Source organism: Lontra canadensis, unplaced genomic scaffold (genome assembly GCF_010015895.1).
Source record: "Lontra canadensis isolate GAN:19392208 unplaced genomic scaffold, GSC_riverotter_1.0 scaffold47, whole genome shotgun sequence".
NCBI lineage: Eukaryota > Metazoa > Chordata > Mammalia > Carnivora > Mustelidae > Lontra > Lontra canadensis.
The window spans coordinates 1,788,576-1,860,664 of record NW_022631041.1 but is presented as its reverse complement, the minus strand read 5'-3'; the positions used below and the strand labels follow the sequence as shown (position 1 = coordinate 1,860,664).

The 72,089-nt window shown below is 41.5% G+C and overlaps 1 protein-coding gene across 4 annotated transcripts; it reads right to left on the bottom strand.

Moving 5' to 3' along the window:
* Positions 1-13,167: 13,167 nt before the first annotated feature.
* Positions 13,168-58,175, bottom strand: HECA (hdc homolog, cell cycle regulator). Of its 4 annotated transcripts, XR_004384451.1 has the most exons (6): positions 57,637-58,172; positions 26,021-27,061; positions 20,316-20,470; positions 16,448-16,827; positions 15,172-15,202; positions 13,168-13,634 (listed from the first exon to the last, which is right to left on the bottom strand). XR_004384451.1 is itself a non-coding variant. In XM_032873049.1 (4 exons), the coding sequence occupies exons 1-4, from the start codon at positions 57,905-57,907 to the stop codon at positions 16,663-16,665; spliced, it is 1,632 nt and encodes a 543-aa protein (XP_032728940.1). In that variant the 5' UTR covers positions 57,908-58,172; the 3' UTR covers positions 15,453-16,662. The 4 variants fall into 4 exon arrangements, 2 of the variants coding, with proteins under 2 accessions (XP_032728940.1, XP_032728942.1); XR_004384452.1 differs by lacking the exon at positions 15,172-15,202; XM_032873049.1 differs by lacking the exons at positions 13,168-13,634; positions 15,172-15,202 and having other exon boundaries at positions 15,453-16,827.
* Between the last annotated feature and the right edge of the window lie 13,914 nt (positions 58,176-72,089).

Here is a 72,089-nt window from a genome sequence, read left to right as displayed (position 1 = left end):
AGATCATGTCATTTCTCATTGGCCATTTTAAGGATGTTGACTTTTACTCTGAGGACGAAAAAGGAAACATTACACAGTTTCCAGCAGAGCTGTCATGTTGAAAATACACTGAGAAGGCAAGGCAGGCACAGTAGGATGGGCTAGAAAGCCATCCCAGTAAGCTGAGCAAGACAACTGTGAGGAAGGACTTGTACCACACGGTAGCACTGGTCTGTGTGAAGTGATTGAATTCTAGACATATTTTGATGGCTGAGTTGACAAGATTTTCAAAAACACTGAATATAGAATATGGGGGTGGGGGGAAGAGTCTGGCATGATTCCAAGCATTCTGGTCTAAGCAACTGGAGTTGCCAGTAATTGAAATGGGCAGGAATGCAAGAAGGGAATGTTGTGGAGGGAAGATCAGGAACTCTGTATTGGACATGTTTTTTCTTTCTTTTTTTTTTTTTTAAAGATTTTATTTATTTACTTGACAGACAGAGATCACAAGTAGGCAGAGCAGCAGCAGAGAGAGAGGGAGAAGGAAGCAGGCTCCCTGTGGAGCAGAGAGCCTGATGCGGGGCTTGATCCCAAGACCCTGGGATCATGACCCGAGCCAAAGGCAGTGGCTTTAACCCACTGCACCCAGGCACCCCTGTATTGGACATGTTAAAATGTATAATACATGTTCTGCTGGGTTATGTTATTGTTCAAAATAATTCACTTCTTCTCCAGTTGATGGAGTACACTTCCTTGTCACACTGACTTCGGTGTTGGCCACATGACTTTGGCCAATAGAATATGAGTAGATGTGATATACGCCATATTTAGAGGCATCAAAAATTTCCACCTGCCCTCTTGTTCCTGCTCTGCTATGAGACTAGTTCAGACCAGATAGAGGTGATACCTTCAGCTGGTCTGAGGGATCTGAGAATGAGAAGACAAGGAGTGACGAGCCATCTATGGAACAAAGAAAATCTGAACCCAACCCATAGCATGGAGCTGAGATGCAGCTGAAATGTGAATCCATGAACAAGAAATAAATGTTTGTCAGTATAAGCCACTGAAATTGGGGGGTTATGCTCTTTTAAACTAATGCAGTCTAGACTTTAGGGGAGAAGTCTTGGCTAATATATCTATAAAGCCATGAGACAGGATGAGATCACCAAGGCAATGAGCATAGATGGAACAAAGAAGCCTGCACACTGAGGCACTGGTTGTTAAGAGATCAGGGAGATAAAGAAGAACCTGCTAAGGAGGGATTGAGAAGAAGCTAGCCAGTAAGGTAGGAGGAAAAACTAATATGGACACTAATGCAGTGTCCTGGAAGAGGGAGTGATCACTATATTAAATGCTATTCACAATTTAAGTATGATGAAAACTGAGAGACAACCACTGGTTTTAACAGATGGAAGTCAATGTGAACTTCTCAATAGTTGTAATGGAAAGATCAAATGGAAACATCACTCCTTGTGATTATATTCACTTATTCAATAACTATTTCTTGAGCATCTACTATGTGATAAGCACTGTTCTAGATATCTCGTATACACCAGTGAAACAGACACTTGCCCTCCTCCCCATTTTTCCCTCCTTTAAAAAAAAAAAAAAGGAAAGGAAAAAAAAAAAAAAAAAAAAAACCTGTGCCCTCAAGAGGCTTAGATTTTAGTGGAGAGAGACACATTAAAAAAAAAAAAAAGCATAGTAAATGAGTCAGAAGGTTATAAATGCTATTAAAAAGTAGTTCAGGAAAAGGGAAACCAGGAACACCTGAGGAGTTGCAGTTTAAATAAAGTGGTCAGGGTAGGCTTCATAAAGAAGGGGACACTTGATTTATGGCTTTTAAGAGCTGATTCTCTGATCCAAGACTTTCTCCAGGATTTTACTTCCCTCCATGCTGTTTACAGCCCTCAGTTGGCATTAAGTAATCAAGTGAATCTACAACACCTGTGACTCTAAAGGCTCTCTGAAACGTTAATTAGTTGAATAAATAAACCAAGAGTAAAAACCAAGATGGTCTCCACTTACTTCCCCATTACAGTTACCGTTAGAATAATCCAATTAGTATCGTGAGCTATCAGAAACACAAAAGAAAAATTATTTCCTATTAAGTGTGATAAAAGGTTCATAAAGCATTACCAAGTCAAATCCATCAATATTAGATTATTTAAAACTAAATTAAGTATATGTTTAGTGGCTCATAGAAGAAACTAAACTGAGCAGGAATGTTAAGAATGCCAGCTTCAGAAGTTACCTGACACAGACCTGAAATTAACCTGGGTTAATTCTCCCATGAGGCAGACAAGGGCCAAATAAGGCCTTTTCTGCTCCTTCTCAGGGACATGGTTCTGGGACTGCTAACTTCAGGCTGTTAACATCTAATGAACCATACTTACTCTCCCTGAGCCCTGAATACACCTCTCTCCTAGGATAACCAAAAATGAATAATAAGTAACAAAATCCTTTCACACATTGTTTCCAGTTTTAAATCATTTATTGAAATATATGATAGATTGAAGGGCCCATCACCAGGCACCCATTCACTAAGTGGAGAAGAAAGAGCTTTGGCAAAAAAGTCTAGTCCATCACAATCTTATAGAACTTTCTCCAGTGATGGAAATGTTTTATAATGGGTGCTATCCAGGATGGTGGCCACTAGCCACATGTGGCTATTGGGAACTTGAGATATGCCTAGTGCAACTAAGGAAGTGAACTTTTTTTTTTTTTTAAGAATTTATTGATTTGACAGAGAGTGAGAGAAGGGGAGAAAGCACAAGCAGGGGGAGTAGCAGAGGGAGAGGAGGAAGCAGCCTCCCTGCTCAGCAGGGAACCCGATGCAGGACTCGATCCCAGGACCCTGAGATCATGACCTGAGCCAAGGAGAGAGGCTTAACCCACTGAGCCACCCAAGTGCCCCAGGAAGTGAACTTTTAACTTAAAAATTTGTTAATTTGAATGACCACACGTGGCTAGTGGCTACTGTACTGAGTGGCCCAGTTCAAGAGTCCTTGATTTGAAACAATCCTTGTGCTGTTTCCCTCTCCTTCCAGAAAGGACTTTTAAGGCACCTTCTATTTCTGACATTCCTAATTTTTTAAAATCTTAACTACCTAAATAATCTTAAACATGATCACTTTTATCCTAAAGGTGTAAAAGATGAAGTGATTTTTACCAGTGGCCCAGAACACAGGTCAGTCCTTATGACCCAGATATTTTCTTTACTTTTAATATTTTGATATTTGATATTTGATTTTCTGAAAGGAATCCCCAAAGGAGCAGGCATCAAAAATGCAAAACATGTATAATGAAGAGTATACTAGGTGAAAAGAAAAAAATTGTCTGAATTCCCCACAGCTGCTCATTTATGCCTCTGACATGGAAAATTTCCAGTATGTTCTCTTAACATGTAACAGATAGCTAATGGGTAAGGCCCTGTACTAGACACTATGAATACACAATGTTGAAAACATAGTCCCTACCCTTAAGGAGAGCATAATCAATGACATCTACATGGAGTGCCATCACATAGCTTCCAAAGCACAAGAGCCTAGCAAGTTCTCCGTGCTCCACATCTGAGCAACTTTATGCCAACAAATCATCTTTGCTAAATGCTAACATTGCAATCAGTCAGAGCTCTGTTTCCATCTGGCTCTGCCCTCCACACACCTGCAACTGGCCACCATACCCCACCACCGGCTGCAAAGACACTATTGCCTTTGAAGAGTTGAAAGCTTTCTTGACCCATGTTAGAAATGTGACCTGGAAGCACATATATTCAAAAATGAGCACATCTCCACAAGCCAAAAACTCCATTTACTTCAAGACCTTTCCGGTTTCCTTTCTTTTGGGTGTAATAATAGATATTGAAATCTTCAGAATCATATTTAGTATCTTGTTAACTGAAATTATGTGTAAACCAAGAAAACTAAAAGTGCCTAAGTACTTGCTCCAATCTCAAAATAGAGGCCATTCTAATAACAAAAACTTCAACTTGACCATTTTAAACATTATTCTTCTTAGATAAAGTAGTCTCTTTTGAATTTTAAAATTTAGCAATTTTGAATAAGCTTTCTCATGTAGCTTAGTTTGTTAGAGATATTTTCTTAAAACTTTCAGTAATGCAAATCTAAATATGCACATCAACTTTACAAAAAATCATAAAGCTTTTAGCAATAGAAACAGAATTTGCCTATCACCGCTTCTGCAATGTTTTTACCCCCAAAACTATAATAAAACATTAGTGCTTCTTACCCTAGGCATCATATAAATGCTTAATGTTTAAAAAAAAAATCCCAATTCCAAAAGAATAAGAACAACAGCCCATATCCTACCTATAGAGACACGAGATTAAAGGCATCTGGAAAATGACTGAGATTCCAGTACAATTCTTTAAAAAACTCTTGTTTCTCTGCACACAACGTTCTGCATATGCACTAATAAACCTGACAAAATGTAAATGACAGATTGCCAGGAATGAAATTTCTTTCAGACTTCTTTCAGTCTAATAAAAATCTTCTTAACCTAAAATTGCAAACCTTATAAGTCAAATGCTTTGTTAGAATTTCAATTAGTTCTTTTAAAAAGGATCTACATTTAAACTTCCATTTCAGTGTTAGGGTAGATCACCAATGAACACAGTAATTCTCGGCAAGAACTATTTTAGGTATACATAACCTCAAGGAGCTTGTCACCTCTCATGGAATGATGACACTTCAAAAGTAGAATTCAGTAAGTTTTTAAAAGATTTTCACTGCTATTGAAGAAGATCAGCCTTCTGAACAGTCATAATTTTTTTTTACCAAAAAGTATGTGCACATACTATGTGTTCAATAAACATTATATCTCAATACAAGCTGAACTGGCTAGAATTTAGCATGTCAAGGTTGACATATGAAAGACTAATTAGTGACACAGTCACAGCTATTTAACCCAGGATCAAAGGCATCCAGGATAAATGCTACTCTTTTTTTTTTTTTTAAGATTTCATTTATTTATTCATGACAGACAGAGAGAGAGAGAGGCAGAGGGAGAAGCAGGCTCCCCACTGAGCAGGGAGCCGGAGGTGGGATTCAATCCCAGGACCCGAGCCAAAGGCAGATACCCAGCCATCCAAGCCACCCAGTTGCCCAATGGTACTCTTTTTAAAGTAGAATTGGGGTGCTTGGGTGGCTCAGTAGGTTAAGCATCAGACTCTTGATTTCAGCTCGGGTCATGATCTCAGGATCATGAGATCGAGCCTCCCATCAGGCTCCGCACGCTCAGTGTGGAATCTGCTTATCCCTCTCCCTCTGCTCTTCCTCCCTCCTCTCACCCCTGCTCCTACTCTTGCTCACATGCTCTCTCTCTCAAATAAATAAAAATATTTAAAGTAGAATTAAATGGAATATCACTGACTTGCTCCTTTTAATAAAATCTCATATATATGTCTCACTGAAGAGCTTATAAATTCATTTACCCTATTAATTCGTTAAATCTCACTCTAAGAATATTAGACAGTTGGTATTTGTATTTTCATGCTATAACAGAAAGCAGGATCCAAAAGATGGAGTGGTTTGCCTGAGTGTATGAGGCACAGTTCAAACCCAGGCCTCCTGCCTCTCAGACCGGCATCAGTGCTGGCAGACACCGGCCCTGCTCTGCGGAGCAAACTCAGATGCCTGTCAGGAGTTAATGACCTGCAGCGTTTCGGCTGGTGCATCTTGCAACCTAGATCCCCCACGCCGGATGGGACCAGTAGAAGCAAACCCCCGACACTGAAGGCACTATCCTGGTGAGCACAGAAAGACCATGATCTGTTCTACCGCATTCCAAGCAAGGCTGACTACTTGCAAGTGGCATTCACTGCCCTAAGTCAGGAGTGTAGATGCCATCCTTCGTGGGCACGCTTCAAAGGAAGAAGCAATCGCTGTAACAAAACCTATGGCCAGTTGTTCCTTTTCACCAGCCAGGGGGGGAAATGAATTATTTTCCAGCCGAGGAAGACATGGGTTTTGGAAGCGTAGGTCTCAGTGTGAAGCTAAACCTAAGTGGGGAAAACCAAACACAGCTTTCACAAAGTTTCTAATCCACCTCCGTAAGTCAGATTTCCTCTGTTTATTCATCCCACAACCTTCTCAGCTGCCTTCTTACCTTGCTGCCTTGCTTCACACACTCACTAATTTTAAAATGTTCACAGCTATTGAAAATGACCAGCCTTCTGAACGAGGAAGGCTGCTCTCAGGAGCTCTTTTAGGGGTCTGATAAGGTCTGCAATTCCTCCACCTGATCAGAGAGCTTGCTCCCTAGGTTTCCAAGAGCCCGTTAGGGAGAAGCCCCCAGGGAGCCTCCTCCTTAGGATTACCCACTTTTGGTGACATACAAGGCCTGCAGTCCTGTATGCTGAGGTGTTGAACCATTTTCCTCTCCTGTAAAATACACCGCATGAGCCAAACTCGGAGGTCTTTCCCGTCCTACCATTTTAAGAATACTTACAATGAAATAACACACGTGATCATAAGAAGACACGTTGTCAGCACTTACGACATGCCAGGGACTGCAGAGAGCCCTTTATTTACACTGCTTCACCTAACCCTTCATAACACCCCTGGCCCCAGGTGGGGACTCTTCATCATTACAGACGGGGAAAGGAAGCACTGAGAGCTTGAGCGGTAGACTCCTTCTCAACGGACGTTTGCTTAGCCAATCCGACAAAAGCACGGACTCTACCTCATGTCATAAAGCTGCACCGTGATGAACGCCTGTGGCTCCTAGCTTCCCTGCACACAGTTCCCATGCACCCCTACGCTGAGCCCCGGACAGTTGTGTGCTAACCAAAACTTAGCCCATGTTTATTCCCAAACTTGTTTGTGCCTGTTCTATTTGTCCCTGCAATAATGTAATTTAATAAAAATAGTACATGCACCAATCACATATAATTATAAAAATACCATTTCAGTAACTCAGTAGGATGTTTGGAAATAAGGCAATTCTCTCTCTCTCACACACACACACACACGTACACACACACTGTTGAATTAAATGTTGGAATAAAACAGTAAAAGAATATGGGACAGAAATCCCAAAAGGGTAAAGGGTTACTCATGTGTCTTGAAGTTCTTGTTCCATTTTATTTATTTATTTATTTTAAAGATTTTATCTACTTATTCGACACAGAGAGACACAGCGAGAGAAGGAACACAAGCAGGGGGAGTGGGAGAGGGAGAAGCAGGCTCCCCGCCAAGCAGGGAGCCTGATGCCATGCTGGATCCCAGGACCCTGGGATCATGACCTGAGCTGAAGGCAGAGGCTTAAGCTTAACCTGTTGAGCCACTCAGGCACCCATCTTGTTCCATTTTAAAGAAAACCCCGGGGAAGTATTCTTAGAGAATGCATCACAAAAGATTTTGCAGCAAAGGCAGCATGGTGCCATAATTGCAGGAATCACACTTTAAAACAAACAGAATCTGTCCTGAATGTGTACCCGTTATTTTAATTTAAATAAAATGTTATGGCATAGGTCATCCCTTGGGGAGGATATTTCTTCTGCTTTATGAAGGTATAATTAACATACAATAACTCACACATTTAAGGTATATGATAAGTTTCAAAAGATGTATACACCTGTGAAATCATCATCACAATCAAGGTGATGTATGCATCAATTACCCAAAGTTTCCTCCCACCCCTTTGTCTTCATTTTCTCTCTCCCCTCCCCATCTATACCCCTCAGCCCGGCCCCAGGCAACTACTGAGAGCACACTATAGGTTTGCTTGCATTTTCTCGAGTTTTATATAAATGGCATCATAAGGTATGTATTTTCTTTTCCTCTGGTTTCTTCCACTGCAGCGTGATTACTTTGACCCATGTTGTTGCATGTTATGCATACTTTGCTCCTTTTTATGGCTGAGCGATGCTCTGCTGTATACATATCCCACATTCTGTTCATCCATTCTCTGGCCGATGGACATTTGGGTTGTTTCTGTTCTGTGGCTGTGACAAATAAAGCTGCTATAAACATTCGTGAACGAGTCTGTGTGTGGACATGCTTTCATTTCTCTTGGGTAAATACAGAGTGGAACGGCTGGGATATAGCACAGGCATGCTTAGCTTTTTAGGAAACTGCCAGACTGTTTGCCATCAGCAGTGAATGAGAGTTCGCTTCAGGACCCGGCCACTTTGCCAACGACTTGTATTTGTATTCCCTCTATAATCAGAGTCCTTCCAATGGGTATGTAGTGCTGTTTCGTTGTGGCTTTAATTGGAATGCCCCTAATGACTATTATGTTGAATGTTTTATCGTGTATTCATTTCTTCTTCTTCTTTTTTTTTTTTTTTTGCAAAGTGCCTGTTCCAATATTTTGCCCTTTTTAAAATTGTGTCTTTTTGTTGTTGTTTTACATTTTGGGAATTCTTCATAGATTCTGGATAACAAGTCCCTTTCTTCCAGTCTGTAGTTCATCTTCATTCTCTTAGTATCTTGAGAAGTTTGAGAAGTTCTTAATTTTAATAAAATCCAAATCATCCATCTTCAGATTTTACATTGTTTTTGATGGGAGATTTTTTTTCATCATAACTGTATTCTTTAATCCCATCACCCATTCTACCTATCCCCCCACCCACTGCCTCTCTGAACCATCAGTTTGTTGTCTACAGTTAAAAGTCTATTTCTTGATCTCTTTTTTTCTTCATTTTGCTCGTTTGGTTTTTCTTAAATTCCACATGTGAGTGATTAGTTTGCCATTCTCTGACTTATTTCGCTTAGCCTTCATTATACTCTTGGCTTTATCCATGTTGTTGCCAATGGCAAGATTTCATTCTACTTTTATGGCTGAATAATACGCTAGTGTGTGTGTGTGTGTGTGTGTGTGTGTGTGTACACACATCTTCTTTATTCATCTATCAATGGACACTCGGGCTGCTTCCGAAGTCTGGCTATTATAAATGATGCTGCAGTAGACATAGGGGTGCATGTATCCCTTTGAATTAGTTTTTGTATTTTGGGGGGTTAATACCCAGTAGTACAATTACTGGATCATAGGGTAGTCCTACTTTTAATTTTTTGAGGAACCTTCATACGGTCTTCCACAGTGGCTGCACTTGTTCGTTTTTCTCCCTTTTTCTCCATATCCTTGCAGGAACTTTTTTTCTCCTGTTGTTGATTTTAACCATTTTGACAGATATGAAGTGATAATTCTTTGTAGTTTCCATTCTCATTTCCCTGGTAATGAGTGGTGCTGAGCATTTTTGTGTGTGCTGGCCATCTCTAAGTCTCTTTTAGAGAAATGTCTGTTCATGTCTTCTGCCCATTTTTTAATTGGGTTATTCGGTCTTTGGGTGTTGAGTAGTATCAGTTCTTTAAATGGTTGGGATACTAGGGAGACCTGGGTGGCTCAGTTGGTTAAGCCGCTGCCTTCAGCTCAAGTCATGACTGGGGTCCTGGGATCAAGTCCTGCATTCGGCTCCTTGCTTGACGGGGAGCCAGCTTCTCTCGCTGCCTCTGCCTGCCTCTCTGCCTGCTTTGTATGTACTCTCTCTCTCTCTCTGGCAAATAAATAAAATATTTAAAATAAATAAACAAATGTTTTGGATACTAATCCTTTATCAGATATGTCATTTGTGAATACCTTCTCCCATTCAGTAGGTTGCCTTTTAGTCTTACTGTTTCCTTTACTGTGCAGAATCTTTTTGTAGATTTTACACTTAGATCTATTACCCACTTTGAATTTTTTTTTAATATGGTGTGAGTAAAAACCCAGGTTTAGTTTTTGGGTTTTTTTTGCATATGGATATCAAATTATTCCAGGACTGCCATTTCTTCGCTGAATTCTCTTTACACCTTTGTCAAAAAATAATTGGCCGCATATGTAAATATGTCTATTGATTCCTCCAGTGATCAACTAACTTGTATCAATGGCAATTGTAGGAATCTATATTTTTAACTAGCTTTTTAAATTTATTGACCAAGTCATGTCTGGGTTTATCAGGAGGCTTTTACCATTATTCCAATGGTTAAGAACCTTGATACAATAGGATAGTCAGGATAAAGGGCAAGGCAGGAAAGAGATGGGCAGGTATGAAAAAATAAGGCAAAAGTATCACAATAGTTAAAAGGAAAAGGATTATAAAAAGTAGACTTCTTAAAAATGACATTTTCCCAACTCTGCCTCCACCAAAGACCACCCTCACCTAACTTGACCCTATCCTATTCTGAAAGGTTATGTCTATAAAATGAGCAGCATTTATTGGGTAATAATTCATTTGTATTCTCATATATTATTCATCAGAGACATATGCTACTGCCAGCATTTGATGAGATAACCAGGGTTGCTGTAACTCCTGCCAAAAATAAATTGACCTTTTAGGTATCCTGTGCAGTCTCATTACATCCCTGTTAAGCTTTTTGAAATATTCACAATAGCCCTCAGGACTGCCATTTTGCTCCCTGCCCAAACCACTCTCTTTTTAGAGCCATGGGGGTCTGAAGCCTCAGACAAACTCTAGCCTAGGGGCTTCACCTTAGCTTTACTTTTTCATCAACCACCATGCTATGTCAACAGAGCTTCAGAAAAATATGTGATTTGTTAACATGATGAAAACAAGTATAAGGCACTGATTGCCAACTCACGGTTTTGCAGTAACTTGGAGTATCGCTACATATTAGCTCAAGAGATAGCCCCTAGACCATAAAAAATCTTAAGTCACTAAAAGAAACATGTAACCAGCGTTTTCCCTCTAAGCCTGTGTGGAATACAAATAAAACTCAAAAAAAGCCTCAGAGGGGCACCCTGGTGGCTCAGTGGGTTAAGCATCTGCCTTTGGCTTGGATCATGATCTCAGGGTCCTGAAATCAAGACCCACATCAGGCTCCCTGCTCAGCTTCTCCCTCTCTCTCTGCCTGCTGCTCCCCCTGCTTGTGCTCTATTTCTGTCAAATAAATAAAACAGTAAAAAAAAAAAAAAAAAAAAAGTCTGAGATACCAGAGCTTCAGACAAAATAGTGAGAAACCAAAAATGAAACACACCAAGAGAAACTGTTTGAAACATTAGTCAAAAAGGAAAACCCTGCCCAAATTGCAGAGACCAATGCTATCAAATCTGATAGCTGGACATGTTGGAATCAAACAACTCAAAGTCAGATCCCAAAGTGAATAAAATGGTGAATTCTTAGTGCAGACTGTTAAAATGTCACCTTATACCCTCAAGCAATGCTCAAATAAAAGGGAACACATGTCAAGAAATTAATGCACAAAAAATGAGGCAAAAGACACAATTACTGATTTCAAATACTATTTTTCCCTTTTATAAAAGTGTTCCTCTTTGGTTTTTTCTTCTAAAAAGAAGGGATGCTTTCAAAAGTACGTGTCACCCTTATACAACAGTTCAGGGAAAATGCTCAGAATTACTGCCATTTTAGCACCTGTCTGGCTAAAACGAGGGCTATACTTTTTACATCTACTGTCTTGTGAAAATAAACCCAAAGTTAACTCTCACGTCTAAGCAAAGTACCCATCCATTGATATTATTTGGAGGGCTAGGAGAAGAAACCCAGACTTAATATTCTCAGCCATTAGCTACGTGAATTTATTATACAGATTTAAATTCTCTAAGCCTCCATTTCTCTCTAAAATAAGTACAATAGTGATGCAATTTAACAAACATATATTATTGTGAATACAACTGAAAACATAACCCTTGTGCTAAATTCTGGCATCTCTAAATTCTAGGCTTTTATGGCTATGGGTTTTTACTCTTATTGTTTATGAGACATGGAACTAGATAGCTCTAAACTTGATTTTAAGATATGATCTAAATTTTTGATCTTATGTATCAGAACCACTTGGCATAGTATCCCTCACCAGAAAATGATGAAATGATGTAATGGCAGCAGATTCTATCTGCTGAGCACCAACAAATGTAAACAGTGTCGTCCTACTGAACTCCATCAAAGTACTTTGTTAATTTTTATTTTGCCACCCCTGAGGCATAGCAATACTAGATGGAGCTTGTATGAAGTCATTACCACAGTGCTACAGGCTGCCATTACAGGGAAAAATATTCCTTGAAAAAAATTATTTAAAATAGTAATAGGCAGCTACAGGCTGCCATTACAGGGAAAAATATTCCTTGAAAAAAATTTTTTAATTTTTTTAACTTTTTATTTTTTAAAAACTAAAAAAAAATTATTTAAAATCTTCAAAGGTATTTCATATTCATTAAGTAAGGTTTATCCCAACTATGGCCAACTAGCAAAACATGGAAAGAACACAAACTCAAGGCAAGCTTTTTTTTCTCCCAAAATTTACCTCTTCACTCAAGAAAACTGCCTGCATAATTAGGAATTTAATTGCTGCTAGATTTAAGTGAAAACAATATAAGCCGGATTTAAAGAAATGGAAACCACACAAACAAACAAGATTCTTCTCCCATTAAACTTAATTCCTATCAATCACTGCTTAACTTCGTTTCCTCTTTCTGCTCTGCCACAGTTAAGAACTGTATTTTTCTTACAACTGCAAAGGAATTTTGTTGAGTAAATTACACTAGCAGAAACCGTAAGATCCCGAGTCCTTATGGCTTCAAATAAAATAAAATTTATGCCTGAGATGTCTGCAGTGTGGGAAGACAAGCCTTTGAATCCACTGGCAAACTGGAGACCCGTCCCTCACCCACATTTCCACCTCTTCTCCTGTGTTCCAGTGTTTTTGTGGATTTCAATTCACTAGCTGAGAATGACAGTGGAAACGAAAGGGACAATGAGATTTAAAAGCTAAAACATACCTGACCACAGTGCAAAATCGCAAGAGGTTTAATCACAACTCAGTTTTCATTTTCTTAAAATGAAGCAGTGTATGATCAAGTCTTCTCGTTATAAAAATTGTTACAGGCATGGGAACCCGAGAAAAATCTGTAGACTAGGACTGTCTACCCATTTAATAGAGCTCCCTATAACCAGAACAATTAACTTTGGACCATCTATATGGAAGTAACTCTGTTCTATAGAAGGCTTATTGTATTGCGAAGGTAGGCTGCATGCGACCCGCCACCATCGAACAGCATAAAGAAGCTGCGGTTCCCATGACCGGCAGCAGTGACCGAGAACGGACTGTGCTCAAACCCCAGAAAGGCTTCCCCATTATCTATTCTGATCAAATAGGCCCAAGCTCCAAAACCCTGAAGCCCAAACAAAAAAATAAAGTGACACTCCGAAGAGAGAGTACAACGTTAGCTTCTGAGATTTTATTATTTTTAATACATACATTTCACAAACAGAAACCTTCAAACACCACACACAATTCCATAACCAAATGTTTCAGTTTTATCCACATTCTTTAACTATTTACACTGTCTTCCCTCAACAAAAGTGCAATCCAAGACATCTTGACAAGAAATCTTTAGGACAAGAATGTATTTTTGAGCTGGTTTTAACGATGCCCATCCGTTATGTTTTCTTTCAATTACCTGGAGTAATAATGAAGTCAAAGGACATAGAGATGAGCTGGGTTAGGCAGCATCCTATTAAAAGAACCAAAACACTGAACAGGAGCGCTTTCTCCTCAAGTCCTCCCAAACAACCAACTGAAACTGCCCAAGAGCTGCAACCAGGAGACCAAAGAGGAGAAGCCACGCGGAGGTCCCGACCCGGGCGCAGGAGAACCAACTGTATGTGAGGCGTTGGTCTTAGGGGACAAAACACAAAATTTTAGCAAATTAGTCTTCATGGTCTACTAAGTTATGCATCAGCCTGTTAGTTTTAGTATTTAAACACCTAATAATATTCCTTCCTGATGAGTTAATTTCCCCCCAAAAGCAATGAAAATACTTTTTACTCTGAAAATAAACTTCTTCTGCAAAACCTGGAAATTAAAGACCGGGGAGAGCTCTGGCTTAGTTTGAATGGAATAATTCATCCCACCGGCCAATTTCATGGCCAATGTCTATCTTTTAATCAAGCAGTTGATAAACTCGGTATTATCACTTGCTTCATGTGCAACCAGAAGAGAATGGAGAACTGAGTCAGCCTGAAGAGAATCGATAAAGTCATCAGAAATGGTTTCTCACTGAACTGAAGCAGGTAAAATTTTATTTGTTCCAGGTACAGAACTCTTAAAAAAATAAATGATTTTTTTAAAAAAAGTTAGAACAGGTGAAAAAAATCACTTTGAAATTATTAGTCACTTATGAGTGGTTCATTTTATTGAACACTATCAGAAAAACAGAAAAATGGGTCTCTTGGGTGACTAATATCCTTTAATATCCAAACCACAACAAAATAGTCATCTTTTTTGACATACTCCAATTTCCACTGATGTATTCAAAGCAAAGTACTTTGAGAAAATCTGGTGAAAATACTAAGGATAGCAGATTTCCAAAATAAGATTTATTCTCCACATTGTTGCATACTCATTATATTTCATTCTCAAATAAGCCAGATTTTCTACTTTAGAAGAGAATGTGATGCCTTAACGGCAACAATATTCTATAGGGAGAATCATCCTATAGAGATGATACCTATCCCTCTCCTTTTTCAGAACTGCAGCATCCACAGAATCCTAACTTTGTGGTCCAAATAAAGGCCAAAAGCAAATTTTATCCAATTACAGGGAAAACTCCTCCTACTTATTTTTTGGAGAGTATAAACCAATGGAAGAAGAAAATACTGAATGCATCAGACACCACATTCACAGCAGTTTTAGACTAAGGGGCTTGTGAACATGATTTATACATAAACTTTAAGATCCAGAACAGTAATAATACGCAGGTTTCTCTATAAAATTTTAGGTGCATTAAAAAACAGCATTACAAATATTTTATTATCCGTTTGAAATTCAGAACTGAAACTCAAATATTACCTCAAGACACGAGAAACCTACGAATTTTTATACTTGGGTACATGAGAGAATCAGTGGGGCACCAGTTAACTCACAAATACAGCTCTGTGTGTTAAGGACACATCTGCAAGGGCTCTGTCCTATAGGCCTTTTTCAGGCCAATATCGATTTGCTGCTTCGGTAGAGGCACTGAGCATTTCCCCCCACTGTGAAATATTTTTCAGACCATTAAACACCAAATGAGAGGCAATAAACCGAATTACAATCATCCAAACTGAAAGATAAGAACATTAGCTGATATACTGGTTCTTCAATGCTCTGTTGTTTCAAAAAAAAAAAATCAAATATTTCATACAGTAGAACTGAAACTTGCTTGCAGTAATACCTAAAAACTTCTCAGAGGAAAAACAGCTGTTCTTCTGAGGGGAAAAAAAAAAAAAAAAAAAGGTATAAACCACATGAGTAATACAAACTGTTCACATCACCCCAAATTTGGCTACCCAGAAAACAGATGTATTTTCAGCTTTCTATTAGCATATATGTGTACAATACTTGAAATTACCGAATCCATTTTTGAGAAATCATATTCCAATTCCAATTCTATGATGGTACAGGGTGTCAGTCTATTTAAATCATCAAGCTCTAATTACAAAAGGCTGTATGCTGTATTTTGGAAAGCCCAATGCTCTGACTAATCAAGTTATACAAATTATCATCTTGTTTCACTAATGGTGAAGTATCATGGAGAGCTTCAGAATGATCTGTTTTCAAAATACTGTTATATATTACAGTCCGTGGTTTTGAGAAATGAAAACACACTTTAAAAAGAAATATTAAAATTATTATTCCTTTCCTCATATACTCACAAAGCAATTTTTCCCTTTCCTTCTTGGGGTCAAACCTATGATTTGGGAAGCTCAGCATTAAATGGGTAAAATGTGGCCATAACAATTTTGTGGAAGAAAAAGCATAGTGATGATGGTTCTGAATTTCACCAGTTAGGGTCTCTGGCTGTGAGATTTACCTGTGAGAAGAATCTGACATCAAATGGCACTTGGACAGTGCAACCTACATAAATCAGTACCACCCAAATCATGTCATTCATGGGTTCTCCTTAAGAGCTCATCTGACCAACTTCAAAGACGCAATTCCAGAGACAGGGTCCCGCCCGATCTTGCCCCCTTGAGTCCATGTGCATCACTTCCAAATTCATTATGTTCTCTCTGTTACAGGTCAGTTTACCTAAAAACATTTGCAACACCACCAGTTTTCCTATGTCTTATAATTTGGATATAATTTTCAGTGTGAAAACTGCCTGCCTAATCACAGAGGTGACAGAAACACCACTCGTGTCTGCTTTCCAATCATCTGCACGTCAGTGTGCTGGCACAACACTGAGTCAAGACAGAGTAGTGCACTCCCAGAGCTCCAGGCACAGACTTACAGTCACTGTCGCATGTTCTTCTCAAGGCCCAGAGCAGGATCTTAAAAGTGGGTCTTTAGACAGTTAACATTTTAATAAGAGTTTCTTTCCAACTCCCACCAGGCTTTTAGTTGATAATCCCATAATCCCTTTAACTAAATCCACCCTATCCTCCCCACCACCTTAAAAGCTGTCCAGAGAGACTCTTAGTGATAGTGAACCTCTACCCCAGACTGACGGGATTATCCATTTGGGCTCAGGTCAGGACCACAGACCAACACTCAGGAGTCAAGAGAGGGCAAGGGGCCAAACCCATTTTAGTGGCACACATACACAAAGAAACTCTCCTTTAAATTAGAAAAGAAAGTCATGTCACAGAATGTTTCCCTATAAAAGATATGTAATAAAGAAATAAAAGTCAATAAAATAGCTATTCCTAAAGCAAAGCTTTCATCAATAAGCTTCGAGAACTTTGAAGGAGGAAAATGGCTTCACGAAATGGTAGTCCAGGTTCCCACAGTGCGGACACTGCTGGACGTTGCTGTACTCGGAGAAGTACTGCATCCCGATCCGCACGTCGATCACGGGCTTCCCGCAGTGCTTACAGTTCAGGCGGGCCTGCGGGCGAAACACAGACGCGTCAGCCCCCGCACCCTTCCCTCCGCCTCGCCACGCTGTCACCGCCACCCACGCCAAAACGCAACACCGTGAGGTCTGAGGAACTGCTCTGGAGTTTAGCTGAGCGTCTGTCTCTCTTGTTAGCAAACGCAGGGGAGGCAGAGCGGAAGATACACATTCACACATTCATCACCCGTCTGACAGACTCACTCCTCACCTCCCTCTGACCTGCGGCACCCTGAGCACTTTCACCTACTGGCAGGAGCAAAATTCCCAACCCGCAGGGGCTGAACTGCTCCAAGGAGGCTCCCCTAACAACAGGACACCCCTCCCCCGGGACTGTAAGAAGAGGCTGAAGCTGACTCCCCTCATTCAAAGCCTCAAGAAACTTCATGGACTGGGCTGAGTTTATTTTTTTAAAAATTCATACACATTTTCGCATTCTGCTCCTTACTACACTTGTTTCCTTTGATGTAAAAATAAAATTTCCCGAAAACACTCCAGCAAAATTAACAATCCAGGAAGAAGTGCTCTGTGGATCCTGAGGCTTCAGGAAACCACCGCACACTAGATCTTCCTTTGTGCCTGGGTCTCTAACAGCACAAGACTAGAATCTTTTAGCGCAAGGTCCAAGAACTTAAAGGAATAACCAGAAATGACAGATACAACAGTCTCTCAATTTAGATACATTCCAGAAATGTAATAAGTATAATCTCATTTTGTCCTCAACATACTCACGGGAGTTACGTGGTGGTCTGTGAATTTAGACGAAGACACAGGCACAGACTGATAGCAACATGCCCAAGGCCACATAGTTAGGAAGCAGAAAGGCTGAGGACTGGACCAAAGAAGCTTATTCCAGAGCCCACATTCTTAGTCATGACGCGGACAACCTTTCTGTGGCTAAGATAAATTCCCTTTTAGCTGACTAATCGCTCTGAACAACAAATGAAATTCTGGGGGACGCCTGGGTGGCTCAGTTGGTTAAGCAGCTGCCTTCGGCTCAGGTCATGATCCCAGGGTCCTGAGATCAAGTCCCACATCGGGCTCCTCGCTCGGCAGGGAGCCTGCTTCTCCCTCTGCCTCTGCCTGACACTCTGTCTGCCTGTGCTCCCACATGCTAACAAATAAATAAAATCTTAAAAAAAAAAAAAAGTGAAATTCTGGGCAAACCTCTCTCTTTAATCATTCTCTTTAAGCTGTTATTCCTTTCAAATAATTAACCATTAAGCTTCTTTTCGGCTCAAAGTCTTAGTAGAAGACCTTCCTGGATTCCTTAATTGCGTCTAACATTTACACCTTCCCAGTGAATACACAGTTGCCCTTGAACAACATGGGTTGAACTACACAGGTCCACTTATGAGCAGCTTTTTAAAAATAAATACAGTACAGGACTATTAAATGTATTTTCTTTTCCTTATTATTTTCTTTATAATGTTTTCTTTCCTTTGCTTTATTGTAAGGATACAGTATAAAATACTTATACAAAATACATGTCAATCAACCATTCATGTTATCAGTAAGGCTTCTGGTCACCAGCAGGCTGTTCGTATTTAAGTGTTTGGGGAGTTAAAAGTTACAGGCAGATTTTCGACCGCACATGGGGTCAGTACCCCTACCCCACATGTTGTTCAAGAGTGAACTGTAGTTAACTGACATTTTTTTTTTTAAAGCCAAAGAGTAATCAAACATTGTTTTCCACTTTTAGTTCAAGGCCAGAAAATAGAGGTCTGGGCTCACATTGTTTTAAGGAAGAAATACATAGTAAATACCAACAGGCTGGCTATGGCAGGATGCCATTCTGCTCTCCTCCCTAAAGATAAGGACATAATCCCACTGCCTCTCAGTGGTATAGCAGAAAGAGGAGCAGACAGGGAGTTAGAGGTTTTAGTGGCTGTGCCACATTTGTAAAGACCCCCACTGCATGTGGAAAACAAGGAGGCTAACCTAGCTCTCCCACGTCCTTTCTAGCACCAATGAACGGCCCCAAACTCTTTTTCCTTCCTTAGTTCTTTAAAAAGGAACCCTCTCTTGTGTGTCAACTAGAGGAGCCACTTCCTTCTGTTTCTCTCATCCAAGAGCTGGCGCTGTAGCACAGTTGAGTACTACAAAATGCTACAGGGCGCAGCTAAAAAGACTTTGAAATCTCATTTCCAAGGCTAATGGAATTTTGAAATGGAAATGTGGTCAATATATTAGAATAGCATACGAGAAAAGTCAGCCCTGTCTGGAATCAAACGACAGGCTATGGATGGCCATTTAGGTCTCCCCTGACCATAGCTCTCTTTTGAGAACACTAGTATAAACAAAGTACGGCTAAAGCACCCGCTCGGCCAACCTTTTCCTTCAACCTGCACAGCTTATCACAGGATATTCTTTTTTTAAAAATCACACCATAGTGCTAAAAATACAAAGCTATGTAGTAACTAACGAAGTGCTTAATAGTTATTTGTATTAAAGCCAGGCTTGGAGACTAAAGAGCAAAGTAAAATCCTCTCCCACCCATGAACATGAAGGAATTCTAAAACAAGGCTCTCTTTTCCTCCAAGCACTTGGAAATTAACCAAGATACTTCCAAGGATTTTGTTTTACCTCCTGTGTTTCCATGAACTTATTTAATGTGTTTTCCCGGACTACTACCTCCCTTTCCTCTGGTGACAGCTAAACTTCGGAAAATGCTTCCTCTCAGCAATGCTTTAAGGATTACAAACATTTCATGATAGCCTCCAACACAGTAGAAGAAGGCAGCCCCTGTTTAATTGTGCTACCCCACAGAAAGGAAGCAAAAAGAAAATGCTGTCCACCAAAGAAAGTAAAAGTTTCTGCTTCCTTTTAAATGACTTCTTCTTGGGGTTTCTGGGTGGCTCACTGGGTTAAAGCCTCAGCCTTCGGCTCAGGTCATGATCCCAGGGTCCTGGGATCCAGCCCAGCGTCGGGCTCCCTGCTGAGCAGGGAGCCTGCTTCCCTTCCCCTCTCTCTGCCTGCCTCTCTGCCTACTTGTGATCTCTGTCAAATAAATAAAATCGTAATTAATAAATAAATAAATAAATAAATGACTTTTTCTTATTAGAACCTAAGTATATGTTAGTCACACAAAACAAGAAAATACAAGCGACAGGAACCACTTAGCATCCCAGCATGCAGACACAATCTCGGGCTTATAGGTTAGCAGATCCCTTTCTGTAGTCACTTTTTACAAATAGAAGCATACTGTTACACCATTTTATAAAGTACTTTTTTCACTTAATACCCTAAAAATATTTCCCATTAATTATATATTATTCTACAATACCCCCTATTCTACAATACCCTCGTCACACCATGGTAAATTAGCCATCATTCCCGGACTCGGGGGTGAGGTGGTAGAGCCACTAGAGCTATCTTCCTTGCTCTCCCCTGAACGAACGATGGTGCGGCTCTATCTCCTCTGCATTCGCCAGGGGACAGAGCCAGAGTTCACCCCCTCACTCTGGGGGGTTGATACCAACCTGACAGCACGGAGAGGCAGCCAGGATGTCATAGGTGTACATGGTGCCCAGCTGGTGCCAGCTGCCGTCCCACCGCGACTTACACTTGATGCAGATGATCTTGTGGACCCCTTCCAGGCAGTCCACGCACACCGCGTACAGGTGCATGAGCCTCCCTGTGCACAGAAGACACAGTGCTGAGAATGGCCATCATCGGGGCTAAAACACTGGCTGATCTATCAATTATAAGCAAACATGTTACCATTCAGATAAAATAAGTAGCAAAATAGGTCATATTCAGCCTATATCCCCAAGTTGTCCTTTTAGAATAATGATGAATTACAACTGTCAATGGGACACATACTTCAAAGTTGTATTTTTATTAAATAGTGCTTCAATTCACTTTTCTAAAAAGTACTGCCAGGTTTACAATATGGACATCCAAATTCAAATGACCAAGCCACAAATCCTACAAACCAACCAATGGTCATGCAGGACTCTCAGCTCAGAAGCCTGTGTGTGGCACAGAGCCTGAAAAAACAACGCTGGTCTGCAGCCACGGGCTTTCATCCACTGACAAGTCCCACCATAGGAAAGTCAACAGTCTGTCTTGGTACTGGTGGCCCAGAATTATCCCACAGCCACAATTACTGTGTTAACTGTCCCTGTCTCCAAAACTGCTCAGCCTCACCATATTTAATTTAGGAACCAGGATCATATCTAACTTGTAAGTGGTTATTTAAATGGAGTACAATGTCTTATTATCTACTGGGCTCTTAAGAGAAACAATCCCATTTCTCCATCATTTGTTAACATCAAATGCTTGCAAAGGAAAAGAGGTCACCCTTGTTTGCATGGAAAGGTTTAGGATTCAAGTCATTAGGAAAGATTGGGCATGTCCAGGATCCACCTAGATGGTGTACAATAGCAACATTGCTGCTCTCTACATAGGCATCAGGGAGCGCCACAGTCCTGAACACTACACTCAGAACACGTACTCCTTCAGAATGCGCCGCTCCTTGCCAGCAGCCAAACCATGGCTCTTCACCTTTCTATGGTTAGGACCAGCCTGCTCCTTACCCTCTGGAAAGAGGTAAATAGTACTTACAGGGTAACTTTCCATTCCATTTGCTTACAAGGCTCTCTCTTCCTCCTCAATAGTGGGAACCATGTTCTCTCTCTCTTTCTCTCTCTCTCTCATACACACACACACACACACACACACACTCTTATTTCTCAGATCTATCTAATCTTCACCTTTTTCCAACCATTCTCTGAAAGGTACCCTTCACACGTGGTCCTGGGCTCTGTCGCACACTCCTCCTTTTCTTTCTCTTCTCTCCCTATTCAAGAGTTGCTCCAATCTTAAGATCTGAACCACCCCTGTTATAAAATAAGCTCCCCAGTTTTCATCCCAGATGCTTATTTCTAACAGTGCTTGCTAGATAAACATCTCCACCCAAAGTCCCAACACCCCTTCAAGCCCAACACACACCAATGCCCTCATCTTCCTTCCCCTAAGACAGGTCTCCTTCCCAGTGTTCTCCAATACCGTCCATGACAGCATCCTTTATCCGCTCTAGAGCCAAAGTGAGCCAACCAGGATGCAGCTTCATCCTCTAGAGGAAGGTTATCCCCAAAGCCACAATTTTTTCTTTAAAACAACCTCTTATGGATATTCCTACCTTTCAGTTCCCACTGTCATCACCCAGCAATCTCTCATCTCCTGCCATCTAGGTAGGAGATTTAAGTTCCACCTCTCTGGAGAAAGGATCCCCCCCCTACCCGTCCTTTCAAACAACTTCCCTGCCCCCAGGTGATCATCTGCTCTAAAGAAAAAAAAAAAAATTAGACTCTTCAGTTCTTAAAGAACATGACAAAGCCCTTACTGTGGCTTGAAAGGACACCCATAATCCGTTCTCCCTACCTACCCTACTCATTTTCCACTGGAGAACCTCCACTCTCACCAATCTCTTCTCCCCAGTTCTGTTTCAACTTTTTTTTTTTTTAAACCACCATTCCTTTGCTCAGATTGCCTCTGTCCTATCAACAAAGGCCTTACACAGCCAGACCCTCTTGTTAATCAAAATCCCACCCACCTTCTGATATCTGCCTTCACATTGCCTCTTTTAACTACCCAGGCCAAAGTGGCCCCTTCCTCATTGGAAATTACAGGATGCTTAAAGTACATCATACCCAGGTGTTACTCATTCCATAGATGGTGGTAAAGTTAGGCCTGGTGAAGACAGTTCCTTTTTTTTTTTTTTTTTTTTGGACAGAGAGAGATCACAAGTGGGCAGAGAGGCAGGCAGAGAGAGAAAGGGAAGCAGGCTCCCCGCTGAGCAGAGAGCCTGATGTGGGGCCTGATCCCAGGACCTTGAGACCATGACCTGAGCTGAAGGCAGAGGCTTTAACCCACTGAGCCACCCAGGTGCCCCAGTAGTTCCATTTTTGTAAGAGTATCTTACATCCTCAGATTATAAACTGATGGAAGGCAAGGAATGATAGCACCCAGCCCAGGCATGGAATACATAAATTTGATTCACTGATGTAAGTGAAAAGAATCCATCATCACAGATAGAATAAGAACAACAGTCCTCTCGTTTATGCTGAACCCCTGTACTCTCCTTTCATCTTCACAGAGAATATTTCCAGTCTTAAAGTGAAAGTAGTTTCCACCTACTTCCCTCAAAAATTAACCCCAACCAGTATAAAGAACAAGAAACAAAACACAAACTCCATCTTCTGGGAAACTGAGATACCTGCAAACCTGAACCAAAACAGGAGGTCACAAAATCGGATGAAGAAATTTTAAATGACTTAGGTCTGAAACTGGACACAAGCAGTGGAATGAGGCGCCAAAAGGGAAACAGTGGGAGTAGACACGTAACCAAACATTCTATGCAACTTCTTCCATCAAGAAGTAGTCTATTTAATAATCATCTCCTAAATCTGGGCTAGCCTTACAACTTATTTTGAAAACCACAATGTGATGGAAGTGATGATACTCGGTTCCAAGCTTATGCCTCTTGAGAGAGCAGGCCCCACCTTCTCACCCCCTGAATGCAGGAAAAAGCCCAGTCTAGCCCACTGGAAGATAAAAGACCACACCAAACTGGGATGAGCCATTCATTCCAGCAGAGGGCCCCTACCAGGCCAGCCAGTCGGCCAACAGTCAGACACGTGTCAGGGGTCATCTGAACCAACCAACCCACAGAACTGTGAGAAATCATAAATCATCCCTGGTTTCAAACACTAAGTTCTGGATCAGTCTGATTTTAACTGCTAAATTGATTTTAACTGCTAAAGGCTAAAGGGCTAAAAGGTTAGGTGAAATTTTAGAAAAGGAATGAGACCACTCTCCTCAACCTCACTTCTTCTTTCCTGTCGAGGAAACAGTTAAAATAGGAACCTGCATCCATGAAACAAGAACAAGATGCTATTAAAAAGTGCTCTTGGAAAGTATAATTTATGTGTTTATAGAACAGAAAATCTTGAATTCAGTAAAAATCCTGACATATAAAGCCAAAGAAATCTTCCAAAAGGCAGGATAAAGAGAAAGATAAGCAACAGGATGTGTAAAGTCTCCATCTTTAAAAAAAAAAAAAAAAAAAATTAAACTTAAGAGGTCCAATATGACTAACAGTTCCACAGCTGTATTTGAAAATGAAAGAGGAAATGATCAGAGAAAGAAATCAGAAGAAAATCTCCCCAAATTGAAGACATGAGTTTACACAGCCAAAAATCCAAGAAAGCACACTGCACAATGAATGGGGGTGGAGAGGAAGACCTGTGTCATGGTGAAACTTCAGAACACTAGGGATAAAGAGAAAATCTTAAAACCTCAGGGGATCGGAGGAGAGAGCAAAGGGAGAGCAGTAAAATACTGACTTCTCAACACTGACACCGGAAGACCAGATATAGTGAAGAAATAAATGCCTTCAAAATCCTAAGGGGAAAATATTTATAACTTGGAAGACTCTACCTAACCAAATAGCAATCAAGTGTGAAGACAGAATCAAGACATTATCAGACTTTCAAAGTCTGAAAATACCTATTCCCATGCTTCCTTTCTCAGAAACCTCCTGGGAATGTTTCTTAACAAACTGAGGAAATAAACCAAGAAAAAAGAAAACATGATATCTAGGAAACAGAAGATAAAGAACAGAAAAGTAAGTAAAGAATTCCTAGAGAGGCAGCCATGCAGTATAGCAGCTAATGAGTACACCCGGACAGACAGGAGCAGAAAGATGAAAGGTTCCATGAAGGGAATTTAATTTCTACAAAAAGAAGTTCATTAAATGGAGGACAGGTATGTGCAAATGACTTGAAAGCTTTGTGGAAGCTGCTGGAGAGTGAGACCAACCAGCCAATGTTTCCAAGAAGACTAATAAGCAAATGAAATTGTGAAACAATTATCAACTATAATAACAAAACAAAAGACATCCTAGAATATACTATATGATAGGAAATACACCTACACTTCGTGCTCAACACTAGATATTTACAAAATCAAAGCAGTAAAAACATTAAGGATTTCACCAGGAATTGTGATATATTATCCTAAGAGAAATGGGAAGATTTAAGAAAGCACAGTCAACCACCTTAAGTCAATAGACGATATCTAAAACTGGATATGAAGACGGCAGTTTTAAAATTACAATGGTGGGATGACTGGATGGTTCAATCAGTTAAGCATCTGCCTTCTGCTCAGGTTATGATCTCCGGGTCCTGGGATCAAGTCCCACCGCCGGCTCTTTACTCAGCAGGGAGTCTGCTTCTCCCTCTCTCTCTCCCTCTGTCTGCAGCTCCGCCTACTTGTTTTCTCTCTCTCTCTCTCTCTCTCTGACAAATAAATAAACTCCTTAAAAAAAATAAATAAATAAAAACCCAAGAATCAGTCATAATTGAAAAACACTATCTCTGAGAACTGAAACAACAGGGGGTGTGGGACAAAGACGGGTAGGGATATATTGTGTCTACCATGGGGTTTTTTAGCACACTTTTGAAGTTATAAACATGTTACACTTCATGTATCTCACCTTTATATAAACTCGGTAATTTCACACAAATTGACCAATTGCTCACTTATCTTGACCAACACCCATCGTTCAAGTCTGGCTGAAATATCCCTGCGCCCTTGAATGTCATCCACAGCACTAAGCTCTCTGCCTTCGCCAGAAAGGTGATGCCTCAGCTTAAAATAATTTTCCACTTTCCTTTTGCTGTTATCAAGAAAGCCTGATTTTCCATAAACCTCAAGATTAATTCAGCTCATCTAAAAAACACACTGGCCCTCCCTGACCCCCTTCTGTTACTCCCTTACATTTACAAGGATCAAAGAGAATACACTGGGCACATTAACACAGGTTGCAAAGGCAACTGTTTCACACCAAGTGATATAGTTATGCAATTCCTACTCAATTCCCTCCCAGTAAAGGAAAACTGTACACGAGGAATCCTCCCTTCAAATGACAGCAGAACAAAAACATAAAATGGCCCACCTGGACAACTGTATTTCGTACAGTGACATCAAGAGTAAAGAAAAAAAGCCCAGCACCCCCTCCACCACCTCAAGGGGCAAAGCCGAAACACCCCAACAGCGCTGGGCACCCAACTAGAACAAGAGGCACCCGCCATTACACTGAAGCCAGAAGAGAGCAAGCCCACCCTGCTTCTCGGCTTTTAACAAACGGAAAACAGGCAAGGTGGATGAACGCCTGTACCTTGAAGATGACACGGGACGTCATACTCGATCTCATCGTGTCTCGACGGGCTTAAGAACAGAGTTCCGTCCACCAAAGGGAACTGTTCGAACACCGGGAGTGCCCGGTGGCACAGAGCGCAGTTTACAACATTCCTGTGGCTGGCACTGAGGGCCGCAAGGATGAACTTCCGCAGATCCTCGCCCTGGCCCATCTGGGCATCGTCTTCCATCCGCACGTGGAAAGTGTTCAACTTATGCCTGGGGATGTGCGTGAGCAGCTCGGACAGGTCCAGGCGCCGCAGGAACTGCACGGGCGCATCAAAGTGGCCCCCCCGGTGCACCGATAACCCAGCCGGACTGTAGTCAAAGTGGGTGTTTCGGAACACATGGCCCCCGGCCATGGCCTTTTTGTGAGGCTCCAGATGGATGGCATTCTTTAGGAATTCCCCGAGATATCTCGAGGAGCGAGGGCCGCTAAAGTGGGCAGGGGAGAGGATGGAGTAGCCGGTAGGCGGGGACTGGCCCGGGGAGGCGCAGGGGGAGCGCGCCCCATAGGCTGCTGCCCCGACCGCTTTCTCCTGGGAGTTCTGCCGGTCCATGGAGTGCCGCCGGGGGAGGTCGTGGCTCAGGCCTTTCTGGGGCTTGTTGGGCGGCCGGCACTTTTTGGCCTCCTCCCCCGCTTCACCAGGGGGCCTCCCTGTGTTCTTCTCTGACCCAGATTTCTTCTTTTTCTCATCCTGCATCCGCTTCACCTGATACCAGTCTGTGTCCTTTTTTAAGTGGCCCTGTCCACAGCGGCAGGAGCAGAAGCGGAAGGCCAGGTCATAGCCCTTCTTTGTCCACATGTTCTGGCGGCACTGCTTCTCATTCCAGCTGCGTGCGCGGCCGATGCAGTTAAATTGGACCAGGATGCTGCTCTCCCACTCGTAGAAACACTGCAGGTGCATCCAGCTGCTGTAGGGGCAATGCTCGTTGTTGCACACCACCTTCTGGTAGTCGTCCTTGTCCAGGTCCACCGGCCGCCCAAAGCTGCAGATCAGGGGCGTGGCACACGGGGCTTCTGGGGAGAAACACGGAGAGAGAGAGGTTCAGCACGCGGGAGCTGGGATTCCAGCAGGCACCACGCTGGAGCGCAAAGCTACCATCCCCACATGAGCCCATTCGTGCCAACAGAACAATTTCATGGTGTCATGATTTCCACCGCTGGAGTCATACCAGGCAGGATTAAAAAACACTGACTACTTCCTTCTAGTATTATGTTGTGCCAGAGGAATTTATTTTCAGATATTTGTTATCTGCTGAAAAACACACCAGTAAGCTTCAAAAAGTCCAAATCCTTCACAGTGCAATTAGCTGTATGTCAGTACTTCCAACATTGTAGTGTACTATGAGGTTTTCCTAAGATGTGGATGTAATGACAGGCAGTTCCAAGGCTCTTAGAGAGGAATCACTCCAGTGAACTAGGAAATAATATGATGAAGCCACTTAACCTACCAGCTCCAAAAGGACCCTGAAAGTCCTTTATCACAAGTGTTAGGTTATACTGAATACCACAAAAAAATTAGAAAACAGAATTCCCTCATCCCCAATTCCCTTCTAGAATGGTCTGATACCTAATGGCAGGAATATCTATCTGGTCAACCTAACTGTTGGTCTACACAGAATTGCACTGCCAGGACATGAAGGAAAAAACCAGAATTCTCCTAAAGCTATCAGGAGAGAAACTAGGAACACCAAGATACTTCTACCCTATTTAATCACATGCCCCATAGGCCATCTAAAAGGCCAGTTTCTGGGGCGCCTGGGTGGCTCAGTGGATTGGGCCTCTGCCTTCGGCTCTGGTCATGATCCCAGGGTCCTGGGATCAAGCCCCACATCAGGCTCTCTGCTCAGCAGGGCGCCTGCTTCCCCCATCACACCCCGGCCTGCCTCTCTGCCTACTTGTGATCTCTTTCTCTGTGGAATAAATAAATAAAATCTTTTTTTAAATAAATAAATGGCCAGTTTCCCCAAAAGGAGGGAAATTTGGTGACACAAAGTAGAACCCATCTCTTAAGAAGTAAATAGGATTTATGGAGATTCCAGTGGATTCCAGTTACTCCAACACCCATAAGGTTTTCAAAAGGGCTTTCTGGAGAGCTGAAACTCCACCTCCTAGTTGGAACCAAAGGGCTTGGTCTAGAAGGCTGCACATGCCAAGCTCACCTCAGACTTTATCTGTTGTAGCGGAGAACCCTCAGAGTTCTGTTCTGGAAAGCTCCCCCTGGTAGCAGTGTGGGACATGAGGCTGCAGAGTTGAGGGGGCAGAGAGGCAGTAATCCAGGTGAGACATGCATGTGTGCCTGAGCAACAGCAGCAGCAGCGTAAAATGGAGCTCACTGTTGGAGGGGAGCAAACACTGACGGACGGCAAACATGGGAGAGGCAAGTTTGGACAAATGGACAAAGACAACTTTGGGCTGGCCTTATTTTAGACCTGCTGAATTGAAAATACCTGTGTACCAATGAGGTGGAGAAAGACATGACTGGAGCCCAAAGACCTGGAGCCTGCAAACAGATGGGTAGCCACACAACCAGAGATGGAAGTTAAATCCCTGGACTGAGGAGCTCACGCAAGAGGCATATGAGGAGAAGAAAAGAATCCTGAGAAGCAACATAAAAAGGCTGAAGAAGGGTCCTCTACAGAAGACGGTAAGGAATGAACTGAGGATTCACTGTAAGACAAGCCAGGAGAGAATTCTATCAAGGCAGCTGGAAAGTTTTAAGAACAGAGGGCTGACTCAAAACAACTGTGACACCCAAAAATGTCTCTACACATTGCCAGCTATCCAAGGGATATCCAAGGAAGAAGAGATGGAGCAAAACTGCCCCTGGTCGGAAGCTACTGGGCAAGTCAAAGACAAAAAAGTCCTCACCAGACTGATCAGTCAGCCACTCAGACTCCTTAGTAGCAACAGTTCCAGTGGGATGACATAGGATAGATCGGAGGTAATGGTGAAGACTGGATGATGAGGTAAAGAAGTAGAAGCAGTTCAGATGATCTTCTACAACACTCTTCCCAGAAACAAGGAAAGGAAGGAAAAACAATGGGAAGAGGCCAGCAAGGGCTGAGACCTACATGTTCACCTACTCAGGGAATGGATGCCAAAAATCCAGGCCAGTCTGAAGAGTAGAAGTCAAGAAGCTCTGCAACTCCAGGACTCAAAGACCTCCACAACTTCCCCACTGGCCACTGAGTTACAAATACAATGCTGCACCAGCACAGGGACCCATAAAACCTAGAATAGGACGTTACACTCATCCCCTTCAGTGTGGGACCGGAGGGCATCAATCACAAGGTCCTAACCAACTGCATCGGCTCCTTCAATCACTGTGGCTCCCCCATCTACTGCCTGAGAGTCCATAGCCCTTACTCTTCATTGGTCCAAATCCCACTCGCCTCGTGCAGCACCTCACAGAATAGACTCTCAGCCAGACTGCCTGAGCTAGAATCCCAGCAGTACCACTGTTGAGCTGTGGGTCCTTAGAAAAGTTCCTTCTTTTTCATCTTAATTTCCTGTACAGAATGCAGACCAACAACTGAATGTACTTTATATGGTTGTTATAAGGAGAAATTCTACACAGGTGGCACCCAGAGCAGAGCCTGGCACTTGATAAACCTTCGCCCCTTCTTCCCATCCTTTGAGACCCACCTCTACACACTGATTTCACCAGAACCACCCCTTCTCCAGAGCGGTCTGGCCTGAACCTTATTTGAGTCGCCACTGTGATCCCAACCAGGCTGAGGCCTCCAAAGAGGACGCCTCTTACTCATCCTTGTGTTCCTGGCATCACTGGGCCTAGGCCTGACACACATGCCAGGCCAAATAAAGTCACCTTAAAACAGGCACACAAAACCCAACGTGACCAGCAGAGCAGAAGGAAGAAAGCAAGCTGAAATCCTAGACAGAAAGACCTACATGTACTTAAGCACAAGACTTAGAAGAATGGTCTGTAAACTGAGTAAATTAACTGCAGTCACCTGGGCTATGACCTTTAGTGTCCTTTAAAATGTTAATAAGTCAATTAAACAAAGTTCAGTTGCTTTTATCTTCAATCCTTCAGAGAAACAGCCTTGGAGGGAATGTCTCCGAAATGTAGGACAGCAGTCAAGTGCTCTCTAAGCCAGGCCTCCTCTACCTCTGCATTTACAACACCCAAAATGTAAAATTTTAAATGCTGAGGTTGGCTTGGTAATTCCTTTTAAAGTATTTTCGCATTAAAAAAGATAGATTAAGAGAAGGAAAGTCCTATTTCTATGTTCCTCAAAAAGCTGCAAATGTATCATGTAAACAATATTGAGCACTCCATAGGTCCTGGGTTTTTCAAGCTGGAAGAATCCACAAATGGTGCTAAGAGCTCCCGGGCAGTGAGGGCAGTGAAGCGCTCCCACACCAACCTGCCAGCCTGCTTGTTTACATCTCGGCCACTCTGATGCAGTCTTTGTGGCTCGGCCTCAAAAACAAAGACAAGGGCTTGAGACCAAATACGATGTGCAACAGACACCTCACCCTGTTACACACCTCCAGCCTGAGGGCAAGGCTCCAAGGAACAGGGTAAGTAACAGGGGGGCCCTGGGTAGCGCACTGGCTTCTAACTGGCTTTTACAGCTCACGCAGCCTCCCGATGAGGCCTCGGGCTGGCCTCCACACTTCAAGGCTTAGTTCAAACTTGCTCTCACTCTCCCACTGTCCACACTGGAAAGGCAGCTGTGAAGAGTGTGAGCAGGGTCTGGGTGATCAGCTGTTTGACATGAAGCAGTATCCTGCTTCCTCATCTGTAAAGTGAGGACAAAAATGCTTGCCTTCTTCCACCGCAAATAAACGTGGAAGCACTGTGTGAGGTCCCCAGACAGCTCTCCCATGCCACCACCTCTCCTCTAACTGGATCCTAGATGCTCCATGACTAAAGGCAAACTGCTGCGAGAGACCTCCCACATTTTCTATCTAATGTTCGGACCCACACAAGGGGTTCAGAAAGTAACGAATGAGGCCATGCCTCTTTTTTAATTTCCAACATCTTACAGTTAACTAAAACATACAGGAAAAGATTTGAGAACTCTAAGAAAGAGCATGAGCGTCCTTCAGATCATACCTATAACAAGTGAGCAGTCTTTTCTTTCTTTTTTTTTTTTTTTTTTTAAAGATTTTACTTATTTATTTGAGAGAGAGAGAGACAGGGCACAAGCAGCGGGGAGGAGGCAAAGGGAGAGGGAGAAGCAAACACCCCTGAGCAGGGAGCACAACAACAGGCTCGAACCCAGGACCCTGAGATCATGACCTGAGCCGAAGGGAGATGCTTAACTGACAGAGCCACCCAGGCTACCCCACAAATGAGCGGTCTTATAGAAATGCATTTGATTGCTTCCTGAATGTGGTCTCTACATTTATAAAATTCCTAGCTCTTAAGAATTGCAGTCCCACAAAGGTAAAGGTCTAAATAGAATATAGACTGATCTAATACAACAAAACCATTCGTGAGAGAGGGGGAGAAGGGAACAGCACGGTCAGCGAGGGCCTGTATCATGTATACCCCTAAGGACACTCATCAAAGCTATGACAGCCTGATGAATAAGCAATACGAGAAGATGCTCCTTTGTGCACTTCAGCACTGCTCACACGAAAGTCTGTAAACCGTCCAGTGCATCCTTACAGCTCCATCGTCAGGTGTTCAGGACCCAGCTTCTACCTCTCCCTGCCCAAGTGAAAACAATTAGGGATCACCTCATTCCGGACATAAGTTTCTCACAGTTTCAAGTCTGGACAAGAAGATAGCTAGGCTGACATCACTTGGGCAAGGTCTGTCACTCTTCCCAGTCTTCTCATCCTGTACCCTGCCTCCCACACCTATTAAAAGGAAAGGATCTGAGAGCAGTCATTTACACGGCCGCCCAACAAACCCAAACCCTTTGACACACCCATTCACACTAACAAGAGGCCCAAACACCAGACAGACACAGCCACTGTCAGCTTTTTAACTGCAAAATTAAATGTTTTCACCCCTCTTAAAATAGTTGCACGTATCACAAGGAGGTGGGGAGTTCAGCAGGGTGGGGGGGTGGGTCTGAAGTCAAGCAAGGCTTCCTAGGTGAAATCTCAGGTGGGCACTTGGTCGCATTCAGCCTCATCCCCTGGTTTTCAGAGCAAATTCTCCTCAGGGTATGAAGTTTCTGCCTAGAGGATCCTCAACTCCAGCTTCCTGAAAGGCCACGGAGATTGGTCAATGAGGACAGAGACTGTGGAGCAAACCAGCCTGGATTTGACTCTCAGCTCTGCAACTTAGTAGTTTTAGGATCTTTGGCAAGTCACTTGACTTCCCTGTGCTTGTCTTCTTAACGTGTAGAATGGCAGAAATAACAGTACTTATCTCAAAGGGCTGCCATGCGGATTAAAGGGGTTATTAAAGCAGTTCACACAGAGCCTGGCACAGAACAGCCACCATTTAAACATGAGCAATTGTTATGAAAAGCCCTATCACTTTATATTACTTGATGTAAAAACCAAAGAACTTTGAAATAATTTAGTGCAAACCTACAAGCAAGAAATGACCATCCACCTTTCCCCATACACAGGTAAGTGCCAGAATGCACTTCTTCCCCACAACAGAGCAGGGTGGAATGCAAAAAAAATTCACTAAGTTTATTTACTGACAAGTTTTAAAGAAATAGATGCAAAATTTTCTTCTTTGAGGCCCTTAAAGATGTTCTACTGCACATCAAACAAATAAGTACCTTGCTGTTTTTTCAACCTAAGCAATCTTTTCCAAGCCTGGGTAACAGGGTTTCATAAAGCATGGCTGCATTTGATTCATAGGATGTATCCCTGAAGAACTCACATAATTCAGAACTGATTATCCCACAGTCTGGAGGAAGGGTGTGAGGAATGCATTCTCAGAACACATAAATCTACAGTCACTGTGTTATATTTTTCTTTACTGTTGCTTTTTAATATCAGCATTATCTCTAGCATTTCTCCGTTGTAGCTCATAAATTGATAGCATGGCATATCATACTGTGTTTTATCACATTTCTGTTCAAAAGTTACTGATTTGCAAGATTTCTTCAGCACCAGTACTAGTACACCTGGATATTTTACAAGATAAAGACTTAAATTATAATACCTAATTTTAAAATAATAACACAAATGTCACCAAAATCCTTAAAGAAGTTCTATAAACAACAAAGAGTTCAAATAATATTGCCAAGGGTTAGTAGGTATTTCTCTTTACAAGAAAAGGTGATGCCAATGGGTATCAAAAAGCATTTTTACAATCCAGTTGACCTGCTAGCTTTGAAAATATGACATAGCTTGACGCACAATTTGGGGGAATGTATCCACTGAAATTCTGCACATCCTGTGAAGCTTTTATTAATAGTATTTGTGTCATTACTTGAAATTTGCATAATTTAATTTGCATATAATGGGATCACACTGTATTAGGAAATAAATTAGCAGGCTGCCTTTTCTTTTGCTTGGAGATTTTTTTTGATCCTAAGGGTGCTAGATCACAGAGAACCACACAGCCCCCTAGCATTACATGTACTGCCTGCACTGACCCTGAAGAACAGGTAGGTTCCAGAGCTGTCAGAACCAAATCACAGTATCATAAACTGGGAACACAACTCCAGATTAAGTATGTGTGCATTTGCATGAGTCTACGCGTATTTGTATGTAACTGCAGAGAAACTCCCAATTGTTAAACTATTCCATTTCTTTTAGTATTGAGGTATAATTGACATGCAATGTTTTTATTAGTTTCAAGTGCACAACGCAGTGATTCAGCAATTCTATACATTAATTGGCGCTCACCAGGTAAGTGCAGTCACCATCTGTCACCATACAAAATTACCACAGCATTACAGACTCTGCTGTACTTTTCATCTCCATGACCTATTTTGGAACTGGAAGTTTGTACTTCTTAATCCCCTTTATCTATTATGCCATCCCTTCACCCACATCCCATATTTAACCAGTCTGTTCTCCATATTTCAGAGTCTGTTTGTTTATCCAATTTTTAGATTCCACATATAACTGAAATCAAATGGTATTTGTCTTTCTCTGACTTATTTCACTTAGCATAATACACTATAGGTCCATCCATGTTGCTGCAAATGGGAAGATTTCACCTTTTTTTAGGACTAATATTCCATTGTATATATTAGCCACATCTTCTTTATCCATTCCTCTATGAATGAACACTTGGGTTGCTCTCATATCTTGGCTATTGTAGATAAAGCTTCAATAAACATAGGGGTGCATATATCTTTTTGAACTGGTATTTTTGTTTTCTTTAGGTAAATAACCAATAGACAAATGAATAGATCATATTCGTTCTGTTATTAATTTTTTGAGGGACTTCCATACTGTTTTGCACAGTGGCTGTATCAATTTACATTCCCACCTTTTCTCCATGTCCTTGCCAACAGTTGTCGTTCCTTGTCTTTCTGACTCTAGCCATTCTAACAGGTGTACAAGGATATTCTCATTGTGGCTTTGGTTTGCATTTCTCTGATGATTAGTGATGTTGAACATCTTTTCATGTGTCTGTTGGCCACCTGTATATCTTCTTCGAAAAATGTCTATTCAAGTCCTCTGTGTATTTTTTCATTAGATTGTTTTTTTGGTGCTGAGCTGTGTAAGTTCTTTATATATATATTGGATATCGACACTTTATCAGATATATCATCTGCAGATATCTTCTCCCATTGAGACGATTGCCTTTTTCAACAGTCCCATTTTTAAAAGACTCCAGAAAAGACCTCGGGTCATCCTTCAGTGCTACACTCCAATTTTAAAGAACTTAGAACTTGATTATCTTTGTCAATGTCCTATCCTACACCAGCATAAATGTCCAAAAGGTGGCCATAACCAAAACTCTTACATTTTTTTTATATGTGATACCCATTTCCCATCTAAGTTCTAGCACAACATTTCCAAAGTGATGGCCCACCTCTTCTCTCTTAGTGGACCCAAAAGGGTACCTGGAGACGAAAGAGTAGCATCAGCCTTCTCCCCTTACCTCTAAATTCTAATGTGGTTCAAGGCAGCCCACCCCATAATGTGCCACTTTGGCATGCAAATTATTTTGAGCTTAAGATAACTAAGGCACAACAGACTCAAGAAGAGCTTCTTACCTCCCCCACTTATCTAAAAAAAAAAAAAAAAAATAGAACAGAGTCTGTACTAGGAGGAGAGCTATTACCAAAGATAACTTTTTTCTTTTTTTACCTAAGAAAGACCTCTCTGCAGGGTAAACATTCATTTACTGAATATTTGCTCTTCTCATCTTCTTAAATTGTTTTCCTCCCCTCTGAAGTCCCAGACTCCTACACCTACCTCTCTTTAGCTTGGGGTGGCATATAAACTTCGATTGCCTGACTGCAAGAGAGCCTCTCCCGTCTTTGTGGGGCTCTCAAACATATGTAATTAAACTTGTTTTTCTCCTGTTAATCTGTCTTATATCAAATTAGTTATTAGGCCAGCCAAAAAACCTGGAAGGGAAGAAGAGAAAAGTTTTCCTCCCCTATAATTTCCAGTGGCCTCAGCTGAAAAGACAAATGGCTTTACCTCCTCCCTAGTCTGTCCAATAGGTAAAAACATACAGCTGCATGATTAACTGGAAACATAGGTCATCTACAGACTAGGCACCTGTCAGAGAATACAACCCATAACTCATTGCTGTTCGGTATTTTCCAAAAGTTCAACTGAGAGAAACAACTTTTAAGAAGGATTTCATAGGTGATGTCCACATACTCTAGATCGGAGTTCCCGTGGGGCATTTCGGCCTGTGGTATGACTTTTTAAACCCACATGGGGTTTTTTGTAATAGAAGATAAACCCAAATGCCTGTTAAGTGCATCTCGTCCTCTCCAGGTCATCCAGGCCTCCACTCCAGCCCCATTCACACTTACTCACTCCAAGACTCTGGAGATGTCTACATATGTGACTCCTGTGCTAGAGAAAAGCCATCCCTCAGCTAAGCTAGGTGTCACAGACTTGGTTACCTAGACGACATTATTTCATTCTCTGGACAGACTGCTTTTAATGACACAAGCAAGCCTAATAAATGTATCTTATTTACAAAAGGACGCTGTCGTGGACATTGCTTAGTATTATTTGACAATGTCTCATAAACAGCTAAGTGAATGTTTTTGTTTTTTAACCTGATGGACACTATAAAGTACAGCACTGCTTCTGTTTGCTTCTTCCCTCTGTGTGTTGGAAATATGAAAGCTCTATTTGTGACCTACCTCTTGCAATGACTCAGGATATCTATTATTTTCCTAGTAATACTGCTACTAGTATGAATATTCTCATTTATGATCTATCTCATAGTATTACATGTATTTTTGAAAAACACTGTATTTTACAGTGAAGGAGAGTATAAATGATGACAAAGAAAAAGCCCATTCACCATCTCTCTCCTAACTTTCCAATCAGTTTTGCCTAGTAGATATTAAAATCTGTACTTGATGGGTGCCAAGGCACTCCCTCCCCTCCTCACTTTTCAAAGGCAACCAGAGAAGGGTGTGAAGGGAGAGGGAAGGCCAGATGACCCAGGGGTCCCACAAACACAGCACCTTTCAGGAGGGCCACCCTCTCTCCCATGCCCCGGGCTCTACTCCTCAGAGAGGCACCTCACGGACAAGCGAAGTGCTCTCCATCCTTGAACTACTCACCTCATCCACTGCTCACCCCTCCTTCTCCCTCCCCTTGGCTCAGCTCCCTCACCCTCAGACTTTCCTATTCATACCCAGGTCTCCACGTATTTTTCTCTCACCTGGTTTCTCTATCAGCATTTCTCTTCTCTCACATACAGCCTGGGCTGCTCCTTTCACTCCATTCTGACAACCAACCCAACCCTCGGTCCACCTGGTCCATGCAGGTGCCTCTCCCCCTACTTCCCCCTACCTGCTCCCAGCCTCACTGGTAAAACTGAGACAATAGTGAAACGGGCTCAGGTTGCTCCCAACTCTATCCTGCCTTGTCTTCTGTCAAAGGTCCTCTCCTTGGCTCTAACCAAGGCCAGACTTCTCAGGGTGCTATCGTCCTCATGTGGGACCAGTCTTGTCTCCACTTAGCTCTTCTCAAGACCATTACCTTCACCTATTCTCCTCCCTCACCTATCAAACCTGGAAATTCATGTCCTACAAATATGAAAAGGAGAGTCTCATATTTACCTCAGAGACTAGATCTATGAGGAAAGGCAGACAAAGAACAATGAACTGAGAAATGACACGTGATAAAGAAGTAGCCACATAATTTGAATCTACACCTGGATCATATGACCAATGACAATGATAGGAGTCCAACAAATTCCATCATCTTAGGTTAACTACTTAAGAAATGTCAATGTAGGGGATGCCTGGATGGCTCAGTCAGCTGAGTGTCCCACTCTTGATTTCAGCTCAGGCTGTGGTCTTGGGGTGGTGGGATTGAGGCTGCACCCTCAGTGGGGAATCTGCTTCTCTCCTTCTCCCTCTCCCTACCCTCCCCCCACACTCACTCTCTCTATATATAAAATAAAGAAAGATTATTAAAGCTATCTAGTCTTCATCAGGGGCATTAGCAATTATAATGGTAACTTGCTTTAATAAGAAAAAATTATATTCATTGACAATGAATATAATGACAGCTACTGTACTCATATATAAAAACTATAAATTTATAACAGATGTCCACTGAAATAAGGCACACGCACTCGCATATGTGCATGAGTTTATCTATGAAGAACTATAGATACAACTTTCTTTTTGTAAGTTTAGACACATGTACATGTGTCCATGTGCATACGTCTATCTACATGCTATTTCCACAGTGAAAAACAAACAAAAAAAAGCCCTTCCGTTTTACTTTCACTTGCTCTAGTGCAGAAAACCCAAAATGCTCTTTCACAGGAAAACTGCTTATGTTCTTATACATTTAAAACAGAAAAGTGTGAAACAACTGGAAAGACAAGGGCCTTCAACCTATTATAAACCCAAACTAGTCCTTGAAAGGGAAAGATGGTTTTGCTAACCAGGTTCCTTAACAATTAAGTTTTAACTTCCTAATCCACTGTGAATGAACCCCAGTCATTTCTGGCCTTGTTCACAATTGCCACTAAACAACTGTTTACTTTATGGGTTCTCTTTCAGGTGTCACTCTTTGAAGGTTGGCCAGCTCAGCATTAGCCTCTGCAGCACTCGGTCATCACCTTTCAGAATTCTGACCACATTCTCAAAGACCCTCGTCAGCCCCTGCCTCCCTGGCTGGCATCAATGCCACATCGGTGCACATCTTCTCCTGGCAGGGACAAAGGAGTCTGAAGCTTGCCAGTCTAGCAGGTTTATTTCATCTTTTTTTCAGATGCTGGAGTAAAAGAGAATGATGAAAAATACACACAAATGAGTATTTGGAAATGGGAAATATTGATAACACTCTGTGCACAGATGTGATGACATCAGTATTTCCAGTTTCCTTGTTCCTGCTCCTGGAATGAACCAGGGAACATCAATACAGCAAATGACAACCTTGAATATCTTCAACATCACAACTGATCATGAAAATAGTAAAAGTCTGTCATCTGCAAATATTACGGACTTGAAGCCAGATTTTTTAAATCAGCATGTGCTGATAGTCTTAATTCACAGGTCTGACACACCAAAATCCTCTGAATCATTAAATAAAGACGTCAAATACAATATAATGTGAGTACTCGACTGTAGATCACTAGAGATCTGGATGTCTGCAAAAAAAAAAGTGTAATAGTTTTATTCCTAAAATACTTTAAAAACTCAAACTATGAAGATAAATTTCACATAGGAGACATCTCAAAATGATCTGGTTTCTGAATAAGTCAAGTTTTCTTAGCAGGTTTACTGTACATAATTGCCTAAAGAAAGAGCCTTCAAATTTTCCAGGATACTAAATCAACACACATTTGGGCAAATGTATGGTGTCATTTAACAAGGACTCTGTTCTAGGAGATGTGATCAAAATACCCGGGTTTGTCTTAGGGTTAAACACTTACAACGGAAGAAAGGAAATACTAGCAGCTCTCAAAAATCACCTAAGTATGACTACCCCGCTAATCACTGCACATCAAATACTGTTTCTGAACACCTGTTATGTGGCCAGTGCAGAGTTTAGCTCAGGAGATGTCAAGTGGTGAACAAGACCATAAGCCATACTTCAGTATTTTATTTTTGTTGAAAACTGAACACTTTCAAAAATATAAGGTAGAAACTCTGAAAACCAGATTCCCTCTCCTCACAGGACATGCTGTTATTACTATTGCTGTTTGTTTGTTTGTTTAGTGATTTTCTTGGACTAATTCTGTGAAGTCTGTTTTTTTGTTTTGTTTTGTTTTGTTGGTCATGTGCAGCCACTGAAGTCTCTGCTCAGTTAGTTTAGTGGTAACTGAGGTAATAACTGAGTCTCCCACCCTTCACCAAGGGGCTGTGTGTGTGCTGTGACATGCCTTCAATGCTTCAACAATTCACAACCGTCTCAGCCACTACTTGCTGCTAGTACAGAGCCTCAAGGCCAGAGGTGAGAACTGAAGCCCGCTTCCAGTATCTCCTGGGCCTGCATACACCCCTACCCATGGGCACAGTCTTCTAGACCACTGGAATATATGAATATATCAGCACTTTTCGTGAGCCACCTATGGAAAACTCATTCCCAAGATTTTCTTTTTAAGGTTTTTGGCCACCCTGTTGTTTGCCCCAACTGATATCACTGACACAGGCAGTTGTGATGTTAAACAGTTGCTGCTGATTGTTTTTAAGAGATATCCTAAGAACAGGACTTTACCACTGGGCAATCTTTGAGCCAGGTCAAATAAGATAAGCCCTATAAATGAGCCTTTAGTGGGGAGCTTCCAGACAAGTAAATAGTGACAACAGTCTGGAGCTCGGGCTTTTGGGGAAGTTCCAAACCTGTTCTTACCCCTCCAATGACTACTAGGCTACTTGTTTAAAGCTACCATGGAGCCAGGGAGAGGGAGTGGGAATAGAGCAAGTTAAAACACAAAATTCACTGTTCTTACTCTGATTCAGTCCTTTTCCTTGAATATACACTCCAAGGATTACTACAAGCCTATGGTTAACATCCAGAGTTCTGAAAAAGTTGGGTTTAATCATTTTCGCCTTTGTTCTCATTGCTTTTATGGAGAAGCAGATTTCTTGAGGTTCTTACCCTACCATTACATAAGTCCTTCTTAATATAAACTTAAGTTTATACACATACTTTGTTACAGAAAAATACGACAGAATAATCAATAAAAGACAATACTTGGTCTTAGAATCAAATTCCGGGTAAGAAATGAACAGAAATCAAGAAAAGTTGTAAAATTTCTGACTACTGTTTTTTAATAGCTGGTAAATGGTTATAAGTTACTATGATACTGGAATTCTCTTTAAATACATTTAAATGATGTTTACAATGTATTTGGAAATGGTATCCTCTGCATTTATTCAAACCTTTAAAAAAACTGGGTGTAATGACATTAAATGTGCAAGAGGAACTGTGTTTTCAAATTTTTTTAGGGGTCACACAAGCAAAAATGTCTGACTACCACTCTGAAAAATCACATTATGATTACATTATACACACATTCAGGCAACTCAGAAACTCCCAGACTGAAGCCCCAACTCCTCTGAGTGTGGTCAAGGAGTTCCATGATTAGGCCCTAGTCTGGCCTTCCCTTCTGATCACCCAACAGGCCCAAAAGCGAAGACTCTGCTTCAGCCATGGTCTCTCACTGTGGCTGCAGCACAGAAAGCAGATTAGAGAACGAGTGGACACAGACTGCGAAAAGCTACCTACAGCCCTCACTGCCCCACACCACACCTCAAATTCACTACGTGTTTGCTTATCATTTCTTGATTAAGTATTTTTAAGTGAAAACTAAAAAGTTTTCTTTCTTAAGTATTTTGAGACCCTTTTCTCTACTACATAAAAAAGACACTAAGTCTTATATATAAAGAGAAAATACAAAAATATTTTGTCAACTTGTTTTAATTAACATAGGAGCTACAAATAAGTTCACATAAGCACATCTGTCTTAACCTCCAATTTATTTTATCCTTCCTTATGTTATTTTAGTAGCTGAGACTGCTCCAAAGTGGGTAGCAAATTGAGTACACGGCGGTTACATTCAATTAAACATGTTTTTATGCTTTGAATAGGGTTTAAACATATGTTTTTACTCAGACAATCCACTCTACACAAATAAACATGTAAGTTTTACATTAAAAAAAAAAGCTCTTCAACTATATTTAACAACTTGGGTTTTTAACATTCTCTCAATACATTGTTTATTCTCTTAGACCTACTCTTTCCTTACTTTCAATTAAAACCCACAGCCTACCTAGCCTCAAGCTCACACTAAATTGAAAGCTACAGGCTTCTACTGTACCTATTTTTTTATTTCTATTCTGGCTTTCACATTCTTTTATTGGCAAAAAATCTGTATTGATAATGACTATAAAGCAGAAAATTCGTTCTTTCTTTTCTAACAGGGGCCATGTCAAAATCCCAAAGGACAGAGAACTAAATATGCCTGGTTTAGGCTATCGGAATAAAGATAATGGTTCCATCGTTTTCCATAATGCTTCTTAAAAATACCCAAGTTCCACAGAATAGAAATAAGGCAATCTCTTTATCCATATTATATAACTATTTCCTGAGCCTACACGGGATCCTTTAATGATCTGCCCTGGGCATCCAGCTAGTACGTGGCCTTCCCTCTTCCACTCTTACCCATACTGTGCACAGATCAATAAAGTGCATAAAGCCACCTTATAAGAAGAGGCAGTGACCAATAAGCTTTGTGTAATCAGATCATAAGTAGTATCATAATTTGGAACAGCATCTTATTCAAAATTATAGCACTACTTACTGTGATCTGATGACCCAAAAACTTATTCAAAATGTTCAGTACTCATATTAACACTCAGACTTACCTTAAAACTAGGTATAAGGAAATCCAAATTAAAGAAGCAAGTGCTTAAACCCAGTTATGATATAAAGGCTTCCTGACCCCATCTTTGCACTCCTTAAAAACAAAGACAGAGAGGGGCGCAAGGGTGGCTCGGTTGAGCATCTGACTCTTGATTTCAGCTCAGGTCACAATCTCAGGGTCCTGGGATCAAGGAGTCTACTTAAGGAGTCTCTCCATCTCCCTTTGCCCCCCACCTCACTCATATAGGCTCTAAGATAAATAAATCCTAAAAAAATTAAAAAGAAAATAAAAGACTGTGATAAATCTACTCTAACAGAATTGCTAAACTCAAAAAAAAAAAAAAAAAGGTCATGAGCAAAGGCTTAATTGTCATTAACGAGAATAAAGCAATTTTCCTTGGAAAAAATGTAAAGAAACACACCGTTCTATCCATTCTATTGGTATGCAGACTACTGCAGAAAAAGCATGCAGACGTTGAGAAAGAGAAGCTCAGCCTGTCTTGCTTGATCTCTGTTTGGTTCAACAGACTGGGTCAACATACCAACTCTCGAGATTATTTAAGACTAGTATATTTAAATCATAAAATCACAGCACACTGTAACAGAATTCATTTCCCTACCCTACCCAAACCCCGAACTAAACTAACTCCTTATACTCCTTTGTTTTCCACACGCCTTTTCTGCCCTGTTGAGTTCCCTGAAAAATACACTTTCTGCTCCTTTGTATTCCCTTCAAAATAAACCTGGGAAAATGCTTTATAGAGATCCCTTCCAGCAGGGCAATCACTCTGCTGGGATCCAAGGAGAAAAGACAAAGCCTTTGCCTGGGGGCCACACTAGTCTATTTCTGAAATGCTGCATCAGCAACCAACAAGCAAGTTACATAATCTGTTGCAACAAGGAAAGACTTGTCAAAGGAGAGAGCATGCCTAAGTCTTAAACATACCTCAGTAAAAAATAAAAACTAGAGTCAAGAATCAGTCATGTCTATGTCCTGGCCCAGCAGTTTATCACATATTCACACTCAATACAACCTGCTGTAATATGACTTATTTTCAAGACGGTATTTCAAAAGATTTTCTACTGCTAAGCAAACTCAAAGTTATAGACCCCCACTGAGATATTAAGCCAGTGATGTCATTCTAACTAGACATTCACTCCTTTTCCAATTACTTCTATGGAACAAAGATTAATTTCATAGTACAGCCACTCTCAAAGACTCAAAACTATTTATTTCTAAACTAGAGGGGAAAAAAATATATACCATTTATAAAGTTACCAAAAATATCTGGAAATTTCTTTTTGCTATTAGAGAATCTGTCAGAGTAAATATAATTCTACTGAAATATATATAAATGTATATGATTATATACTAAATGAATTCTAATAGTATTTCCAATCTGTCAAGAGAAAAGCATTTCCAATTAATTCCTTTAAAATTTTTCTGTCATCACATGTCATCGAAGATTAAAAAGTTATGATAAAAAGGGATTTAGTCAAAAGTTTCAAATCTGATTATCTCAAGGACGAAGTTTACAAAGTGTTTTTAAACCAACCAAATCTCAAGAAAAACAATCATTCAATATAAACATATTGATACATTTGCATGCATACATTAATACTTACACATACCAAGCATCATACGCCTATATAACTTGTTTTGATAAAATCCATAATATAGTTTGATATATCCAAAATTCTTCAATGTAATTTAAAATGTAAAATCTAGGGACACCTGGGTGGCTCAGTCACTTAAGCATCTGCCTTCGGCTCAGGTCATGATCTCGAGGTCCTGGGATCAAGTCCCACATTGGGCCCCATGCTAACCCTGTTTCTCCCTGTGCCTGCTGTTCTCCCTGCTTGTGCTCATTCTGTCTCTCTCTCTGACAAATAAAATCTTTTAAATAAAATAAAAATGCAAAATCTAAAAGGGAGGTAAGGAAACAAACAAAAGCCACATGTAAGCATTTCAAACGCTTTTACAGCAACACTTAAACTCCCACTCCATAGGACCCTAGAGGCAGGTAAAGAACAAAAAGCAGAAAGGCCTGAGTGAATCAAGGTACAAACTCAGTGAGGCATGATTACAGATATAGGCGCACACACATAAATCATGCAGCACAATAGCCAAAAGCAAATCCCTATTAACAAAATGGTTAAAATCATAGTGGCATTTACTGTTATGATGAAACCTGGGGACAGATGATTCACAGATCCCAACAGAACAATCCCCCAGTCAGCAATCCTCACTCTCGTGAAAAGAACCCCTCCCAAGGCTTCACCACAGTCCTTCCTCATCACGGGGTCAGAAAGCCCTTGCATAAAGTCTGAAGAGCTCCTCCCTCAAGGAGCTGGACTTGCCCTGAGAACAACAGGCAAGCACTAAAGATTCTCCTGGAAAATCTACACAGCAGATCTCCTAGACCTGAATGTGGAAAGAAACTAAAGGCTCCCCGGATAAGGATTTTGGAAGAATAACATTAGCTGCGAACTCAAGGAGGGGAAAGCTAAGGCCTGCCATGGGTTCTTCAACAGATCAGAGTGGGCATTCAACACAGTGGGAAGCAGCCACACTACCACAAAGGTAACTAAGAACCAAAAATTCACCCAGAAAACACTATGACCCCCAAATCATGACCCAACAATTCACTTTTTCAAATAGCTCCATACTTCATTTGTAAAGAGTCACAAACAGTATTTCATAGTATCTTTATTTTCTACAGATAAGAGCATTTGGGTTGAGGGGCATTTGGGTGGCTCTGACTCTTGATTTCGGCTCAGGTCATGATCTTGGGGTCTTGAGATCACACTCTCTCTCAAATAAGTAAATAGACAGATAGATTAATAAATAAAATCTTTAAAAACAGAACATTTGCACTGAGAAAAGTTCACTGGTCTTGCAAAATGCCAGATCTCAAGTTATGACCTATGTCTGTCAAATTTCACACTCTCTGGAACAAGTAGTGAGTTTGGGAACCTCTCTCAAATCACAGCCATTTGAGAAGCACGAGGGCTGACGAGATCAGCATGATGCATGGGGGTGCAAATAAATTTTGGTTTGACTCAAAACTGTATCTTCATCTTACTAACATACAAATGTAATTTCAATCCAAGTGCCACAATGAGAAAAATGAGAACTTTCTTGTGATTTGGCATTTAAGTGTGTTATCACAAAGAACTTATGGGCAATTTAGCCTTAAGAGGACTGAGTTTGCAGCTTTATTCTTGAAAAGAGGTGGTAAGTAACTAATGGATAGATAACCTTTATCTACAAGTGTCAAAGTCCTAAGCAGCTAGAAAAAAAACTGCAAGGGATTTTAGAAATGTGCAAGACATGACAGGTGTTGAGCACTGCAGCCCAGCTGTCAACCAGACAACAGCGGTCAGGGAAGTGAAGGGTCAGGGAAGGCAGCAGGAACTGCAACCAATTCTGTGAAAACAGAGCCTCAAAAATTAAATACAAAAAGGAAACAGAACCTCACTACCGTAAGAGCACTGCTGTGCACTGATATCCAAGTGATTAAACTTATGCCAGGCCCACACTGCTTTTCCTGAGAGTACCGTCCAAACAGGCTCCTTCCCTCAAGCTCCCTACCTTTCTCTCGAGTTCTCTATGTGGATGTTCTGTGATCATACAAAACCGTAACATTTCTAACCAGCAAGGACACCTGAAATAAGACAAAGATAAACAATAAACCAGGGAAAATGTACATCAAAAAAGTATCCTGAATATATAAAAACTTGGTGCAAATCAGTAAGGACACAAATATCCCCTAGTAAAATGAACAAAAAACACAAAGGGGAAAACACCACAAATGAGTAGTATACATATAAAAGCACTCACTCAGTGACAATCCACCAAATGCAAATAAAAATAACAATGAGATGTAATTTTTCACCTATCTGATGGGTAGAGATGAAAATGATCATCAAAACCCAAAACCCATGCTGAGGACTGTGAAGAAAGGCACACCCCAGGGGTCACGCAAACTGGTAAACCCTTTCTAGAGGGCAGTTTGGCACTTTGTCTCGAAGCCTTACAAACCACATGCCTTGGGCTCCTGGGTGGCTCAGTTGGTCATGATCCCAGGGTCCCGGGATGGAGTCCCACATTGGGCTCCCTGTTCAGAACAGGGAGTCTGCTCCCTCTCCCTCTGCCTGCAGCTCCCCTTGCTTGTGCTCCCCACTCCCCCACTCTCAAATAAATAAATAAAATCTTAAAAAAAAAATGCCTCATAACCAGTGATCCCACATCTAGGACTTTAGCCTAGAGAAGATAATCACACCCTAGGCATGAACTACAGTCCATGAAAGACAGTGTCCGTTCAAATGTTCACAAGCCCCACAATTCCAAGACCAGGAAATCCTTCCATCATAAAGAGAAGGAATCAGACAAACATGAATGGAAAATGCTTGAACGAAGTGCTTCCTTGGTCAAGTGTTTTGTTTCCCAAATTTAATTTCAGTTCAAGTACCCAAATGATAAGCATAAGGCCTTTTTAAAATAATTTAAATAGCCCTCTTGCTTCTTTGATGTTTTTACACTGCATTTAAGTCCTCTATTTAAAAGTGTGCTCATTATTTATACACATGCATGGGTGTCCATCAAGATGGGCCCGATACCACACAGGATCAAACTATGGCATCTGGGTCAGGCACGTCTCCGTAACCCAAACATGCCTCTTCTGCAAAAAGGGAAAGAGACCATATCTGGAGCTTAGTGTCCTCTTCCTCAAGTGTAGACTGCCCACTGTCGGGTGCTTAGCTAACTCCTAGAGAGCACTCAATAAAGGGCAGTTGTGGGGGCGCCTGGGTGGCTCAGTGGGTTAAAGCCTCTGCCTTCGGCTCAGGTCATGATCCCAGGGTCCTGGGATGGAGCCCCACATCGGGCTCTCTGCTCAGTGGGGAGCCTGCTTCCTCCTCTCTCTCTGCCTGCTTCTCTGCCTACTTGTGATCTCCCTCTGTCAAATAAATAAATAAATAATCTTTAAAAAAAAAAAATAAAATAAAGGGCAGTTGTGGCATCACCACTGTTCCAACTGCTGGAAGCAGCTGCTTCTCCTTTCTGTGGATTCTATGGGTTCTGTAGCCCCAACACAACTTGCACCCAGGAATTTTACCCAATTTGCTCTGGAAGTAAGACATTATCTATAGACCTAACACTAAAGGCCTCATATAGTGGCACCATACCATCACAAGGCCAACAGCACTGCAACATGTGAGCACCACCACTAAGAACAGGTTTGAGGGGCTGGAAACCACCTGGAGTTGTTCTTGGAGTGGCCCCCAATGTTAGATGTTCACATTTCTATTTCTCAAGGCCAGGCTCTCTCTGTGGCTTCTGGCAGCACTGAGTGGGCTCAGTAACAACCATCACCAACCAACCCCAGCTCAGATCACAAACTGCACACGCAGCCGATCAGAAATAGTCAGAACCTGATTCTGTATATTCCATTTCTGCCCAGACACTGAGCTTCGTCAGGCACTGAAACACAACAAGTAATGAGTCACTTTAAGAAGCTGTATTAGAGTTCTGGGGCACCTGGGTGGCTCAGTGGGTTAAGTGGGTTAAAGCCTCTGCCTTCAGCTCAGGTCATGATCCCAGGGTCCTGGGGTCATGCTCCGCCCCCCCCACCACCACCACCAATCAGGCTCTCTGCTCAGCAGGGAGCCTGCTTCCCTTCCTCTCTGCCTACTTGTGATCTCTGTCAAATAAATAAATAAAATCTTAAAAAAAAAGTTGTATTAGAGTTCTACTAAATATTATACTGAAAAAAACATATTCCAGAGGGCTCATTTAGAAATCTTAAAAAGTTTGTGATTCGTTTTCAACATCAGTGTCAAAAGATTCTCCTGAGATGCTTTTATAACTTGAAAGGACATGATCTGAAGTAGCATCAAACTTATGCTTATACCTAGGGAAAAATCTACATTTTAAATCTGGCAAATAGGTTCCTTACCTATATAAGCAATTTGATACCTGTTAACTTTTGCCTAAACTTACCCTTTTTCTCAGCTTTTTAAAGGCATATGCTTTAAGACCATCTATTTCTAATAAATTTCCAACAAATAAAAATTAGAAATCCTGAATTATGACACTGTCTTTTGCAACCTGACTACCTGTAATTGTTATTATGGGGGTAATGTGATCTGAACTGCAAAATATTTTTGAAGAGATCAAGAATGTGCCACTGTAGCCTAAAAATTATTTTCAGCTGAAGACACTTGAGTTCCTGAAATCTCTTATCTGTCTAAATGCAGAGCCTCTCAAAAGAACTGATTTAAGTCTCCTCCTAGGCGCAATCAAGGAAGACTGACTCCTACCAGAAAAAAGTCTCCACACACACCTAAGCAGACATTGTCACAAAACTATCAACTCCCTGTATTTTCTAAGGGCCCATTTATCTTTCCAGAAAGCTATTTCATTTCCTATAGGTGTCCATCTTCCTTTCCCCTTCTCTTATTAAGAAGTCATCTGTTTTCCCCTGTCTTTTCCCCTCCCCTTCTCCTGTGAAGATGGTATATAAGCCACAAATTCTAACACCCCCTACTTTGAGTTGAATTCTTTTCCTGTGATTAAATCCATCTTTTCTCTTATTAATTTATCTTTTGTTGGCTTAATTTGCAGATCCCAATCATTACACCTAAGAGAATGGAGGAAAATCTTTTCCTCCTGACAATTAAATCTACTGATTACAGATGAGTGTTTACAAAAATCATGCTAACTTTATTAATTGCAGTCAAAGCAATTATATGATTAACATTTTACACTTCCTCTTTAAGTCTTCCTCTTTTCTTTAAACTTCCTCTGAATCTTTTTCTAACTCTCAGATTGTTTTCAGGTATTATCCTTATAATTTAGCAGAAAGATTTTGTGTCCCTTTTCTACTTCTAATAAATCAGGACATATAATAATTAAGCATTAGAAACACTACCCTTTGCCATTTTATAAAAACACTCCAGTACAATCGAACTGAAACATCTGTTGATTAAATAAAGCAAATTGCTATTTCACCAACCACTGAGAACTGGAAGCTTTCTCAAATATACAGAATTAAGACACACACACATATATACAAAGTTACTTTGTACAAAACAATGAGAGCCAAACCCAACCAGAGTTTTAAAACTGATCCAATGATGATAAAAATAGAATGACAAACCAAGAAAATTAATCCAACCTGGCACAGAGATATATATACACTTTCTACAGGGTATGAAAAATAAACCACAGGGACAACTCTCCCTCCAGAGAAAACCCTTTCTGCTCAGATGGCCCCAACCACTCCATCGGCAGTTGGTTCTCTTAAGTTAACCTCAAGTAGCTAACCTCCCATGGCTGAGAAAGTACAGGGATGCTGGTGCCCACAATGAAGACAGACTCTCCACACAGCAGCCTTGGGTACTGTGCCCACTGCTTTACTGAAAAACCAAAATCAAGGGTCCATGGCAGGCTGGGACAATAATCCTTGACTAGTTGTATCAAAAGAAAAATTGCTAAAATACCACTCTATTGAAATTACAACTTTATCAGCTTGTCAGCAACCTATGATGGCAAACCAAATAAATGAACATGTGCCTTTTGCAGGTACAGCTGACCATGTATGTGTCTACTTACAAACTTCCAGGACGGTCCTTTCCTGGCTACAAAACATCCAGATTTGACTGTCAGGCCCCATTCCCTTTCCAGCCTCCTGTCCTACCACTGCACCTAAGACCAGTCACAAACTCCTGGCAACAACGAGAACTTAAGTCTCTTTCTTTGCTTTCAGAGCTAACTGCTTCTCTTCCTGCAGGACTCAGCTCAAACATCCTCTCCTCCAGGAAACATCATTTTCTCCACTGGGCATCCACAGCATACTATCATACCTCATGGTGCTCACATGTCTCTGTCCCAGTATCACTATGAGCCTGTAGGAATGTAGATTCTGATGCATTCAACTACAATTCAACACTAAACTTCCAATTATAGAAGAGTCAATAAGCACATAATAGTTAGAAAAATGGGTGTACACAGATGAACAAACAAAACAAGGAATAAGCAAACAAATAAACACTCAAACTGATGAACGTTCTAGCTGAGGACTGGAGAGAGGGGATATTAATACTATTATGTTAGTAATATTAAGCACTGACTGATCCCCAAAGAATACCCTGAGCTCCCTACCTCCTTGAGCTACTCTTCAACTCCACGTTTATTGCACTTCTCCATATCTTAGTAATACAATCTCATCTCTTTCTTTTTTTAAGATTTATTTATTTGTGGGGTTGGGGAGAGAGAGGGAGAGAGAATCTCCAGCAGACTCCTCGCTGAGCGCAGAGTCTGACATGGAGCTCAATCTCATGACCCATGAGATCACAACCTGAGCTGAAACCAAGAGTCAGAGTTAACTGGCTAGCCACCCAGGGGCCCCACAATCTCCATCTTTAATCCAAATTTTTATCACCTCAGAAGCTCTGGCTCTTTATTTCTAAGCTACCCATGTGTAGTGTACATGTAATAACCTATTTGTACTGGTTTCTTTAAAGGCTCCCAAGTAGACCATAAGCCCCTTGGGGCCACTACTTTTGTCCTTATAATCCCAGAGCCCAACACAGTGCCTGACAAATAGCAGGCCCTCAATATATGAGATGAATAAATAAGTGAAGAAAGGACATAACAATTGTCACATTTTGCTTTGTACTTTTTTTCTTTTCTGTTAAATCATCTGATTTTTCCAGGTAAACTTTAATCAGAGAGAGATGATGAGGGAAGAAAAGATCACTTGTAATCAAATCAGGGCTTGAATAACAACCTGTATGAAATCAGTCTTTTCTTATATTAATGTTCAAAGACCCTTCACCACCTTATTGTCTCCTGGTGTCTGTTTCAACGTAGAATAATTTTAAAAGTCTTGTAGTTGAATAAAGTTGAACCAATCACAAAACTTACAAAGCTATTACAGATAGTGCCATATCTGCCAGGCTCTGAGCCAAGATCTTTAATACAGTTTTTCTTCATCTTCAGAAACACTCTAAAGGATTGTGTTTGGAAAAGGAAGTCTGAGAAAGGTTACATAACTTGCCCCAAGTCACTTTGCTAGTAAACTGGGGCACCTAGGTTTGCACCCACGCCTGTTCAGACCACATGCTTACTAAAACTTTAAAAATTTTAGGCCTTATTTCTTAAGATTAGAATAATGGTGCAGTCAGAATTTCAAAAGCCTATGTTTTCACCTTCATTATTAACAACTGCTAAAATACCACTCACCACTATTGGATATCTTACTGAATCCTTGTTAGCCACCAAATCACTAAAGAGCACAGAAGTCCCCAAAACAAATAAATGCAGCTTTGGAAAGTCCCCTCAAGTGTGGTAGCATCCTCTCCTGGCTCTTGATCCTACTGGGGCCCTCTTACTGCTGAGACGGTCAGGGATACCAGCAATTCTCCAGCATGCCTTTATAGCAACAGTCCCTCGAGACTTAGTGAGGCTATGGGGAAAGGACACACTGACCACAGTGGGATCAAACTGCTATAAGTTTTCTATGAGACAATCTGTCACCATGTATTAAGCAATTTTTTTAAAAATGCCTATCCTTTGACACAGCAAGTCCACAGGTAATTGGGTAATGCCTACAGATGTATAAATAAGAAACTAAAGGTCAGATAATAGTAGAATGATCAAATTATCCAAGATGCAAACATATGATGGCATGTTATGCAGTCATTAAAATGGTAATGCACCTGTGTATTTACTACTCTGCTAAAATGTCTACAAAATACTGCATATGTAAAACACAGATTATAAAATATATAATCCTTTTTGAAAACTATATACATATTTTTGAAAATTCTGTAAGAGAAAAAATTAAAAGTGTCCAAGAATATGCATCCAAATGTTAACAATGGTGATCTCAGTGGTAGGAGGATGTGCTTGACTAGAAGGGCAAAGAGAACTTCACTGATCTTCTTCATTTTTTTAATGGCCATTTTATTACTGTTAAATAATGAAATAACAAAACACTTTTAATTAAATCAATCCCTTAAAAATGCCAAAGACCTCGCAAAATCAGTCAGAACAGGTTTTTTTCCCTCCTAAATTTTTCCTTTTGATGGCTTCAAGTCTTTTAAATTGTTCATAGCTAAGCCTAGGGTAAATTCATAGGAGGATTAAGCTTCAAGAGTCTTCCCAGTTTTATCTCCTGTTTTCAATTCTCTATGGAATGATATATATTCTTGGACTTGCAGGAAAGCTGACATTGAAGGTTTAGTTTCTAGAATTTAAACTCAGGTCCTCTAACAAGAAGGAAAGAGTAAGGACTGTGCGCAAAACTCCATTAGCAGAACACAGAACAGTTCTTAAAAGTGCACAAGATGAATCTTTGATGGATGAGGCAATATTTTCTACCAATCCCCCATTACAAAGGTGGATTTTAAAAGGCAAGGTCCAAAAGTAGAAGATATTTTTAAAGACCTGACAAAAGGAACTTCTAAATAAGGCAAGAAAATGTCTTCCAAGATGACAACTGCACTCAACATATCTTAGACCTGCAATTAATACTCCTTGATTTGAAAATAAACAGCAGGCAAACACTCATTTTTCTTCTGAAAAATATAATTTACTTTTTGTGTGAATTTTTTTTTAAGATTTTATTTATTTGACACAGAGAGAGACACAGCGAGAGAGGAAACATAAGCAGGAGGAGTGGGAGAGGGAGAAGCAGGCTTCCTGCAGAGCAGGGAGCCTGATGGAGGGCTTGATCCCAGGACCCTGGGATCAGGACCTGGGCGGAAGGCAGACGCTTAACGACTGAGCCACCCAGGCACCACTAGATAATTTAAATGTAATAAGAATTCAAGTAAGCACCTAAAAAAAGAAACTATTTGAAATATACTACAAACCTGGGGTTATACTAAACGTGTTTACTGGCCTAAGTATGCAGAAAAGCACAAATCTTGTTTATAGGGTTCCAAAAACCTACTTGTAAAGATGTGCGGAATTCGGGAACACATTTCCCATCAACAAAATGTCAGACTGGTAGTGAACTCCCAACCTGATCCATAAAGGGGCGTGAGAACTATTCCACACCTGTGTCTTAGCTGAACAGCACTAGTGTTCTAAGTGAAGAAAGAGATAATGCTAGGGCAATTAAAAGAGCTTCCCTCGGAGCAGAAAGCTCTCAGCTGAGTACCTCTCCAGAGGCTCTCCAGCTAAGGGATGCCACTTCCCAGGTCATATACCTTCTTTCTGGGGGCAGCCCATGTCCAAATGACCAGTCAAGGGGTGATGGTGAGTTTAAAGGCCCTGCCTCCATATCTCAAGGTGAGATAACTCTGCAGGACCATTCCAGCTCCAGAAGTCTCAGCTGCAACTGCAGAGCAGTTCAATTCCTCCCTCTGTTCAATCCTGCTTTCCTCACTGCCCAGCTAGCGCATTTCCAGTAAAATTCCTACACATAAAATCTCTGTTTCAAAGACTATTTCCAGAATCTGCCAAATTAACACTTAGTAAGCTCATATTATAAGTCAAGCACCATATATGTGTATGTAAGTAATGTGTCTGTAATATATGTTATAGGTCTTACTGTATATATATGGTTAGGTACTGTAATCCCATTTTAATTATGCAGAAACTGAGTCTCAAAGAAGTCAAATAACTTGCCTGAGATCATATGGCAAATAATTTGAGGAACCAGGACAGGAATCTATGCCTACCAAATGCACAACCAATCACTATATAAACTAGTTCCATTTACTAGAAAGTGTTGTTGAATGGATTAAAGGCAGATTCAGCTACCCAGGGGTTCTGGTGGCAGTCAGGAATGAGTGGTGTGATGAACCACCGTCATCCATAAAACAGGAATTAATAAAAAGGATCTGGGATCCAGGCCCACTGAAAACTAGATACTGTGATCAAGGGTTCATATTTTCTAGGCCTTAAGCGAAAAAGCAGTGGCCTAATGGAACCAGAATTCCAGAATGAAACTGCATAGTTATAAATGACTGCATGATTATTAGATCCTAAAAATAATGATTGGCAAATCTTGTCCACCTACAATCAAAATGCTACAGTATGTGCACAGATGTTTACTATGTAGGAATAGGATGGCACTTCATCTCTTACTCCAATTCCTACAAAAAGCTTCATAAACCAGGATCTAAAAATGTACTAAGAAACTTAGTAGGAGTACAAAGTCCTTACGATTAATATTCAACTTACTCAAGATGCACAACTGCAACCAGTTCAACTTCTTCACCTACAATCCTACCATAGCTTCCCCAGCTTTCCCTAACTAGCAGTCCTCTTTTATCGAATAAGCAGCTATTTATACCTACTGACAGGCAGTGAACAAGTAAGAACTAATAGTACCCTTCCCTGGTGGCCATAATGCCCAAGAACTACAAGACATAAAACAATTCTATAAACTCCAAGCTACAACTACTATGTACTTGTACCAAGTACAAGCTACAACTACTATTAACGTCATGAAATTGGCATGCTTGCATATGCAGATCACAACGAAGTTGCACAGTGAAAACAAACCCTTTAAAATTTTAACAGAATTCAGATTACATCCTTAGAATTATTTGATTTGCAATATTCATAACTGCAAAATCTAATGTCACAGTTAAAAAAAAAATTGAATATACTTAGAAATACTATACTGGGGTATACTTAAGTCACTTAAGCAGTCAAGCGTCTGCCTTCCGCCCAGGTCAGGATCTTGCCATCTGGGATCGAATTGTCTGGGAGTGAATCCCGTGTTGTCAGGCTCCCTGCTCAGTGGAAAGTCTGCTTCTTCCTCTCCCTCTGACCCTCCCCAACCCCACACCACTCATACGTCCTCTCTCTCTCTCTCTCTCTCTCAAGTAAATAATCTTTTAAAAAAAAACAAACCAACAAAAACTGGGGCCCCTGGGTGGCTCAGTCAGTTAAGTGTCTGCCTTCAGCTCAAGTCATGATCCCGGAGTCCTAGGATCAAGCCTGAGCCCCCCACTGGGCTCCCTACTCTAATGGAAGCCTGCTGTCCCTCTGCCTCTGCTCTTCTTGCTTGTACCATCTCTCTCTCTCTCTCTCTCTCTCTCTCTCTCTGTCAAATAAATAAATAAATAAAATCTTAAAAAAAAAAAAAAAAAAGATTGGACTCCCTGCTCAGCAGGGTGTCTGCTTCTCCCTCTCCCTCTGCTGTTCTCCCTGCTTATTCTCTCACTCTCTCAATAAATAAATCTTTAAAAAAAAAAAAGAAATACTATACTAGTCCAACTGACATCATTCCAAAATTCAAAAATAATTGGCCTTATTGGTTGATTCTTGAGAATCTGCATATCTATTGCCCCTTCCTTTAAAATTCACCCACACCACCTCTCCCACCCCAACATTATAAAGTACAGCGTTACATGGGGGGGGGGGGAGCATTTATAATTTCCTTACTTTACTTATCAGTTTTGCACACAGGAGGCCTTAGCATCCATGTTCAGGTATCAACTGCGGTGAGAAGTTCTTCAAATTAAGGTGGATCATTCGCTGAGACATGATACAATGTTAGAACCAAATGCGGCATCATAAAATACAGTTCACGGATCAAAGTTTGTACCTTCTCTAACCCTGACTATGGCAATGTTTGGCCCATTTCCTCCCTTTTTCCCCATTCATTTCCTAAAACAAGCTCCAAATCAGCAACACACAGCTTCACACAGACATATACAGAACTGCTAAATATACCGGAGTTTGCCATTTCCAAGGAAATAATCAGGACATCATAACTAGCTTGAAGTTTACAAAGGAAGAGATATCACCAGCCTAAGAAAAAAATTTCTTCACACCACCTTAAAGTTGTCTAATCTTTTTTTCTAAAGAATTATTTTTTTTATTTAATTAACATGGAGTGTATTATTAGTTTCAGAGATAGAGTTCTGTCTTTCAGAGAATAAGGAAACAGAGAACTTGAAGCTTCCATACAGACCAAAAAAAAAAAGGGTAAGCCACACCGCCGCCAGACCTGGAATGCAAGCTCCTTGAGGACCAGGATGTCCTCTCTTGATTACCACTGTACCTTTTAATACTTAGCACAGTAGTGGTAACACTGTAAGTGTTTAATAGTTTTTGAAGGAGTGAATGACAGCTATCATTCGTTGATCACTTTCCTTGAGGAACTTTAGTAAGCACATTAGAAACATACAAGACTTTAAACAAGAACAGCAAACTGGTAAAGAAAGTGACACTCCAAGCCTCACCATAACCCTATGAGGGGGTCAATGTAATAATATATATAATATTTTTTCAATTTTAAAGTTGAGGAAATCAAGTCTGAGAAAGACCAACGTTCCCAAGAAGGCAGAGCTCTAAAGGGCTAAGCCACAAGTCTGTCTTCCTTTCCCTCTGCCACATCAATACCAAAATAAAGTGTAGAGCTTGGAAAACAAAAGAACATGGAGAAGACAGCCTGACCAAAAACTGCATTATCACACATTCAAAACCAGGATGTCTATTCCTAGAAAAAAGAAAAACCTTCTTATTTCAATATTGCAGACACACAGCCAATGGGGCCTATGGTTCTGTTCTTAACAGGCTACACTTCAATCTCCTATGTTCAGAGCACTGTGGGGTTCAGAATTCTAAGTGCAGGTGGCCGTTTAAAAAGTGACTGATCTGCATAAAGAATGGCTTCAAAATATGAAAAACTACAAGTTAAAAGCCAGATACAAAAATCCTATTCTCCCTTCATTAAATATATCTCTATTCCCTTCCCTGAAAAACCGCCTGAACAGAGGAATTCCAAGAACTGTCCAAGAAAGAAGTGTTTGCCGGGCACCGTGTAACGAAAGCCATGCCTGTGCAGTGACAACGGCAATCCTGTCCATTCTTCCCTACGTGCCCCTCCAAAGGTGCATTCAGGCACTGCCTAAGATTAGTTGGCTTCCTTCTAAAACTGTGAAACAGAATCATACGGAGGTTTTTTTGTTTTGTTTTGTTTTTAAACTCGGGTCTGAGAACGGAAGTCAAGTTCAGATTCTCTTCCTTCCTCAAGCGAGCAAGAGAATTAAAGAGCGCGCGCGCGCCAGCACTCACACACACATACACACACACACACACACACACACACGCACACGCCCTATAGTAAAAATGTTTCGGGGCCTCTTCACCTGTGGCAGTTGCCGCAGCAAGTCCTGATCTGCAGGGATTTAAGGCTCTTCCTCATTCGGAAGGAAAGACGGGGAGCTGAGGGGGACACCGGGAAGAATGAACTGGTGTCTAAGTTTCCAATCGGATCCTTCTTCTCAACTTGGGCAGCTCTCTTCTTCCCCCGCCCTTCCCCCACGGCCCGGGGCACACACTTGGTCCCGCCAGGACCCGCAGGGCCGGAGGGGAGCACAGCCGCCGCCAAGCACCCGGCGCCCCTCGGAGTCGGAGAAGGAGTCGGGAGTCGGAGGCGCAGCCGACCCCGGGCGCGCGACCCGGGAGCGGCAGATACCCCAGGAAGGGCCCGTGGAATTGTTGTTGCCGCCGCCGCCAGGCGTGGGGACCGGGAAGGGGCAGCCGCCGCGGGGCGGAGAGGCGGGGTGAGCACTTCCTGACTCTCGCATTGTCCACGCACCGCCCGCGCCCCGCCACCGCGCCGTCCCCGTCGGGGAGGAAGTTGGCGCTCGCCCCGCCAGCCCCGTCTTACCGTTCTTGGCGTCGCCCGCGGCTGCAGCCCCCGCGGCGACCGCGGCGTTGGCGGCGCCAGTCCCCGCGCCTCCGGTGCCCGCCGCGCCCCCGGTGCCCGGCGCTCCCGCCGCCGCCGCTCCGCAGCCGGCCGCCGCCGCCAGGCCCCCCCCGGCCGCCGCGCCCGCCGCGCCCGCCGCTGCCAGGGCCCCGGCTCCATTTTCCTGCTCGTCCCCGCTGCTGTTGGCGCGCTTGTTTTTGCGGCCGCCTTTGCTGTTTTTGGGGTTGGGCATCTCGCGAGCGTCCAGGTGCCCGGCGTCAGCGAAGGCGACTCCCCACCGCACGGCCGCTCCCGGGCCGCGCGGAGCGGGCTCCGGGAAGCAGAGAATGGAGGGCGCGGGCCGGCGGCTCCTCCGGCGCCCGTCTAGCCGCGCGGCCCGCGCCGCGCCATCCCGGCCGCCGCGCCCTCTCCGGCTTCCTGGAGCCGGCGCGCGGCCACCCGAGGCTCGCAGCCGCGCGAGCGCCGCGGGCTCGGGACGCGAGCGAGACGCTCCCGAGCCGGAGGGAAAAGGCGGGTCTCCGGCTTGTTTTGATTCGGCTCCGCTGACACGCTCTGGCCCCGCCCCCGCCCGTGACGACACTGGGGATTCGGTCTGGCCCCGCCCACCAGGTGACCTCACGGCGGACTGGCCCGCCCGCGTGACGTCACGTTCGCGCTGAGCCGGCCACTTTCGAGTGACGTCATCCTGGCGCGCTCACCGCGGGTTTGCGGAGCTGCTGGGCATCTGCGAAGCGAGCTACGTGAAGTCGCGCCCTAAGCCAATCCGGGAGCGTCTCAAGTAGTTATTCCGTCGCCTCCTGACCTTTATGTGAGCAAGTCTTAGAACAATATGGTCCGGAAAAATAGGCGGGTAACTAGAACAAGAAATGAAAACAAAGGATTTTGGATTAGTAATCCATCAAAACACCTTCCCCTTCAACATCTGTTCTAGATTACGTAATTACAGATGCAAGATTGAGTTCCCAGACAATGGAAACAAACAGCAGAGTCCCTGAATGAGAACCCGGCACAGTGTGGTGGTGAAAGTAGTTCATACAATCAGGACCCACCATCCAGGGATAAAACTAAACGTTGCCTGTGATCACGAAGCGGGTGAGGGGAAAACCCAACCCCATGGATAGGGCTGAGCCGTACTGAAAAAGAGATGGCTGCGTTGTGAGCAGGCTAAGGTTAGAACGTGACACCTGTGAAAAGAGGCAAAGACATGAGGGCAGGAGAAAGACCCGTGGGGAGAGTTTTACATGGGCTCGCATTTCTGCAACTTTATTGTCTTTTCACAGACCAGCTCCTTCCCAAACCTCAGGTCCCAAATCAAGCGCATTTCCTTCAGTATGTTATAACAGAAACCCCTTCCCGGAGGAGCTATCAGAAGTATCATTGTTTATTTGTCTCATCCATCTCTCATTAAGTTGTCCATGTACATGTTTACTTATTTCCTATCCATATCCTTCTTACTCACATGAAGCTTCATAAGTAGTAGATTTTATCAGTCTTGGGCACCTCAGGAAACAACAGCTAGCTTGTATTTGTTGAGCGTATAAATTAGACTCTTTTTTCATGAACTATAAAGGAAAAAGTATTTTAGCTGACAATTTACAGTTTTCCCCTCCTATAGTGTAATCTTTTTTAATTAACCCAGCTCTCCAGTAAAGGCTTGGTGGCTGTGTTGGAAGGCACAAAGAGACAGGCAGGGAAGCACAAATAAGAGAACCCTCCCGGTGCTTCTCACCTAATGGAGGGATTCTGACTAGGAACAGAGCCCATAGCAGAGCTTGGAGCTGCAAGGAGGAATGGTAGATACTTAGGAGCAATTGCTTGTTAGACTTTTCAGCAGGAAAATGATGAACCATTTAATTCCCTAGTATATATTGATGGTTACATTAGATAGATACTTCGTTCCTATATTTTTACATATATTTCTACCCTAACCTGACTTCCTCTAAGCACTAGAAGAGCAGGGATTAAGTCTATCTTTTTACCTAACTCTTAAGAGTCTAACAGAAAGCCTGACCCACAGAAAGCAGTCAGTACAAATCTGTTGAATGGAGGACGCCTACATTCTTCTGGCTACATTTTTCTGAACCTTGAAGTCTCAACAAAATCATCAATTATCTAGGAAGTCTCCTCTGATAGCCCAAGGCCAGATTTGGCCCCTGTGCTCCCAGTATCTTCCCCACCAAAACAGCTTGCACAGAAAGGTATTGAAAATGCCTGTTTACTCGTCTGTCTGGGGCCCCACTGTACTACCAGCCCTATGATGGCAGAAATTGTGTCTATCTTAGTGATCACTGTATCCTTGGTCCTTAACACAGTGCATGGTACACAGTAAGTATTTATTAAATGCATGAAAAGTACGTGAATAAATGAATGGACAAATGCTTTGAAGGTATATGTAGCAGGATTTGATCACCACCTGGACCTGTGAAGTCAAACAATTCTGAAAACTGGAGGAAATGCTGCCAGCGGTTGATTAAATGGAGACTTCAGGAGGGAGGAGCTGGGGACAGAGATTATGAGTTAATGTGGCCAGTTCAGACGCAGGTTAATTTCATTACTAGGGTCCTTCACTGAAGGCGGCTGAGCGATCTCACAGTATTTTGGTGACCTTGACTTTGGCCTTTTTTTTTTTTTCTTTTCTTTTGAGTGGCGAGAATGAAGAAGTTTTATGTTAGAATACAAGAAAATTGAGATAACTATTTTCTTGAATAAGCACATTGCTGTCATGCCATACTGGATCAGAGTAAGTATACATGTACCCTGCAGACAGATATTCACACCAGCTGCCTCCCACCTCTACATAACTGAGACTTAAGAACTGGAACCTTTCCCACAAAAATATCATAATTGGCTCAAAGCACACAGTCATCCAGCCAGTTGTTGTTCTTGTTCATTGTGTAAGCCACCTCCTTCTCATTCAAACTAAAACAAAATCAAAAGGAGGAAGGAGATGCTCGGCCACTTCTTCCACGCTTAACCTTGCTCATCTATTTTTAGCCTTAGTCAAATTTGATGCAGAGGCAACAGTTGCAATTTTATTCTGAAAAAAAAGTACTAAAATGAAGATATTAGGAACAAAATTTTTAAATAAATTTAGGGACTCCATTTCCTACTTCCATACAACGTGTGGAATTTCCATGGAATCCTAGCCCTTTTATCTTTCTCTTTTCGCACCATTTCTGAACGAGAGAGAAAAGGAGAAAGCCTATCTAAAGAGCAAAAGATGGATGGTGACACAAAGCCCTCCCCTGAGATGCTTCTAGAAGGAAATATGAAGAACTCTAGGAAACCATGGGAGCCCCTATGCTCTGTACATCCATACCTGGCTTCCCTTTTTTTAATTTCTCTGATCAACCCATGCACATTGAAATAAATTTTTTAAAAACGTATACCTAGGAGCACCTGGGTGGCTCAGTGGGTTAAAGCTGCTGCCTTCGGCTCAGGTCATGATCTCAGAGTCCTGGGATGGAGCCCCGCATCAGGCTCTCTGCTCAGCGGGGAGCCTGCTTCCCTCTCTCTCTCTCTCTCTGCCTGCCTCTCTGCCTACTTGTGATCTCTACCTGTCAAGTAAATAAATAAAATCTTTAAAAAAAAAAAAAAAGTATACCTATACCCAATGTTTCCTTCCCCCAAAGTTCATCACCCACTCCATACCCAGGTCTTCGCAAAACTGAGTAAAACACAGCAACAATCCAGGTCACCAAGGGTAAACAATTTATACCCCCGAGAAAAGAGACAAGCCAATCTTCAGACTGCATCAGAATAAGTGGTCATTGTTTCAATATTCTTGTTCTGCTTCCATTTTTGCTTGACATGTATACCTGTCTTCTAAACTCTTGGGGTCAACTAAGTCCTTTGGGCTAGAATTAGCCTGATCTACTAAAGTCACTTCAAGTAAACATACCTTGAACAATGCCTATTATCTGTATGCACCAGTTTCTTCTTCTAGAAATAGTTTTTCCTATGCCCAGAGGTTTATTTTGAGGAATGGTAATAATTCTGATTATAAAGAATTTTTACAAAAGGGAATACTAATGCAAATAATGGCACGAATTATTAAATGCCATATATCTGCTCTCCTATTAAACTTTGCCAATTATCAATAGTAACATTTTTCTCAAATATGTATCCCATAATCTGTTTCTAGGCCTTTAGTTTGACTTTTATATTATTTCCATAATCTACAAAAGCAGTCATATAGAAGACCAGAATTCTGTTCTTCAAATCCCCGAACTTGCATCTTACTCTAACCTCTGTGCCTTCTTTGCTCATATTGTCCCAACTCAGCATCAACACTGTCATGGATCCCAGTAATTTAAATAAGGCACTCCTTTCAAGAGATATATCAATTATCTTTTCCAGGACAACATCCCTGGACTCATACCATTCAATAATCTTTTACTTTACACCTCTGTGTTTCCACAACCTGGCTATACCAATGTTTTCCAAAATGGGGGGCTTGTTCTTTGTGAGATCAGTTCAGAGGGTTTCCACCAGCATTTTTTGAAAACTGGAACAGAAGAGGAAACATCAGAATATATTCCATATAGAAATTAAGTATTGTTCTGTAAAACATATTATTTTTGTAAAATTCCATTTATATGTACACATGCAAATATGTATATACATAGAGAGTCATGCTGTATAATCCATTTCTCATTGTGGTTGCAACCCAAAGATATTTGGAAGCCACTTGCCATAACATACCATGAAGTATTTGATTTATATGAGCTGTCTTTCCATGGTTTTCCCACCTAAGGAAGAGTGTTTTCTCTCTCCAAATATATATTAAATTCTGCAAAGACAGACATTATCTTTCATATTTCTTTCAACGAAGCCACCATCAAGATTGTTTTTGCTTGCATATTCCATACATACTTATATATTGAGTGTTAGTGTAAAAACTCACCAAACTCAAAAACCTGAAATTCTATTGGTGAAGAGGAGGAATGTACAACAAAACAACAAACACAAAAGAGGGGCGCCTGGGTGGCTCAGTGGGTTAAGCCTCTGCCTTCAGCTCAGGTCATGATCTCGGGGTCCTGGGATCGAGCCCCACATTGGGTTCCCTTCTCAGCAGGAAGTCTGCTTCCCCCTCTGCCCTTCCCCACTGTTCATGCACTCTCTTTCTCTATCTCTCTCTCTCTCAAAAATAAGTAAAATCTTTAAAACACACACACATACACACACAAAGGAAAAAGTAAAAATCAACTATTAACCTGAAACAAAGAAAACAAAAAAGATGGGTAAGTTGTGTTTTGTTTTGTTTTGTTTTGCTTTGGTACCTTTTATTTTAAAGGGGTAATGGTCTCCTCAGATCCCCAGAAGACAGAGGTGTTAATAGAGGCAAAATTATCAAAGAAGTCTTCATGGGGAAGCCATGAAGATCAGTCTTTTAAAAGGGCATGAAAGCAGGGGCACCTGGCTGGTTTAGTTGGAAGAATATGTGACTCTTGATCTCAGGGACTGTGAGTTTGAGCCACACGTTGGGTGTAGAGATTACTAAAAAATAAATAAATAAACTTAAAAAATAAATTAATAATAAAAGGACATGAAAGCAAGAATGAGTATAGCACTTGCGGAGGGAAGAGAGGAAGCCATAGAGACTCTGGTGTTCTTGGGTACAGTTGGAAAGCAGATCACAGTGGGCAAAGTGCAGCAATGGACATACAGCTGGTTAGAGTCCAGACCTTGATAACTGGTACAGAAGCCAGAACTCACCCTCCTTCTCTCTCTCCCTTCCTTCTTTTTCCTGCTACTACCCAATTACTTTTATTTGCTTTGTTACTTTCTGTCTTTCCTCACTAGTATGGAAGTTTCAAGAGAGTGAGGATGTTTCCATGGAATCCTCAGTGCATGGTCCCCTTGCTGGCTCAGTTGGTGGAGTGTGAGACTCTTGATCTCATGGTTGTGAGTTCGAGGCCTGTGCTGGATGTGGGGATTACTTAAAAATAAAATCTTAAAAATAAAATAAAATAAGAATCCTTAGTGCCTAAATCAGCACCTAGCACTAGTGTTTGATTCACAGCTGTGGAATTCAAGAACACATAGAAGGACACCCAAAAGAAATAATCCAAACCAGACCTCAAGAAAAAAAGGGGGGAGGGAGGGAGCTTTCTAAACCAACACTACTATGCTCTGGGCAGACATAACATCCTTCCCCTGTAGCTAAAATATTTAAACCAAAACAGGTGGCTGTGTTTGAGGCAAGCTTTTATAGCAAGGGACCCTATCATAGCAATAGCTTCTTCAGCAATCACAGTGGCCAGGCAATTATCAATTTCTACACCTTGTATTTCTGATATCTCCCCTGGAAGTAGCACTGAAAATTCAGATTTGTATCACCTAGATTTCATCTTCAGGATCCTCCAGGTTCTTTCCCAATTAAATCAGTATTTTTCTATGCTGTCATTCAAAAGCACAATTTAACCACAGCGCTTTAGTCCTTCTTTTGGCTACCTGCAAGGTTTGACTTGGATAATACAACACTGGCCCTCTCTAAGTGCCTCTTCTAGGGTGCCTGGGTAGCTAGCTCAGTTGGTGAAGCGACTGCCTTCGGCTCAGGTCATGATCCTGGAGTACCAGGATTGAGACCGGCATTGGGCTCCCTGCTGGGCAGGGAGCTGGCTTCTCCCTCAGCCTGCCTCTTCCCCTTCTCGTGCTCTCTCTCATTCTTTCTCTCTCTCAAATAAATAAAACCTTTAAAAAAGTACCTCTTTTAATTCTGCACTAATTATCTATTGCTGCCTAACAAATTACCCTACAACTTAGCAGCTCAGAACAACACACATGTATTATCTCACAATTTCTGTGTCAGGAATATAGGCATGGTTTAGCTGGGTCCTCAGGCTCAGATCTCTCATAAGACTGCAGTTATGTTGAAACTCAGCTCAGGGAGAATCCATGTCCAGACTCACTCCTGAAGTTGTTGGCCAGATTCAGTTCCTCAGGGTAGCTGGCCAGAGGCCTCCCTTAGTTCCTTATCATATGAGCCTCTACAGAGAGCCGCTGGCTTCATACAAGTGAGCAGGAGAAGGATAAGCAAGACAGAAGACGGTCTCTTCTGTAACCTAATATCAGAAGCAAGAAGCAAGAGGCTAGTCACCAGGTTCAGCGCATGCTCAGAGGGAGGGGGTTTTACAAGGGCATAAATACCAGGGGACGGAGGTCAGTGAAAACCATCCTAGAAGCTGCCTACTCCAGGTAAGTGAATGCATTGCTTGCAATCCAAATTCTAATTCCTAAGGGCTTCAGATTTATTTTATAAGATGAGGGGGGATTGTGGTAATCATTTCACAGTATATACATATGTCAAAACGTTAGTCTTTGTACATTGTAAATATATACAACTGTTATTTGCTAATAAGACAAGAAGAGAGGAAAGGTCTGCACTTATTCTGGTTCTTCCTTTCTAAATTACTGTTTCAACTAATTAATCTTTGGTGATCTTGGATGAGTCAATTTCATGCATCTAAAATAACTTCTGCAAAATAATCTTTATTTAAACTGTTTCAGTCCTCTGTATTCAAAACTGTACTGATGCATGGAACGAACCCAACAGTGTAGTACATTATTGGACAGAGGGCCGGCTTCACAGACACCTATTTTTTAAATGCTAAGGCTACGCTCTGCCTGTTTGTTGAGTTAATTTTGATTGAGCTTGAATAGAATTCTTTCAAGATTCCTCCTCCTCCTTTATTTCTACTTAGAACAAGTTCTACCAAGAGTGCCCTGAAGAACACTAGTTATGTAAGACATGCCTCTATTTCTATGGCTAAGTAAGTCTAGGAAACCCTGTATACTTTAATACTCATAATATATATGACCGTAGTGAAGACCCTAAAAAATCCAGCAATAAAGAAACTGGCCTACTCTCAATTTAGAATTTCCCAAGCTTATACAACCCATAGATCCTTTTGCATGCAATACCCGTTAACATCCTGTGAAACTAGAGTTCTGCTAAATACTTTTTTGGGGAAAGAGTGCCTTAGAGCAAAAAATACCTACTTCTATCTTTAGCATTCAGGTGAATTGATACACTGGCAAAAATTCAAGTGAAAAGATAGGCACTGGATCCTTCTCATAAACAACCAGGTCTTTAGAAAATGTCTTGAGAAATATCTTTAAAACTCTGCAATCTCCAACGTTTATAGTGATATCAATGCATTGAATACTAATGTAAAATAGTTGAACACTCACAATACTGCTTCCATTTCCAGAAACATCAATAATGTTATCATTGTTCCATCAAAGAACAAAAATTTATGTCAACAACCTAGTAAGGACTACTTTTTTTTTCTAGTGGAAAGACATCATTACCAATATTCTAACCAGAGAAGCAAATTCCAACTTTTGTTACAAATCTTTGATGTAACAGAACTATAGAATCTAAAAATATATTGCTTTGTACTCTCTGTATATGATGCAGTTCTCTTCTTTAGCATCACATGGATAATCATTTGGTCTAGATAAGGGCTGTTATGTCTGTTTTTGGAGTTCATTTTGATTGATATTCAATAGAATTCTCTCTCAAAATTTCCCTTCCTTCTGCAGAATATTCATACCAAATCCTTGAATGCAAATATAGTTCTGCATGTATTAGAGATGGCCAAGAGTTGGTTACTCCTCTCTCCAACACATGGAGTCTATTTTCCCTCCCCTTGAATCTGATCTGGCCTTGGGACTTGCTTTGATCAACAAGAAATACAGGATGGTTCCCATCCCTTTATCTTTTGCTCGTATTCCCTTAAAGCCATCCATCATGCTGTGGAATGATGACAGGCCAAACGGAGGTGTTGACAAAGACTCTCTCCCTTTTTTTTTTTTTTAAGATTTTATTTATTTATTTGACAGAGAGATCACAAGTAGGCAGAGAGGCAGGCAGAGAGAGAGGAGGAAGCAGGCTCCCCGTTGAGCAGAGAACCCAATGCGGGCTCGATCCCAGAACCCTGGGATCATGACCTGAGCTGAAGGCAGAGGCTTAACCCACTGAGACACCCAGGGGCCCAACAAAGACTCGCTCCTTGACCCAAACTTGCATCAGGCTCCTCCAGGTCCTCTTTTTGAAGAAGTCCTAACTCTGGGCTCCGTCCTTGGTCTGCTCACTCTGTTTTAGCAAAAATCCTGCTGAGTTAGTCTATCGAAAATACCTCCCTCTTAATACCTGATCACCCTCAGTCTCTTATCACTCTGGCTGCCTTCAACAAGAGTCCTGTCAAGCCAGTTTAGCCAGGGTCCCCCAACCCTGATATTTCCTCTTGGTGATTTTTCCATCCACGGACCCCACAACCCTGCTCCTTGGCTTTAAATTCCCACTTTCCCTTGTTGTATTCAAAGCTGAGCCTAATCTCACTCCCTTACTACAAACTCCACTGTAGTGGTCCCCCTAGATAAACACTGGGTTAACATCTTTAACAAGTATCGTGAACAAATATCTTTTTAACAAAGAATCCCAGACACCTGGAAGATGAGAAGTGTCAACCTAAGGAACCAATAATTAAGCCAGAGCATTTATATGGGATCAAAGATTTGCAGTTCAGGGTATACAGATTTGGGTAGCAAACTAAATATTGTCCCACTCAGGAGTAAAAGTCAGGAGCTTTTAAAGCAAAAAGGGAATGCTTGTATACATCATTTACAAAGAATTTTTGATTGGTGTTGGCAGCAGAAAGCTAACCTTGACTGAACATAATTGGTTGCTAAGGCTATCACTAAGCAAAATCTCTTACCGTAGCAAGTTACAGGTGTTCTGACTGAGTCCTTGGAATATTTGTGGTTTGGCCCAGTTCAAAAGTTCAGGCTTCCACCAGTGAGGACATGCATAAGGCCCACCCCCCCTTAATAGCCTCCTAACTCCATCTTAAAACCCCTTGACATACACAACCCCATTCAATTTTACCATTCCCGGGAGCCATCTTTGAGGTTTCAGCCTCCACCAAGCTTCTGGCTCAGTAGTTCTCAGCCTGGGCTCTTCTGCCCCTAGGGACATGTCTGACTGTTGACTTTTAGCATCCAATAGGTTGAAGCCAAGGATGCTGCTAAAATCCTACAGTGCACAGGGCAGCCTCCACAACAAATAATTCCCTAGCCCCAAATGTAGTGAGAGGGTTGAGAAATCCTCATCCAGCAGAAAGCGGCCGTATGAGTCACCATAGCTTCACCATGCGGAACAGATTGCCCAGATGAGCCCAGTCAATCCACGGAACTGTGAGAAATAATACAGAGCTGCTGTTTTAAGCAACTATTCGGGTAGTTTCAATGATGTGCTATTGTTAAACCACTGAGGGCCTGTGGTCTGAATCCTCCTACCATGGCCAATTTTAGGCTACCAATGATGAGCCCCTGCCCTCAAGGCTGGGAAGAAGTGTGCATAGTCAGCTCTGGGAGCCAGCAGGGCTTGTCCACACTGCAACAGAAAACTGAGGCAACATCCTGTGTTCAAAGTGGTGTTTTTTTTTTTTTTTTTCTGTCTGAATTCTAATCGTGGGCATTTCCTGTGTCGGGTGGACTGCCTGGTCAGGGCTCTCTACATGTATATAACGGTACATTTCTATTGGAAGCATCTCCTTGAAATGCAGACACATCGATTCTGCAGTTTTTCTGGCTTGCACCATTTTTTGCATCGTTAAAATGAACTGACTGGGTTTAGCCCAGAGGCTGCCACAGAGGATCATAGCATCGACCCCACGTGGACCCCCAACACCCTCAAAATTGTGGTGACTGAGGTCAGCAGTTCGATATGGAATAATGGGTTGCCCTCACTAAACAGTGGTTTCCTTGGTGAAAAGAAATGTCTGGACAATGTTTGAAGGAGCTAGGCCAAAAGAAACTAGGAGAACAAGAGGATCACCCATGCCAGGTTTGGGCTCCTGCTAGAACACACTTTTATTCAGAAATAATCTTTTCCTTCCAGATAGAGGCAATTTCTTCTTGCATATGAGCCCAAAACATGCTTTGTTATTTCCTAGAGCAGCCATTTCTTAGGTTTTTAGGGTGGACACTGGCTTTCGGTTCTATTAAAAGTTATTTTAGATTTGTGGTTAGGAGACTATCCAGGCAGCCAAACTTCCTTGTTTTCAGTCTTGGCTTACTAGTTGCATGACCTTGGGGAACACATTTGTGAAATACGGATAATAGTATCTATTTCACAGTTAAGATAGAAAATGGGTAGTGCCTAGCACAAAGTAAGCTCTCAGTAAATCATAGCTATTATGTTAGCAGGAGCATTTAAAGTTTGTATTCACGGTTGCTATTTACTTTCTTCCTTCTAACTATAAATGCTACTTAACGTTCTACGGTTTAACTGTAAACAAGATTTTTTTCTAAAAGCAGTTCCGGTTCTAGGTCAAGGATAAGCTGCTTTTGGCCCTCAACTTTTGTCTCATTCAAGAACAAACCACACCCTATTTCCTGTTGCATGCAAATATGGGTACCTTAAAGGGGCAGTCAAGACAGGGGACCCAGACAAGATGCTTAAGATTGCCACAGAGCGCACTCTGGTGTACACAACTGGAAGCCAGGATGAGACACTGTGCTTTACCCAAGAATTTTTTTTTTTTTAAGATTTTATTTATTATTTGACAGAGATTGAGATCACAAGTAGGCAGAGAGGCAGGCAGAGAGAGAGGGGCAAGCAGGCTCCCCACCTAGCAGAGAGCCTGACGCGGGGCTCAATCCCAGGACCCCAAGACCATGACCCGAGCAGAAGACAGAGGCTTAACCCACTGAGCCACCCAGGTGCCCCTTTACCCAAAAAGTTGATGTTGATTTGTGTGGACAGAAATTATTGCAATGAAGGGTGCACTTGGGTGGCTCAGGAAGGTAAGCGTCTGCCTTTGGCTCAGATCCTGATCTCAGGGTCCTGGGATGGAGCCCTGCCCTGGGCTTCCTGCTCAGTGGGAAGTCAGCTTCTCCCTCTGACACCCCCCCCCCCCCCCCCCCCCCGCACATCACTGCTGCCTAGAGCTCTCCCTCAAATAAATAAATAAAATATTTTAAAAAATGATATGATGAAAACATTATTTTTGGAAGAATAGTCTAACAGTAACATTCAGGATTGATCTGATAGAAAAAAGTAGTGACAGGGAAGCCAGCTGAAAAGTCTATTGTATCATTGCTGGGATGAGATCTTGAAAGTCTGGGACTGGATGGTTTAACAGGGGAATGAGGAGGAAAGGATGTACATGGCAGACATTTTTAGGGATGCATCCATAGAACTTAAAGACAAAAATCTTTGATTTTTTAAAAAAGGCAACTTCATCATCACCTTGCTCTGTTCGGATGGATACCATGGATTTCAAGTTACAAATAAGTCGTGAGCATCTTCTATTCTAAGGAATCCCAGAAGGGTAAAAGAGAACCCAATATTTATTATGTTGGTTTGTTTGCTTTGAAAGGACAAAATTAATTTACTATTCATCAAGACTTGAAAGTTCTAGGTAAAACTGGACACCTTACCGTTAAAGACATTATCCCATTACCGACTCTGAATTAGGTCGGCAATCCTACTTCCATGGTTTCCTAAGACATTTTTAGGTTCCTGTTTGAGACAAAAGAAGGGCCAGACATTTTCTGCCAAGGATTCTAGATACTGTTTCCCCACCTAACATCCAGAGAACTAGACTTAACTCAACATGTATTTATCTAGTACCAGTTTTGCATGATGTTGTGCACCAGACAGTCAGCAAACACCTTTTCTTTCCCTTAGTTCATAGGCCACACAAGACTCATGAACACAGCAACAACAGGTTAAAAAGAAGGAACTTTTTATTTAGTCCATCTTTTCATCCTTGACTCACATAAGGAACATCTTCCAACTTTTTGTCTATAAGTGACAGTTTGATTCACAGTATTTTCCCTTTGTTTTACCATGAAAAAGAAAACTATCATTGTTCAAATGAACAGATGATTCTTTTCTGTTCCATAATGGCAATTTCGTTGGCCATTATCTTCAAAAACATTCACTAAGCCTCCGATGAAGTTCTGTGCCAGTTCCAAACACAAAGTGATGTAAAAACAAAACAGTCCACTCAAGGAGCCCACAGCCTGGTGAGAGAAGGATGCAAATGTATGTTTATTTTCATGCTTTTCTTCAAAAGGTCTTACAGAGAACAAAGAGATGCACAACTTAAGAAAATAAAGTATATTAGAAGCAAGTAAGAAAGATGAGGCAAAAAGGAACTCAACAGAGGTAGGCTAAACACACAAAATAAATACAATGAAGGCTTACCTGTATTTGCTAAGGATCCACCAGGAAGTTGACTGTAAGCTTTTCAGCATTCTCTTTAAAAGGAGAAACATGACCAGTCATATAATCTACAGGTTCCACCAGATAACAGCCGACCAGTTGCTCAGGAAAAACATAACTAGTCCTGTTATAAGGCCCAAACAAACCCTCAAGTGTCCTGCAAATACAATGCTGTGTAATATACTGACAATATCCTCAGTAATATCCTTATACCAAACGGAGTGGAGCTATTTCTTACAGCACATCAAAGTATGGACTGATGGCTTATCATCAAAGTCTTTAAAAGCAGTTCAATAAAAGCAATTTTATAGGAATTCACTTAAGCAGAAAGTTCCATTATAACATGATAGGTACAGTAATAGAAATATGCATAAAGAGCTGTGGGAGAACAGAGGGGGCCCAGGCGCAATTTCATTTTTCAAGGTTGGAGCAGACATCACCGCCAAGGAGAGACTCTGGCAGCCTCTATTCAATTTCCAAAAGAAACACAGGTTTTGTTGTAAACACCTAACTTTCTTAGAATTCCAATATTTATTACGGATGGAATGCTGTTTTAGAAGGGCTTCCTCATCACAACAAAATTCACATTAAAAAAAATCAAAACACACCTTCAGGGCACGTGGCCAGCTCAGTTGGTGGAGCATGCGACCTTTGATCTCGAGTTTGTGAGTTTGAGCCCCACATTGGGTGTAGAGATTACCTAAAAATGAAATCTTGAAAAAAAAAAAAAAACCAACCCACCTTTCATTGAAAGATTCTTATTTTCTTTGTCATTTACGTATCTTGGCTCACCCTTGTTATTAAATATAATGAATAATAAATTGAGAAAATAGAGTTTACCTACCTGGAGGGTGGGGGCTCACAGAATCAGTGAGGGTTTACAGTTATATCAAGTTTAAAGTAGTTTCCCCAAGAAATCCAAGATACAGAACTAAAGGAATTCTTTGGGGATTAGTTCTGGTTCCCTGTTAAATTGTATTTTTAAAAATGATATGGTCAAGAGTTATATTTCTACCAAATAACAGAAAAAGAAAAGAGCAAACAGAATAAGAAGTTCTCAATATAAAAAAAAACAAAATTTTTAACATCAAAGAGAAAGTCTTGAATTTCTAATCCATTCAATAAAAAGAGGTGACAAGATGTGTATTGAAGGAAAGGAAAGGCAGGAAGA

Bases quoted from the DNA above. Each gene is read 5' to 3' on its own strand.
- HECA (XM_032873049.1), bottom strand. From the start codon at position 57,907: ATGCCCAACCCCAAAAACAGCAAAGGCGGCCGCAAAAACAAGCGCGCC. The intron at 20,471-26,020 runs GTACAGGCGTTC...TTCTGTGCACAG, and splicing joins CGTCCCGTGTCATCTTCAAG to GGAGGCTCATGCACCTGTAC. The intron at 16,828-20,315 runs GTTGGTATCAAC...TTTCGCCCGCAG, and splicing joins CTGCCTCTCCGTGCTGTCAG to GCCCGCCTGAACTGTAAGCA.